At 38.1% G+C, this 69,340-nt stretch overlaps 2 protein-coding genes, 1 long non-coding RNA gene and 1 other non-coding gene across 4 annotated transcripts; 2 read left to right on the top strand and 2 right to left on the bottom strand.

Annotated features, from left to right (window-relative positions):
- The first annotated feature begins 7,318 nt into the window (after positions 1-7,318).
- Positions 7,319-12,414, top strand: LOC112175759. Its single transcript, XR_005802948.1, has 6 exons — positions 7,319-7,739; positions 8,620-8,699; positions 8,946-9,010; positions 9,875-9,985; positions 10,983-11,027; positions 11,179-12,414. It is a non-coding gene; the product is annotated as an uncharacterized LOC112175759 (long non-coding RNA).
- Positions 12,415-26,671: 14,257 nt separating this feature from the next.
- LOC112178505 (protein TRANSPARENT TESTA 1) lies at positions 26,672-28,008 on the bottom strand. The gene is made up of 2 exons (XM_024316643.2): positions 27,649-28,008; positions 26,672-27,222 (listed from the first exon to the last, which is right to left on the bottom strand). Exons 1-2 carry the CDS (start codon positions 28,003-28,005, stop codon positions 26,809-26,811), a joined length of 771 nt encoding a protein of 256 aa, XP_024172411.1. The 5' UTR covers positions 28,006-28,008; the 3' UTR covers positions 26,672-26,808.
- A 4,925-nt stretch (positions 28,009-32,933) lies between these two features.
- On the bottom strand, positions 32,934-37,166 carry LOC112179714 (RNA-binding protein 38). Its single transcript, XM_024318189.2, has 6 exons — positions 36,489-37,166; positions 36,278-36,401; positions 35,931-36,057; positions 34,826-34,862; positions 34,421-34,718; positions 32,934-33,229 (listed from the first exon to the last, which is right to left on the bottom strand). Exons 1-6 carry the CDS (start codon positions 36,747-36,749, stop codon positions 33,153-33,155), a joined length of 924 nt encoding a protein of 307 aa, XP_024173957.1. The 5' UTR covers positions 36,750-37,166; the 3' UTR covers positions 32,934-33,152.
- Positions 37,167-52,535: 15,369 nt separating this feature from the next.
- TRNAM-CAU lies at positions 52,536-52,620 on the top strand. Its single transcript is given in 2 exon segments — positions 52,536-52,573; positions 52,585-52,620. It is a non-coding gene; the product is annotated as a tRNA-Met (tRNA).
- The last annotated feature ends 16,720 nt before the right edge of the window (positions 52,621-69,340 follow it).

Below are 69,340 nucleotides of genomic sequence, written 5' to 3' on the forward strand. Positions count from 1 at the left end.
CCAGGGCTAACGACTTCTACTATTTTGTATGGACCTTCCCAAGTTGGGTGGAGTGCCATTGGCGGTGGAATGACTTCCTTCATTACCCAGTCCCCCAGATGGAGGTTCCAGGCCTTGACTCTAGCGTTGTAGAAACGTGATACCCGTTGCTTGTTTTGCAAGTTGTGCAAATAGGCCTTATGTCGTTTCTCCTCGAGGAGGTCTTTGTCGAGGCTGATGCCTTCGCCGTTAGTCTTATGGCAATAGCCCTCAACCCTAGCGGTAGGTTGAGTGACCTCAATAGGTAGGACGACCTCAGTTTCGAACATCATGCAGAATGGTGTTTCACCGGTGGCGATAGTTGGGGTGGTCCTGATGGCCCAAAGTACCTCAGGGAGTTTCTCCGCCCATAATCCCTTGGCGTCGTCGAGTTTCTTTTTTAGCAGCTTCTTGATTATCTTGTTTGCTGCTTCGACTTGGCCGTTGGTTTAGGGGTGAGCGACAGATGCAAAACTCAACTTGGTGCCCAGGTTGGTGGTGAAGGATATGAGTTCCTTGTTGTTGAATTGTGTGCCGTTGTCTGTGATGATTGTATGGGGGACGCCATAGCGGCAATAGATGTTCTTCCAGAGGAAGTGGGTTACCTTGGCGGTAGTTATGGCCGTTAGCGGTTCAGCCTCTATCCACTTATTGTTGTACTCGATGGCGACGATGATGTACTTGAATTGGCCCTTGGCGGTTGGGAGTTTTCCAAGCAAGTCCAGGCCCCATATGGAGTGGATCCATGGGCCAATTATGATCGACAGGGGCTCCGCCGGGGCATGAGGAAGGTCAGTGTATTGTTGACACTTGTGGCAGGACCTGGAGACCTTTCTGGCGTCGTCGTCGAGCGTGGGCCAAAAGTAACCTTGTCGCATTGTGCAATTGGCCAAAGACCTAGAGTCCGAGTGGTTTCCACATTCCCCAGCATGTATCATTGCCAGAACTGCGTTTCCCTCTTCTGGGGTCAGACACCAGAGGTTGGGATGGGTAAACCCTTGGCGGTAAAGCTTGCCATTCTACATGTTATAGCGGGTTGCCCTCCGCTTAAGCTGCCTTGCCTCGACCTTGTCGGTGGGTAGTGTTCCATTGCGCTTGTACTCTATGATTTCATCCATCCAGCTGGGATTGATCTCAATGTTAAAGATTTCCGCCCGGGTTTTGGTGATGCTTGGCTTGTCAAGGCACTCCACCCTTGTGTCCGCTGGACTTTGGTGTGGTTGAGCGGTTGCTAGTCTTGCCAGTGAATCAGCCTTCGCATTTTTTTTCCCTGGGAATCTGTGTGATGGTGTGAATTTTGAATTTTTTGAGTAGTGTCTTGACGTACCCCAAGTATGCCGCTAACTGCTGGTCTTTGGCCTGGAAGCTGTCGTTGATCTGGTTAACGACTAGTTGAGAGTCGCTAAATATGTTAACACTGTCAGCTCCTGAATCGATGGCGAGGAGTAAGCCGGCAATGAGTGCTTCATACTCCGCCATGTTGTTTGAGGCTTTGAAATTGAATTTTAACACGTATTCCACGTTTAGTCCCCCTGGTCCCATCAAGATGACTCCGGCGCTGCAGGCCTTGGAGCAGGCGGAGCCGTCTACGTGGAGGTTCCAGTTTGACTGCTGCTGGGGGGTTGGTTCCCCAGCGGTTACCATTTCTGTGTTGGCCTCTTATGCCCCTAGGTTGGGTTCATCCTGACGCTCGGTGAGTTCAGCGAGGAAATCTGCCACTGTCTGGCCTTTCATGGCTGTCCTTGGCTTGTAGTCAATGTCAAACTCGCTGAGCTCGATGGCCCACTTGCTGAGGCGCCCGGAGTGCTCAGGGTTCTGCATTACTTGCCTCAGCGGTTGGTTTATTAGGACATGAATTATGTGAGCCTAAAAGTATTGGCAGAGGCGCCTAGCGGCTACAATGAGTACGAGAGCGAGCTTCTCCAGATGGGGATATCTCATCTCCGCCCCATTCATGCCCCTGCTGGAGTAGAATACTGGGAGCTCCTCCTGGCCCTCTCGTCGGACGATGGCGCAGCTTACCGCTGATAGGGATACCGCTAGGTAGATGTACAGTGTCTCACCCTGTACCGGAATGGAAAGAAGTGGGACTGCTGCCAAGTATTCCTTCAAGCTCTGGAATGCCACCTCACACTCTGGGGTCCAGTCAATTACATTCTTGTGTGTGTTTTTCAGCACTTTGAAAAATGGGAGACATCTGTCGGTGAGTCTGGATATGAACCGAGAGAGAGCGGTTAGCTTTCCCTGGAGGCTCTGAACGTGTACCTTCCACTCCGGGGCCTTCATGTTGAGGATGGCTTACACCTTGTCAGGATTGGCTTCTATGCCCCGTTCGCTGACTATGTAGCCTAGAAATTTGCTGGCGGTGACGCCAAAGAAACATTTTTCTGGGTTGAGGCGCATACCATAAGCCAAGAGAATGGCGAATATGATTCTGAGATTTGCCATGTGTTCGCTGGCCTTGATGCTTTTTACCAACATATCATCCACGTAGACCTCTATTATCTTGCCGAGGTGCTCAGCAAACATGGCATTCATCAACCGCTGATAGGTTGCACCGACGTTCTTCAAACCGAAGGGCATGACATTGTAATAGTATAGGCCCTAGTCGGTGGTGAAGGCAGTGCACTCTTGGTCCCTAGGGTGCATCTTGATCTAATAGTAGCCTGAGAGGGCGTCCATCATGCTGAGTAGCTCGTGTCTAGCGGTTGCATCGACCAACTGATCTATGCAGGGTAGCAGGAAGTTGTCCTTGGGGCATGCCTTGTTGAGGCCCTTGAAGTCGACACACATCCTCCACTTTCCACTAGGTTTCTTGACCATGACCAGGTTGGAAATCCACTGAGGGTAATTGACTTGGCGGATGAACCCGATGTTCTGGAGTTTGGTGACTTCCTCTCCTATTGCCCGATACCTCTCTTCATCAAAGGCCCTTCGCCGCTGCCTGACAGGATAGAAGGATGGTTTGATGCTCAACTTGTGTGTGATGCTCTCAGGGGAGATCCCTGGCATGTCAGCGTAGGACCACGCAAAGACGGCGACATTGTCACGTAGAAACTGGGTGAGTTCAGCCGCTACCTCTAGGACTAGCTGGGCGCCGATGCGGACTATCCGCTCAGGGTGTTCGTCGGAGATGCTGACAACTCTCAAGGATGTTTCTAGGTTGACAGGTTCCTTTTTGACATATTTCTTCTCGTCATCAATGGGTCTTCAAAGATATTGGCCGCTGTTATATGGTTTCCTACTATTAGGATTTCATGGCGGCGCGCTGATCGTGCGACCGTTGTTGAGTAACATTCTCATACCAGTTGTTGGCTTCCTTTCACACATCTTGTCTCGTTGGGTGTGGGGAACTTCATGAGAAGCATGTACCCGGCTATGATGCACTTGAGCTTGTTAAGTGCCGGTCGACCGATGATGGCATTACATGAACTGAAGCAATCGACCACGATGAACTCCGTATGTATCTCCGCCGTGCATGGACTAGCGCCAATAACTAGTCGCATGTAGTCAGAACCCAACGGTTGTGTGACGTCACCAGAGAAGCTGAGCAGTGGCTCGTTTTCCTGGAGCAATTTTCTGTTCTGCTGGAGTTAGTTGTAGCAACCATTGAAGATGACATTGACAGCGGATCCGCTGTCAACAAGGACCCTTCTCACTGACCATTTGTCGAGTATGGCATCGATCAAGAATGGATAGTCGTGGAGCAGATGTACTCCACGCTCTTCCTCCTCCTAGAAGGTGATGGGTTCCCATCCAGATCTTAGGTGTTTAGCGGATCTCTCATAGCGGATGTTGCAAACTTCTTTGGGGTGGTTAGCGCGTGCATAGCGCTTTCTTGCCCTATGAGACATGTTAGTGATCGGAGCACCGCCGTCGATGGTGTTGATGAGGCCTATGGGCTCAAGGTTGGCGACCACTGGTGGCGGTTGGCGTACCTTGAATTGCTCCATCTTACCATCACGGTACAAAGTCTCAATAGCTATTTTGAGAGCATTGCAATGGGTGGTATTGTGACCGCTGTCCTCGTGGTGTAATCTTGGGTACTTTCTTGGGGGTGGTGGCGGAATCTGGTCCTTGCATTGGTCATATATCTTTTCACACGAGGCTGTGAGGACAGTGAACACTGCGTACCGCTAGGAGGACTCCGTCTGTTTGTTACGGTTATCCCCATGGAATGAGCAGTTGCCCTTGTTGTAATGCTGGTCCTTCTGCCGCTTGCTCTGGTAGTTGCCTTGTTGCCACTCTCTCTTCTTGTCAGCTGGTGGCGTAGCGGAGGGTTTGTTACCGGTCTTTGTAGGTGTTGGTGGTGGTGGGGGGGGTTTCTCCATATGTGATGAATTCTGCCTGTATATGGATGACCGCCTCACCCATGACGTGGTCATACGCTGCATTTGGATGATTGTAATTGAGGTGATAGAGAAACGACCCCTTGAGGAGTCCCTGCTTGATGGCTGCTAATGCCATTGTTTTATCAAGGTCACGACACTGAGATGCCGCCGCTCGCCACCTTGTGACAAATGCCTTTAATGTTTCTTCTGCACCCTGCCTGACGTTGAACAGCTGTGTTGTGTTGTGGTGCCCGGCGGATAATAGGATGAACCGAGGGAGGAAAGTGTGTGATAGTGCGTGGAATGAGTCAATGGATCCAGGTGGGCATTCAAAGAACTAGCTCATTGCCTCACTGTCAAGCGTTTCGCTGAACAAGTGGCAGAGGGCGGCGTCGTTGAATCCCTTATTGTTAGTGACTTTTTTGAAGGTGTCCATGTGGACGAAGGGGTCAGTCATACCGCTATAGTGTGACATCTTTGGCGTTTTTGCATATGCTGGTCTAACTGCCTGCAAGATCCTGGCAGTGAATGGTCCTGGTCTGGATGCAAAGACCGGATTTGGAATTTGCGCTGGGGCGCCTGCTTCCACCCGGATTAGCCTTTGCTCTAATTGCTGCATCCTCTCTAGGATTAGGGAGGTTGCCTCGCTAGCAGACCCTGCCTGGAGATTCCGCTGAACCTGCTCCCGCATGGGGATAGGTGGATTGCCCTCGGTCTTGGCCCTAGCTGTCGAACCGTTGGTGTGCGGCTGTGACTCCGCTTCCTGTTCCATCATTAGATGGGGCAGAGGAGGTGGGCCCATTCCCAATAGTTCTGGTGGGTTCGGTGGTACCTGCATCTGTATAATTGGTATGGGTACCAATCCGCCGGTATTGGGTAAACTACTTTTGGTGCTCCGCGATTGCTCGCTCTGCGCTAGGCTAGCGTTTGCCTCCAGTGCCCTTTTCAGCTCATCGAATTTTGACATCAGCGTGGCCACCCGCTTTTGGGCCTCGGCCTTCTCTCTGCGCTCTTGTTCGCGCTCCCTATTTTCCTTGTGGAGGTCTGCCAATGCCAGCTCATACATAGCGGCCAGATCCCGGCCTGGTGGGCGACTGCTGCTTGGTCATGCCTCCACTGCAGTCTGGGTCAGCGGGACCTGGGATGAGCCTTGGGGCTCCATGCTAGGGTTGACAGGAGTGTTGAATAGTGCTCGGTTAACGTTAACCGCTGGGTTAACATTAGAGGTGGGGTTAGTGGGATGTTGGCAGATTGATCCACTTGCTCTCCAGCGTTTCCCCCGCTACAGTTAGTCATGGTGATTGTTGTGGTGGGATGGCCTTTTTTTCAAGGGTTCCCACAGACGGTGTCAATGTTAATGTTTAAGATTGAACTGTGGCCTAAGTCTTTGTTAATGCTGGTCTGATGGGCGAACCGCTACTTGCAGTGTTCTCAGAGCTTCCGCTACCTGTCAAGTGAAATACAAAGCGGCGTCAGAGGGAGACCACGCTGGGCGGTCTTCTCTTCTCCGATGCCTAAGTTAGTCAATGTATTTATGTTGACAGAATAACAGTAGGTAAGTAGTGAATGTGTAATTAATTAGGAGAGAGGAGAGAACCTTTTATAGGTGGGGAAGAGGTCGAGCTCTTCCATGTTTTCGATGTGGGACTGATGTGCTTCAAATCCCAGCTTCTGGAACTTCTGATGCTAACTTGGAGCGGCGCGTGGCGGCACATCAGCGGTGATCTGGGGGTGAGCCGGGGCTCAGGCGGTAACCTGTTTGGCTGTGTTTCCGTAGGTCACACAGTTGGCGGTAGTTGGTACCGCTGGCTGTATCATGAGCATGGCTCATTATATCTAATTATGCTTGCAAATGCTTATGTAAGTACAAGTAGCGAGCCAAAGCTTAGAACCTTAGAGTCAAGGGATACTTGTCGGATCAATGGCTATCGTGGACATGTTATCCTGTCCCTAACACTTTCCCTGAGGCATAACTTGACTGTAGAGTCTCGTGGACATTACTGTCGTTAAGGCGTAGCCTTGCCATAGGCAAGTGACCGTGGACTACAAACTCGTGGAGTCTTGACTCCTTAGGTCTCTTTCCCATGGGGAGAGTTTGACAAAGTATGGTGTCCGGAGGCTAGACAAAATATTTACATACATAGAGTACATGTAAATTTTGCTAATTATACAAATAGTGACAAATAAATACAACAAGTAATATTATGTTAACATGCATAATAAATAGTGGCAAGAATAATGGGTGTCCATATAAACTTTAGGATAATTGTCCGGTGAATAGTATGGAGCATGGTGAACTAGTGGGACTTGACTGAAGCATGTTGGATATGTTCGAGCAGGTTGGGTTGTGTTTAAGCAAATTGGGTGTAGTTGAGCGGGTAATGTAACACCCTGACCCCAAAGCCTTGTCTCTCTCTTTCTCTTTCTCCATCTATCCTCTATAGATAGCTGGTTATAGAGTTGGGTAGCCTTCAGGAACAAAATAGATTGGTTTTCTTTTTCCCTTTGAAACCCCCCCCCCCCCCCCCCTCCCCCCCAAAAGCCTTGTCTCTCTCTTTCTCCATCTATCCTCTATAGATAGCTGGTACGAAGTTGGGTAGCCTTCAGGAACAAAATAGATTGGTTTTCTTTTTCCCTTTGAACGCCACCCCCCCCCCCCCCCCCCCCCCCCCCCCCCGAATCCCTCAAGTTTCTTTTCTGGTTAAGAGACTTAGACCCAATTTGGGATTGATTTTGGAGCTGCTTTTGGGACCAAAAATGCTTTTACAATTTAGATATTGGCAAAATTCACTACTACAGAAACCTAGATTGGGGACACATGGGTTTTGGATACAATGACATCATTTTAAAAATGCGTCCTTGTATCATGCTTAGGACGTTTCAATTTTTATCAAAACATGGAAAGAAAGCGCGGACACCCACCCAGCTAAACAGGGACGTAATTAAGACAAAGGCGTCTCTAAGTTTGGTATAACATCACAGGTTCGATTCGCTTATACCCAAACATAGAGAACAATAATATCGAGGTATAAATATAAGTCTCCCAAATCACAGCAACTTGCGCCAAAATTGAAAAAGAAAACCCTAAATTTTCACTTTCCCGGGTTCTCCAAATTTTCCCTCTCTGAGTTTCAGCTTCCCACCATGGAATCTGGCCAAATTCACTTTAGAATTCACCCCGTTAATTTACTCAAACCCAGGTATCTTCTCCTTGAGAAAGAAACCGAGTTTTATCGATGTGCTCTGATGCTTAATCACCCATCGCATCACGTACTGACTCCGATCTATAGCTTTTCTTCCTTGAGTAGTCTTCTTCTGTTGTTCTCAAGTGCTTATGAAAAATAGATTATCTCTTATTCGAGTATGCTTATATAGTCCTCTACTCTAAAGGTATTAACTTCGCTATCTTTTTTTTTTTTTCTCAAATAATTTCTTAGAATTTGTTTGTAAGATGTTTATTTTTGGGATTGATATTGATGATTCTGAAGTGGGTATTTTAAATTCATAGTTTATTGCATATTTCTTGAGCTCAATTTTGAAATGGTGCTTCGTTTCTGAATTAGAGTAATCATGTCAAAGGTTAGGTTTTGTCAAAATTGGTTTGTCTTCTCCGTTCTTCCCAGCAAGTCTTAGACTTTAATTTATGTAATTGTTTATGTCTGCCATGTATACTTGGAAGCAACTAGAATAAGGTGTGTTTACTTGATTTTCCTTACTGCATAACGTTAGTAATATGAAGTCATACGGCTTCTTAGTTGATTTACACACAAATACGAGGGTATGACTTGTTATTAGTTTATTTTGAATCTACTTCCTTCTGTGCAACCTGTATGGAAAGTAGTAATCTGGAAGTGGTTTGAACTGGCATGGGAATCTTTAAGAGAAACTAATCTGGAAACCAACCAAATCTGAGAGCTTTGGTGCTTCAGCAATATTAGATATTATTTTAGTTGAGTTTGCAGATATTGAATTGGAGATTAAGCTTTTGAGTTGAGAAAAAGTTCATGGCCGGTGATGTGAATGAATTGAGAAATCTACACCTACTATTCTGCTAAGCTAGTTTCTTTTTGGTTCCCTTGCAGATAGTAGGCAATATATATATATATATATATATATATATATATATATATATATAATACAAAGTGTATCATTGAATGCACTTCCTGACTATTATGTTTGGTTTAGTTTATGTTTTCCCCTATGATACTTGGTGTTTTTAATTTTAAGTTGGTCAATTTTAACTTATTATATGTTCAATGGAGGGTCGCAGAAATAATCAAGAAAAGTAGTACATGGTGGAGAGATGGGTTCAGCCTTGGCAATAGAGGGATCAAATGAATATAATTCAAGGTAAGAAGGCAGTGACTAATGGAAGTCTCATTCACGTATTTTCCTGCACTGTTATAGTTTTGCAGTATAATTAGAAAATTCACTCTAAGGTAGCTAGTTACTACTTACTAGTTTCTCTTGTAATTTTCAAACGAAACTCGGGTACACTTTACTGGGTTTTCTCTTAATAATATGTTTTAGGCCCTAGCTAACTTGCTGGAAATATGTACAAGTTCTTAATTTTTGAAACATTTTTTCTGCTTATAGTAAGAAAGACAAGCTTGGTGAACCAATAGCAGCCCTACGACAGCTTGTTTCTTCTTTGTGGAAAGGTACACAATGACCCCTATTTGATCAAGTATTTCTTGTTTCATTCACTTGGTTATCGTCCTAAGATGATATTTATATACTTCTTTTCAATCTATGCCAACTCCCCATCTACAAAGGGCGCTGAAATTTGTTCTGTTTCAAGCTGTTTAGATAAAAAGTCTGATGCAAAATCGATCTGTAAAAAGTTATTGTTACCAAAAATGCTTTGGTACTTAGCTATATTGTGAAATGCTTGTTAAATTTACTGTGATGTTGTAGTCTGAGCTAGTTGGATTGATATTTCTTCTTTTTTCCTCCTCCTATGTTTCTTTAAATGGTTCTGTTCGTTAAAAAGGTCCCAAAGTTTGACAACATTTCTTCTATAGGAAAAAACAAAAAACAAAAAAAAACTCCTTTTAACTATTTAATCAAAATGCTTTTATTATTGTTATTGTTATTGTTAACAACCTAAAACAAGACTTAGGCTAAATTGCATGCTTATCGTCAACAACCTAAAACAAGGCTTAGGCTAAATTTGTCGTTGCTCAGTGCTAATGTCCGTGGTGTCGAACAAGTTAGTTCTTATTTGCAATATCAGTACTTTCATTGTCCTTAATGTCCAATTTTAAATACCATACCAGTGCCTTGAGACAAGTAGCCTGTTTATTGCATTTAATTGAACTAAATCATGCTTTTATTATTAGAGATGCATGATGAGCACATAGTTTTTTCATTAGTATATACAAGGTTCTATTGTTTTACAGTATAGTACAGTTGAAGTTGGACGTAGTAGACAACCCAATAATTTATAGTTGTATTGTTCAGATCAAGTTCAGTTCTCTTTTCAGATAAATTTTAATCCTCTTTTTGTTGTTTAACAAATAAAGCTGTGGAGGTGAATGAAATGTGGTGAATCTGGCAGAAAGAGCTCGAATCAGATGAAAGACTTAAAGGCAAGGTGAAGGATGAGAGCAGAAATGACAGGAATCCTGGAAATGGTAACACTCCTCTTGGTAACTACTATCATAACAATCTTTTTGTCCAATGATTTGGGTTTTGTATTTGATCTTTTTGTATTCACGTGTATATGCTTATAAGCTTATATGATGATTGTATCACTACTACAGAAAACAATTGTCTACATTTACTGATTTTAAGCTTGGTGTCGGTCCATGTTAATAAATTGTTTGCATTTACTAATGTTTGTGTCTGGATCCAACTTTGTTTGGTTTCTCTTAAACAAGACAGTTCATTCCTATATACTTGAGAATTCAAATAAGTGGATTTTGATTCTTTCTCTTAGAGCTTTAATGTCTCAAACCTGTGCCAGTACTTCGATATATCAATGCTATTAGGCTAATGCTGTTAGAATTATCTTGTCTAAAAAGAAGGATGTCTGCCTGCATTTCCAATGAGTACAAGTTATCTAGCTTTATGATTTCATATTGTTGCCTTAAGAAAATAATGGCATTCCTGTTTAGAGGTCAATAATGTAAGCATTATCGAGTCATTGAAGCAGGCTCAAGGAGTTTCTTTTGGTGCTGATATACCTTATTTATAATGTTCAGAGTTCCTTAATCGTGGAGTACAAAGCTGTGGGTTAAATGTGAGCGTAATTATGTGTATAACTTATTTAATCTGATTCATTATGTGTATCTATTACATCTCATTATGTAGGTCTTATCATTGTCAACTTGTTCTTCAGTAAGCTCAGCGTTAAACTTAATGACTTACAATGCATGTTTTCTTTTTCATTTTTTTTTCCCAAGTAGTTGACTACAACTTAAGGAGCTTATTGCAGTGAATTATTTTTGCAGTTTCAGTTTAGGTTTTTGTTTGTGTTTAGTCCATTTGAGTCTTTTTTCTTGTTTTTGTTTGTTTACTAACATGGACCATATGTGCTAACTATGAACTTTTCTTTGTGAATAATTGTAATCTACTTCAACTTTTACCATCATCATCTCTTATTGTTTTGACTATTGAAAATCCTTTCAGTGCAGGTAATTGTTCCCTGTCATGTTTCTTCAAACTGTCTCAAAGGTGAGCCACCTTATCCACTAATATCTTTACAAATTAAAGCTTTGCATTCTATTTTTTTTCTTCTGTATTGTATTATAGCAGATTTGAGATGTGTTATTAACTTGGCCCTATGATTTCTGTTAACTGCCTGGCTTTTTGTTATATCTGTCAGGTAGTGGATGAAGATATTGGAGATGATGAAGCCAAGATTTTGTGCCTCTACTGTCATCTAAGATCACATAGGATATCAACCTGCAATTAGGATTTATTTAGTTTGTTTTAATTGTAGTTTAGTTTAACTGTTATGAGTAACAGATCAGTAAATGTCCTTTTTTCTTTTCAAGGACACTTTTTGTTCATACCGGGAATTTTTTTTTTTTTGTGTTCTGTAATAGTTACAATGACGTTTTTTTTAGATTTCAAGACCTTTTTTCAGCGTCCTCGTATATAGAAGATGACACTTTTTTAAGATTTAAGGACACTTTTTCAGTGTCCTATAAAACATTAGAGGACGTTTTTTTTAGGTTAGAGGACACTTATCTAACGTCCTTATAGGTATTTAAGGACTTTTTCGAACGTCTTTGTAAGTGACTTACAATGACTCCTTGAAAGATGACGTTTTTTTTGCGTGTCATCTAAAGTTTTCAAAGACGTTTTTTGAACGTCCTTAAATGGTTTTTTTGTAGTAGTGATTGTCCTTCTGGTTTTCTTGTTTCTTCTTTCACGTCCACATCCTTCGCTCTTTCACTGCTTCTTCTCACTGACTGGCAAGGAGCCAACCCATATCGTCAAAGGTATGACTCTCATCCTCCAAATCCAGGTGCAAAATTTAAAGCAAGATGAATAATTCTTCGTCAATTCTATATGTATTTTGCAATTTTTGGATGATTTATTTCTTCTCCTTTGTCATCAATATTGAATTACCCATGGGTCTCCTCCAAATTCAATTGCTAGAGCCATTTGGAATTGATATCTGCTGGGAATTGATGTCTGTTTTGAGTTAATCCAGGGTTAGTATTTCATGAATGCATGGTTTTTGCTTTCACCATGCCAATAAACTCATCAAATGACAGACCATGACCGTCATCTGATATGCTAAAAATATGTCGTCTAGTAAGCTGATATCTGATTGACGTTCAGACGACGAGACGACGGGTAAAGCCCGACATCAGAAGTTCACTCAAACGACAGACACCTTAAAAAAAATATGTCGTCTGAGTGTGCCTAAATATGCACAAATTGTAAGTATATGTGGTTAGATATGAAATCGAACGACAGTCAAATGTTGTTGTCGTCGAACTCTAGCAACAGACTTTACAAATAATCTATTGTCTGTTTTAATGTGAGATGACAATAAAATGTCTTCTGAATGTGTAGAATTTTGAAGTTTCTTTGTTACATCTGTTGTGTGAAATGATTTTACACAACAATAATCTGTCGTGTGAATAACACTATGACTATAAACTCAAATCTTTGTTTGTGGATTCTGGTTGTTTCAAACAACAGAATTTTGCTTGAATTCTGTTGTTGGATGTTCAGTTGTTTTCCTTTTTATGTTGTGTGATTTGGTTTACAACCACAGAATTTGGCTTCAATGTGTTGTTCTTTTCTTAATAAAGAAACATACATTCTAAAACCTGGAAACCACAATAATGTACCATACATTCATCAGAACCTGGAAATATAAACCAAAATATACCATTCATATAGAAAGTGCAAATCTCTTTGTACCATATATTCATCAAACACCTGGAAACCACTAACAACATATCCATTGATAAACACTGCAAAAACTGTACTACCACTTCAAGCAGCCACCAAACTACATCAATTGTTCCAAATATTCAACAAGTAAAATCGATCCAGCCTGAAGTAGCCTCTTTAACGAATCCATAAAGTGAATGGTTTCTTCATCCAGATTCACAACAGCCAACGTCCAATGACTACAGTTCACAATAGACATAAGTCTAGCTCTCATTCAACTAGTTGAGACAGAGCATAATGATATGTCATATGTCTTCTTCTCTGAACTTTATCATCAATACTCTGCCTTTTGAACACATGCAACAGTTTGAAATATGTTTATAGCTACTATAAGATTGTATAGCTTTCAACTATCGAAGTTATAGAAAGTTGATCATGCATAAATAAAGAGTCAAAGACCATAATTCTTTTATCCACTATTGAACATTTTGGCATTCGGCCTTTTCACACATGCCAATCATTTCTTGTTCCTTCCCTATTATTTCATATCTCTGTTCAGTAAGTGGTGCATTTCAGTAAAACATAACAAAGACTACATAATTGAAGTCTTAAGATGCACAAAGTATGTATGTGAAACCCAAGTATGATACCCCAATCTTTGTATTCATGAGTAGTAAAGCGATATAACCAGTAAGAAATAAACATTAATATAATAAAAGCTTTCAAATTTGATCTGATGAAGAGGGAAAGTAGGATAAGGATCACTAAAAATTAACAACCTAGGTCCCCACCAATCAATTAACAAAGAACTTAAAGCAGCAGTTCGGAATTGGTATATTTGCAATGTTAAAGGTACCAGACTATGTGCAGGTGTAGTTCAACACAATGATCGTCTAGGGTATTATAGCATTACCTTTGACAATGGGAGGTTGAACAGTTTGCAATTCTAGGCATTGTAGTTTGATCAAAGTGTCAGTCAATGTTCGGTTATAACTTAACACAATAGAGTGCTTTCAAAGTGTCATTATCTGGACCATATATTTACCTTCAAGTAGCCTTCAACGATTGAGATGGCAGCATTTGAACGGTTCATTTGCAGAAACACCAATTACCGAGCTCTCTTATGCTTATTGTCAAAATACAGATTGCAAAAAAAGCTTCCAAACCCCAATTACTAGTCAAATCCTAGTCAGCATCCATTCCACAAAATCTTCAGCCTACGACAGGAAAACCCATGCTATGGAAATTAGACTTCAAAGCTAGTAAGACTAGATTCTTTGAAAACTAGAAGCTGTGTAAATTGAAGCCTTTAAAGTTTAAAGTATACATAGGATTACTTAAGATGCTGATAAAAGTTACATAGTTTAGGTGAAAGACACTTCAATCATTCAAATGGATACCAAAATTCCTGTATGGTGTATGACAGTGTTATAGTGCCTCCTGATAGAATGTTTTCATCAAATCCTATTCATTTCTCCCCCAGGAGTGAAATCTTATGACAGTTCAATAAATTACCAACCAACGTCAGTAAACATTGGATTGTAGTAAGATGGCAAATGACTAAACAGTGTATTCTTATTGAGCATAATAGAGTATTGCTAACCCAATAATATGAATACCTAATGTAAATATATCCTTTTAGTGAGTAGAAACTAGAAAGAGATAAAAATAGTAGGACATAGACATAAATATAAAAAACAGAAGCTCTAAGATTAGATCTAATTGCGAGAACTTTATTTCTGGTTGAAGATATGACACAAGGAACACCGATTTTAAACAAAACAATATCAGATACATCAAACAACAATTACAAGGAAGGAAACTGTTATAAGGTCACAATCATAAAAATCTAAAATAAGCAGAAAAATATCAGACACATCAGATACCAATTACAAGGAAAGAAAACTCACCACTCCAACAGACTCATGCAGCTCCAACTTCTGAACCACCATTACCTTCAACTGATTCAGCATCTTCAAACCCCTTCTCCTAGTAAAATACACTTACCAAGCTTCAGACACCATACTATTAACTTGCAAAGTAGTTGAAATCCAACAATATAAATACCTGAATAGGAATTTATAGAGAAAAAACAATACAAAATTAAAGTAGTAAATTGTTGATTAAAAGCTACACCCATAAAACATACAGTCAATCAAACATGCAATATAGCTAATTGAGAAATATATAAATAACAATTCTTTTACACAAATAAACTCATGCTCCCTTTATTTACTGAATAGACTTCATGTAACCAAGAGCAACAAGATTTTCATTCACTAGTCAACTTGTTAAAGCTCAAGTCCCTATAAAAAGATCGAAAAAGTCACATATGAGCCTACAAAAGAGTTCTGTCTTGATAAATTACAAACATGGGGTCATCACTGAGCTACTCTCTTTGTGTATAAAGCAACAAATTTCAATTGATGATTGATATTTGATTGTGGAATAGAATCATAACCAAAAACCCTAGTTGCTCTTTAGATCAGAAATCATGGATTAATACACTACAACTAGTAACTCCAAGACCAGTTGAGTACCTACAAACATTGATGAAAGCACAACAATACAAATTTAATTAAACGGTCAAGAAATAAAAAATGCATGAGAATGAATATTTTTGACACACATCATACATCTACCAAACATCTAGTCTATCATCTCCCAGTTCTTTGTTTACCAATTCTTATTTGTTGTATAACTGACATCATAAATTGAACTGAGGAAGAAAGACGCATTCAAAATGAATATCATTGTAACAAGAGTAGGACTCCCCGAAAATTGTCAAGGAAATAACTAGCATTTTGGTTAAAAAAGGACAATAAAGAGGTTTCTAGAGCTAGAGAGAAGAACAACAAAAAAAATATTACCATCCAAGAATGACTTCCTTAGGATTCACCTTTTGCTGAGATATCAGCATATTCTGATGGTAATCAATGTCTAAAGCAACCTACAATAGGCAAAACTAAACAAAAAATGCCTAAACACATTCTGGAGAATCTCAATATGAAGACTTAACAACAATTATACAGATGAATGCCAACGGTGTAGCAGACTGATTACATCTACTGTATCCTAAATCATAACAATGGTGTTACATACTATTCAAAATTTCTCTATCTTACAACCAACTATTACTTTCTCGAGAAGGAAATAACAATATTGCTAGGATAACCAATCCTAACTTTTTCACCTTCACTCTTCAATTTAACTCATTCCTCTCTCCATATACATTTTCAGCATAAACTTCACCACATTCACAATTCTCCACAACTACATAACTAGATATTGATATCAATAAAGAACTGAGATTTGGAGAAAAATTGCATCTTCTCAGCAACCAAAACCAAAAACCGAAGCAAACAAAATCAAATTGAAATCAATCTAAGATAAATCCAAATTCAAAAACCTAACCTAACATCCAATTCCATCTAATCACTAAACAAATTCAAACAAACACATAAGGTAAATGGGAGGACATGCTCGGAGTTCTCGCTGTGAGGAACAATGTACGAGTTTCTGATGTCGACTGTGCCATTGGGAAGAACGGAGCCGAACACTTAAATCTGTTTTGATAACCCCGCATGCCCAATTCGAACATAACCCAGCAAAAACAAATCAAATTTCAAAGGAAATTTCATATAAAAGCCCTAAATCCCCAATCCAACAAAACCCCTAAATAGATTAACACTGGATCTGTCACTCCCCGAATTTTGAATAAAGATATTCGAATTCGAAACGCGATAACTTAACCAACTTCCCAAAATCTAGTATAAAAACATTCTCAAATTAATCTAAGCAACAACAAAACGTCAATAAAGATTCGATCACTTAAGTCGAATATCACATCAACAAGTGTTTACAAGGCTCGAAAGAAAGAAATACAAAAGTAGACGCTCTCTAGGAGCATACTAAAAACAGCAGTACACTAACAAAAATAGATTCTGAACCTACACTGCTGCAACCACGCCCTCATACTCAGCCCTGGTGGTCCTCACCTGCAAGAATAACCGCTACACCATAGAATAGTGCACCGGGTTGAAACGACAAACCCGGTAAGCTTTTTAAGCTCGTATGAGTAAACTCAAATAAAATGACTTACGTCACACATGCTTATAATTTCTCAGCTCATGAGATAATTAAAGCAACAACATTTAACTCCACAAATACAACCAAACATCCAATCACACTAGATAAAAATTAGTAATCCCTGCATAGAAATTTAGTTCAGGAGATCACATTAAAACAACAATTCAAAAGGCAGTAATCCCTGCATATTACTTAGTTCAGGAGATTACATTTAAAATCACCTCCACAATTCATTCAAAATCATGTCCCACATGAATGACAAAAGAAATGACACCGACACTTTCTTTTAAACAAATATACCCATGGGCATACAATAACTCAAAGTTATTCCCCAAGCAGTATATTGTACTCAAAGGCATTCAATAACACAAAGTTATTCCCTAAGCAGTACATTGTACTCAAAGGCATACAATAACACAAAGTTATTCCCTAAGCAGTACATTGGCAGACAGACTAGAGCTCTAACTGAATCGTAGCCTGTCACCTCGGTCGAGGTTCAAACCTACGATAATACTTGCCTCAATCACCAATGTGATATCCGATACTCAACCGAACATTTCAAAGTCCACATGACTCAAATACTTTCCTCAAGCAAAACACAATTTTTTCACAATAATCAACACATCATGATAATTGTATGCTCGCAAGAGAAATGCTCGAAATAACAATTCAATCAACTCACAATCATTACTTCACCAATGTCACACCATCCAATATATATATATATATATATATATATATATATATATATATATATATTCCACGTAAATATATATATACGTAATCATTCACGCAGGAATGACCACTAATACCAACTATAGTTCATACGTATTAAAACCAAGAAATTCATTTTAAATTCATTTTTTTAGCTGTGAGCCGTAGCCCTATGAACCGTAGTCGATCGAGTTCATATTATTTCAAACAAATCTTTATTTTCGAAAACGATTTACAATTATCAATCAATTCCGACATTAAATAACTCGGTTCGTAAATGAACCACGTGAGATTTACTCACCTCAAAATCCCGCTGCGTCTTCTCTTACAGCAAGGATAAGGTATTGATTTCTCTCCGTCAATCACCTAAGTAATGTACGTCACAACTTAGTATACGAATAAAAACGATTATAATTTGAACAACTATTTTCCCTAAAATCTCAAAAGTAATGCCAATCGAGACAAAACTTCATTTGAGACCATGCGAGGTCTCCAGAATACTTATACGATCAATCTATCAAAATTACAAGTCGATCGGACGGTCGAATCCTCACTGATCGATAACCGATCTAACCGAAAATCCTAAAACGCTAAAATTCATAACGTAATCATGCAATCTCCAAAAATTAAGTGTTGCCTGTCAAAACGATCGTATCGATATGTAGAGCACAAAAATGGGCAGAAACGGCCCTTCGGGTGCTGGAGGACGCCGGAAACCACCATCATAGTGGCGGCGCTGCCGCCGGACAAAAGTCAAAATTTGATAAAACTCCCAACATAAAAGTTCTTCATCTCAACTTCAGTTACAACTTTCGTAACTACATCAAAGTCAGAATATAAGCCAATAAGTCGAATTTTACCTTTGAAGCCACTAAAATCCTATGAACCCTAGTTTTGAAATCGGTCCAATTCGATCTCCACATATTGATTCGATGCAACCCACCTTAGAGGAAATGATCTGCATCCCTTGAAGTGCAGAATCCCTTTTTGAATCACGGCCAAAGGTGGCCGGAGCTGGGAGAACGAAGAGCGACGACTAGAGGCGATTCGCAGCTCTGCCGTGCGGCTTCTCGGCCTTGCAGCATCCTCCACGGCTTGTATCTCACTTTGATGTCTTCTGTAAAGTTGTAAGCGAGCTCAAGGCGAGCAAAATACCTTTTGGAATCAAGTCGATTGGTGGCCGAACGTGGAAGACATTGGCGCAGTGAAAGGGAGGCGATTTCCTACTCGATCTCGTGGTTTTCTGGCCTTGTAGCGCCGCCTACAGTGCTTCCCACGACGAACCACCACCACAGACCTGTAGAGGGGATCAAGACAAGCAGAAACCCCATTGGAATCGAAGCAAAAGGTGGTCGGACGATGGAGAAATCGTCGGATGAAGTGGAAGAGGCGATTGGGCTCAGGGAGAGAGAGAAGAGAGAAAAGTCGGGGGCCAAAACGCAAAAACTGAAAAATTTGGGATTTAAGAATTAATCTCCTATTTTTTTGCTATTTATAGAAATTTCCCAACTTTTCAATCGATCATAACGTTCTCATACGAACTCCGATTTCCGTGATCCACATATCCATGAACTCGTATCGTCGTGCTCTACAACTTTCATGAAGGAAGTTCTCACAGGATCCTAACCTATAAAAAGTCAACCTTGGCACCCCCCTAAAACCATATTTTGCGAATAATTAATCGTCCGAAATACTTCCGCTCCATCTACAAACCACGAAATCGTATCAACGAACCTTTTAATAATTCCCAAAGCATTTAAAAATTAATTACGAATTTTTGGGGTATTACAGGATCTAAGGGCTTACCAGCATAGATAAAGAGCTGGCCATGAAATGAGTGATGAGGTTTGGACGATTTCGCTATATGAAACAAAGTCTCAGATGCGGAATGAGGTTTTCTGTCTTTCTCGAAGAGAGATGGGGTATGGATTGGGGGGTTAGCTTGTTCTAGGTTTTCAGTTTGGAATGGCAAGAAATTTGGATTCAGCTGGATTATTGATTCTGGGTGAGGACTTTTGATTTGCATGGCAAGAAATTTGGATTCAGTTTGAGAGAGTTGTTGTGTGAAGTTTTGGGTTTGATAAATTTGTCGGGGTTTTGAGTTTGATAAATTTGTCGAGGAGAGAGAATCATTAAAAACTTGTCTTAAATCCCTTCACGTTGTGCCAAAAAAAAACAGCTACGACAAAATTCAAAGACAATTTATCTTTTTTGAAGAGACGATAGATAAATGTTGTCTGACCACAAACTTAAAAAAATAGCTTACGACACGAACCAAAATCAATTTATCTCTTTTGAGTAGACGACAGATAATAGTTGTCTGAAAACAAACCTAATTCTCAAAACTTACTTACCATGGTATATTGCTATAGTCAGACAACAATTTTGGATTGTCTGTCGTTAAAATATATCAGACGACAGAAAACAGCATGTCTGTCGTCTGATGGGGTTATTGGCAAAGTGTTTGTTAGTAATTTGTATAATGATTCTGAAAGGGCCCTGCAATTTTGTTAAAATTGATATGGCAATGCTGCAATTGATATCTTCTGTTATTAATTGAGGACTTTCGGGTTGACCATCTGTTGCAATTGATATCTCAGATTCTCTAAATACCAACTCAGGCCAGTATCTATAGCTAAAAGTTTAAGCTTTGAGATGCCCAGATGGTTTTGATAGATTTAAAAACTTTGAATTGGGATTTTGTAGTTGGAATTTTCTAGGCACGTAAGCATAAAAGTGTGTAGATTCTGGATGATAAACTATGTTGGTGATGTTATTGTTATCTCAGTAACTTCCAACAAGGCCCATGTTATTAAAGATCTGATGGGTTCTGTTCTAATATCATCAGTTTAAAACTCTTCTTTGAGTCTGTATACATAAATGACATGGGGAGTGCACAGAAGTCGTTTGATGAAATGTCTGAAAGACATGTTATCTCTGGGAGTGAGATGATGGGACTCAAATTGGCAATAAGATCGATGTTCCAAAACATACCAACACTGTATGTAAGCTTAACATAGAAATATGGTACGTGTTCATAAAGCTTGAGCTAATTCAAAGGATGAAGAAAAGAGATGTGTGTGTGTGTGTGTGTGTGTGACTTCCCATGTGACATTGCCAGTGAGATTTCAAAGAGTTTTGCTTCCAAGGCTTTGATTTATGAGGTCAATGACAGGCCAGCTTTGGAGGCCGATCCTCATCTCTATGACCATAGAGTGTTAGGTCCAAAGCAAGAGCTTTTCTTTTGTCACCACCTCAAGTATTTGTTTTGTGCCAATTGTGCATACTTTGTTTCTTGAAATTAGGAGACTATGGTACTTTATTTTCCTTTCCTTTATTACATACTATAGTTTTTGGGAATTGATGCTATAGTCATATATTTGGTTGTTAGCTTACTTCTGATTCTTCAGGAAAAAGGAATGATTGCTGCCTTGTCTCAATTGAATGCATTGGTCAAGGAAAATAACATGTTTTTTTGGCGGCGGAAGGATATGTTTGAGGTTAGAAATATGTCTAACTTTTCAATTCATCTCTTCACATCAATTGATGCTTCAATTTTGACCGACTGATATCAAATTTGTGTTTGTGTTACTGCTGATTAGATTTTGGATTGAACTTACATACAATATATCATATGTTCTATTTCAAAAGGTTGCTGCTATTTCCGCATCATAAGAGGTATAGCATGGAAAGGGAAAATAAGACATGTGCAGTCACAGGCTTCATCTACAGATTACAAAATTGAAATGCTCATTGAACTTTGACTATTCTTGTACTATTATTACCAATTGGTAAGTGATCTCCAAAGAGACTTGATCACTACTGTTGTAAGACAAAATCATTGTATTTTAACACAATGTTAATGTTAAACCCCTTTCAAATTTATCGACTTATTTCTCAAGCAAGTTTTCAAATGGATGTGCATCTCTTATTCAAAAATTTCTTGTTTATTTCCCAGAATTGCTTCAGTCCAAGCAAAATTGCCCAAATTATGTATTTTATTAGTATTTTTAGCATTTATGACCGTTTTAGTGATTATATCCAGTCACAACACTTTTATCTACTTAGCATTTAGTTGTAAATTTCAAGTGACTTTAATATATTATGGTTCCCGTTGAACTATGGTCGGGAAATTAATCCAAATATTCTGGACTTATTTTGTGTAATAGTAAAACATAATGTGCATATTGAAGGGTTTAAAGTAAATCTTTTATTCGGTCCAAGCAAGGGTAGAAGGATAATACATGTGAATTTTTTTTATTTGGTATGGTTACATAATCAAAAAACAAAATTATGCATTTTAGTAGCATATTTTAGTATGTACGATCATTTTGGTAATTATACCCAGCCAAAGCACTTTTGCCTTGTAACTTACCAAACACCTAGAAATTGCTTTTCGTTATCATAACACTTTTAAAAACAGTTTACCAAACACCTCAGTTGCTTTTTCTCATAACAAGTTTGGAAGTACTTCCTATCATAGCAAGTTTGGAAGTGCTTCCTATCACAGCAAGTTCGGAAGTGCTTCTTCTCACAGCACAGCAATCTCAAACTAAGCCTTAGAGAGAGATGTAGAGAGTTCTAGAGAGTCGGTGTGTTCCAGATGGATCTACCCCCCTCTCCACCCCTTCTTCAGTATTTATAGTTAAAAGGGATGGTCTAGATTAAAGGGTGTTTATTAATGGCCCAGATTACACCAATTTTTTATATTTTTTTATTTATTTAATTATTATTTTTTCCCCTATCCTCCACCGAAAATTTCATATAAATTCATGGTAAACTCTGTTTTAAACTCGACACCTTAAATTAGATATTTCATTTCTATTTCTTAAGCAATTCCCAACATAAACCTAATTTGATAAATATAACATTATTTTATAAATTTAGGGGTATTACAAACTCACCCCCTTAAAAAAAAATTTGTCCTCGAAATTTAAAGTAGATCGATGCAATCCTCAAATAAATAAATTCATGATATACGTGTAGTATGTCTGACGTTGTTACTTACAATAATTAAGTATATTTTTGCATTGTTTCATATGCTTGAATCCCTCGGGTAGACTATCCACTTGTGAGTAAATACTCTTTCATATCCTTTTGTCAAACCCTGTCTGTTCATGCAGGTGATAATCACCTTGGTATCGAACTAGAGGTGATGAAATCTGTATGTACAATGCAATTGTACATTTATATAGCAGCACAGTGTGTACGAAGTATGATGATTTAGCTAGCACAACTGCAATTGTACTGCTTGCTGAATTGCATAATGGATGACATTTTCAACTAAAAAAAAAACAACTCCATTTATAGATTACAAATGTTTGATGTATAACCTACATCAAAATTTTAAAAACAAAAATAAAATAAAAACAAAAACAAAAATAAAACGAGATGCAATAAGGCATCAAAAAATAAACCTACTAAGGATAGTTGGATACAAGATTGTATCTAAGAAAGCACTGGATGTAAACGAGCTATGTAACAAGTTACCAATAGTAGGCCAACCATGCATATTTAACTTAAAAACAAATGTCGAACAAAGGTCAATCTTCCATTCATGTAAACGATGATATCACCGACCATGTATTTTTCGCGCAAAAAAAAAATGCATCAAATAGATAGCACCTCCCACCCAAGTAACCAAAGACATTAACCCTAGGAGGTTGTTAAGTCACAATTTTCATCTGCAATTGTGCCCCAAAATTAAGATAATAACTTGTGTTTCATTATATTTTACCAATGAATTAAAAAGCGCGCCTCAAGGCTCAAAAGGAGGAAATCCGGCATAACATTGAGTGGGTTTCGATCGGTAGGCGATAAGGCTGCTGAGGAGTCAGACAAAGCGTGATAGGCGACGCCCTAGGCGCCCAAGGAGCAGGCGCAGCAACAAAGGAGGAACGACGTCGTTTGAAAAGGTTTGTGTTTTAAAGCCTCTCTGGGTAGTGATGTTCTGTTATTTCTTGTTGGAAGAGCCGAATTCAGATCTTCTCTCTTCCAAAAGGCAGTAAATTCGATCCCTAACCCAGAGTTTAAGTTAGGAGTTCGATTTCGATTCGCCGGAGTCAATTTGAAGGTTTTGGATTTCGATTCGCAGCAGGCCATTTCGATTTCAATTTGCAGCAGACTATATTTATCTGGGTAATGTCAAGAATATATTTGAATGTTTGGTAATGTCAAGCTTTTCTGGGTTTGAGTTGTTCCCGTCTAGCTTTTCTGGGTTTGATGTATCTGGGTTTGAAAAATGTGTATGAATCCAATTGATTATGGGTTGCTCTTAATGAGTATCTAAGTGTCTCACTTTTGGGCATCATTTGTTGATGGGTTGATTTTAAAGTAAGGAACTTGTAAGTTGTATGTAATCTGGACTTGAAGTTGGGGATTTTGTATGAACTAGTCATGATATGTTGCCCGAACTAGTCATTGAGTGTTAATGATATGCTGGAGTGGCACTGTGTTTGAAATTACAGTTAGGTGATGAATTGCATTTTCTTTATATATGATGCCCCAATCTAGTTAGGTGTTTGGGGCAGGAGGGTGAGGTCCTCAGAGAGGCCAACTTCAACAGGGCGGACGTCCACGACTTGGTCTATGGAGGTTAACAATGGGGTTGTGACATCGTAAAAAGTAAAAGCTTTTGGCCTAAAGATTGGTGATTGGTGCTTGGTTCTGAATTCATTCACCATAAATATGGAGGGAAAGAATGGATTTAATTTATGCTCTCGTTTTCGAGCAGATAAATTTGGTGACAAGGGAGATTCTTTGAGATTAAGAATCGCATGAGAGCTCGAAATAGTTAGGAAGAAGAGGCAGAGCAGCAACTGCAACATAAAAGAGCAGCAGCAAGGTACCTTTACCTTGTTTATCCTTGAGCCTTATCAAGTTTCATGAGCTGAATTGGAGTTAGATTACCTGCTTTCTTTAGCTAAAGTAGCTAGTTTGTTATAGCTTCCCTGAAATTTTAATTGGAAATGGAAGTCAGATTCAGTTTACTGTCCATCTTACTCTTCCTGTCATTATTTCCCAAAAGATAGCAATAATTCATCTGGATTATATTGTAGTCTGCAAACCCTATTGCTCAATGTTCTTGGGTTGATTGGGAAATTACAATGATTCTGAAAATATTGTCTACCCAGTTCACAGTTGCATTGGTTATTCTCTTCTTTTAGTTCTTTGGTGTGTCTTTATCTGTGTGGCAAAATGAAACTCCATTAAGCTTCATCTTTGGTCTTTCAACTTTAGATCTTTGATTTCATTGTAGTTTGGTGATTTTATTGAATCATATAGTTCTAGTACTTTATTTATTATGAGTGAATGACAATTAATAATGTTCTTTTAGTTACTCTTAATGTGGTACATATAAGAGTAATAATTACATCATTATAGGTCTTTTATACGTAAGGCTTACGCCTTACGCCTCAAGGCGAACGCCTTCTTGAGGCTCACCGAAAAACGCCTCGGCCTACGCCTCAGCGTTTTAAAACATTTTATTTTACCATGTTTAACCTTGTTGATACCTAAAATAGATACCCACAATTAAAATGACCTCGTTGAAATTAAGGTCAGCAATCCTCCATGACAGCTCTGCAAAATAAGCTGGTGGTGCTTCAAACTCTAATTTAGGTCTGGTGTGTAGAATTATCTTTAATCATAATATATAATAGAATGCAAGAATACAAAAAATTTATTGTGGTTAGCCTAGTGAAGGGTACGTCCACCTCAGTAGTGAATAAAGAGAATACAAAGAGATTACAAGGTGTTTGATGTTGAGTCACAAATTACTTATGCAATTGTGCCACATAATTATGAAAATTGATTTGTCTTCCATGCTATTTTACCCTTTTTAATCCATTTCCTTTTATTTGTAGGAAACCTTGCATTGAGAATAAAATGACTATTTGAGGCTTGAAATGTGGAGATTTGAAGCTAGGGGAAGAAGACACGGAGATTGGAAGAAAATTGCAAATCGACTTTTCCGGCTATTTTTCTGGCGAAATTTTCCGGCGAGCCGGCCCTCATGGAGGGTCTTTTCTCCAGTAAAGGAGGACCATGGTGGTGAGAATCTCCCATCACTTGAAATTCAAATATCTCCCTACACCTTGTCATTTTATCACCTTGCCAATTTGGGACCATTTGGGGGACAATGGTGTAAGAGCATCTCTTGCACACTTGGGGACCAAAGATGACACACCTAGCTGATCAAAAAGAGGCCGAAGACCAATTATTCAGAACTCTTGACTCCATTCAATCATCTTCATCCTATCCAAGATCCATTTTCTCTCTAGAGAAGACACCACCATTTCCACCACTAAAACGACCATCTCCACCATTAAAACCACCATCTCCACCACTACATCCTCCATTTCCTCCACCACTCAACACCACAACTCACCTTAGAGATTCCAAATTTCACTATTCTTACCAATATCAAGAGTTTGGAGCAAGGAGAAGGAGGTGACTACCACCACATCATGTTTTTGGAGACCCATCTCCACCACCTCTTCCGGCATCATCAATAGTCACCCTTTACTCCCTATCTCTTTATGTATTTGATGTTTAATAGAATGTTGAAGCTTGTGTATCTAGCTATGTGTGAGTAGTGAACTAGTTGGGGCTAGGGTTGAAAGCCCTAGCCAAACTTGCTTGGATTGATGCTTTTGTTTATAAATTGATGCAAATTCATGTTGTCATTCTCACATGCTAAGTCAATAATTGAATGCATTACTTAGACCTAATCAATTTGAGTTATGTGTTTGCCATGACATGAAGTTTTTCCTAGAGATTGATTACCTTTAGGCAAAAAGGGAGCATGAAAGCACACCATGTGTGCATGTGAGGGTAGTGAGCTAAAATCACCTAAAGATAGGATTGGTTTGCTTGCTTGGTTACCTAAACTCTAAGCTTTATGCATTTAGGGACAAATGATTGAGACCTATCCGGTACGTAATTGAATTTGTCTCTAGGTAGTTACCTCTAGACTTATCCGGTTAGAGTTAATAAAATGAAAGGGGTTTAAGCCTTAGTAGTCCTATCCGGATGCTAAGAGGGTAGTTGGACAATTAGCTTTGCATCATTCATATTCAATTGCTTTAATGCTTGCAAGGGAGGCAAAAGGTGAAACCCGATGCCCTAACTCCCATCCATTTGATAATCTTCAGCTTTAGTATGTATGAAAAACTCGTGGAAATTTTAAATTTTAAAGAGTAGTACAAAAACTTTATGTCCTCAAATTTCAATCATTAAGCATGCATGCCTCAAGAAGTTGTATCACCATCACTTCTGTAAATCCCTCTAAAGCTTAAACAAAGGAAGCTGCAGTACTATCCTCATCAAAAGAAGTAGGAGGGAAAGGACTATGACCAGACCCAAAAGCCTTCATATGATCTTTCAATGACCTCTTGTGCTTGAAATCTGAACCACAAGTGCAAAGCCAGCGCTTGCCACAATTCTTCTCATGAGTTCTCCAGTCACCTTTCACTGCCAGCAACTTGCCACACTTTCGACACATGAAGGGTTTCACGCCATGCTTTCTCTTGTAGTGAGTTTGAAGTGTTCGAAAGTCTTTCAAGGGTTTTGCTCTTGGGTAGTCTATGTTGTTTTTGCAGCCTTCTGCACAACAATAGCATGGGAGGCCCAACATTGCTCGAGGTTGTGTTCCCTTCAGTGACTCCGGTCCTCTTCGATACTGGGATCCATGCCCCCACATGTGCATCTACCCACAGGAATACAATGTGACACCATGAAAACACGTACATATATAGTTGAAATTCCAATTAATGCAGAACTTGCAATCTTGTAATTCCTTTTGTTATGGCTCAAAGGGATTCAGTTTCAAAACTCAAAACTCGTTGGATTAGTGATTCAAAGAGGGGTTTTGGGTTCTACCATACTTTGCAGACTTTGAGAACTTTAGCCAGAGAAACTCCTTATTTTAGGGAAGACTAAATTAAACTGTTATGTATTAATTGTTTGTTTTCGGCAAATTATGTTGAGGGGTTGCCAATCCGGAGCACAAATTCAAAAACAATCCAGACAGACTGTTCGACAATAGAAATACCAAACAATCTGACAAAAGAAAATTTCCATATGATCTAAGAATATTTTGACCTAGTATAATGCAAACAATCTTTGATTGTACCTGCAGATTATTGTAGCGGTTAAATGTTTTGAAGCAGACATGGCAAGAAAAATGAGTGAAGCCAATCAGTATCTGTTCCCGAGTTGGAATCCAGAACTTTTGTTCTGCAGTCACATTTTCGTGATCCGATACTTCCTTCTCAGTCGAATTCACAGAGCCGTCTGAGTATTCAGGAAGGCCAATGTGTAAGGCTATAGTAACTTCATCCTCTTTATTATGATCTTCACTGCAGAATTTAGGGTTTTCAGATGATGAAAAACCTAAATCATGGGAATTGGGTACTTGGTTCGGGTCCTTCTCATTTGGAAAAAGATTGAGGGTCCTAGCAAATCTAGATGAAATTTCAGACGGCTCCATAGTTCAGTAACTAAAGGTACTAATAACATAGAATGAAGGATGTAATATCTTCACTAAAGATCGAGGCTTTTATAATGTGTTCACATGAATGCATGGACAATCATCAGGGAGAGAATATAGTGGTTGAATGAAAAGAACATTTGATGAGGGGTAATAACTACGTGCTGTATGTACTGTGTATATCTTTTGAGAAAGAAAGGAAATAACCTTAAATTCTGTGGCCCAAGGCATCCCTAATTAGCAAGAATTTCACCACAGAAGGTTGAAAATCTGAGGCAATATGCTATGCATTATGCAGTCTGGTAAGTAATTAGTTCCCACCAGACACATTTTGAGAGAGACTGGTGAATTAGATAGATAGTGTTGTATGGCAAAGTAATTAATTTCTAGTTATTTGGGACATTTCAATCAAGATTCATTCCGTGCAAGTTTTGATTTCCCTAATATGTAAATAGTTAGTTGTTTATCGACCCAACCTTTATCATGCCCTAAAGTTGACATGATATGCCTTCAACTAATCGATCACCACAGTAAATGCTACTACTAGGGCATACGAATGTGTGCTTAGTTTCTTTGCATTTCATACTAACTTGGCCATGTGATTAGTTTCTTTTTTAGGAAGCAATTACACAGTAGGACGTCCAATTCAGGATGGAGCATTTGATCTGATTTTAAGTTGGGTCAAAACTGACCAGCAAACTGCTAAACTGAGGAAGAAGCCGCTCTTCCAAGTGCTTCATTCTCTGGAATCAAACTGTCTCATAGCACAAAATGTTAGGGCTCCTATAATATTATATCTTTGGACTAAATACTGTTTAGTCCTTAAACTTTTGCCCTAAAAACAATTCAGTCTCTGTCCTTCCAATTTCACACGTTTAGTCCTTGTACTCTCATATTTTGGACCGATAGGTCCATTCCATTAGTCTCCGTCCAAAAACTCAGTTAAGTTGCTGACGTGGCATTAATTATGCGTCAAAATGTCTATAATACCCTTGCTTCTTTTTTAAAATTATTTTTTCTTTTTTTTTAATTTATTCTTTCTTTTCTTTTTCTTTTTTTATTTTCATCTCTTCTCCCCTCCCCATCGCCGCAGCACTTCAACCCCATCCTCGCCACTGCCACCACCATCACTACCCACGTTGCAGCCAAAGGCTGCTGCAACACCCCCCTCACCGCCACTACCACCAACACTTCCTCCTATATGTCCCTTATGAAAGAAGGTACTTTCGTCCAAATTAATGCCACAATTCCCAGCAAATGCCATCTCAACGGCATAGACCAGAAGTCCACCATCACTATTATCATGGCCACCAGAGACCAATTCATCATCAAGAAGGCCCTGAACTCCCTCAAACACTCGCTTCAGATAAGGAACATCCTCAAGGTCAAGGCAATTGTTCACAATCAAGAAAGAGTAAAGCCACCTAATCTCTGCTTTCCTGCAACCAAATCAATGTGAAGCAGAACACCATCATCTCCAAGCTTCAAATCTCTAAGCAGAACACCCACCATCTCCAAGTCTGAGCAATTACTCCAACATTAGAAAGAGGAATTTGCAGGGGCCCGACAGATCGATATGGGTCTCGATCTGGGATTTTCATCAAGAAGATCGATATAGATCCATCCCCAACTTGCAAGCACGCTACCACCGTGCGAATCTGGTGATCCCAAAACACGGCCCATACGCCGTATTCAAATCAAATTACCTCAGCACCTCCTCTTGCTCATCATAATCATCTAATCACCAACAATCAAATCAGCTAGTCAGTTTGTTACAGTATCGAAGAGTATATTCTTCCCTTACCAAATCAGAAACCAATTGGACCTGAATCCCTAACCCTAACAAATTTTCAGAATCGAAAACTAAACCCCAACATTACTCGAACCCAAAATTGCAAGCGAGACAAGATCACAAATGTGTGTATACCTTTGAGATCACGAGATCAAACTTTGGTGCTTTGGGGTTGGGTGGGTTTTGGTAGATCCTGAGACGAGGATGCAATCGCTGGGCGGATGATCGGAGGAGGCACGACGGTCTAAGAGATCGGTGGCGAAGCAGCTGACGTCACGATTGAAATCGGAGGCGGCGTCGGAGAAGAAGTTGTCATCAGAGCTGCAGGAATCGATGGGATCGGCGAAGGGGTTGAAGTTGTGATGGGCGTTAGGTTGGAGATCGATGCAGGCGGTGGTCTGGCGCTTACGGTTTGTGGCAAACGGTGGCCCGATGCATGTGTAGCAGTGTAGGTGAAGGAGAGAAGAGATAAACAGAAAAAATAAAAAAAGATAAAGAATAAATAAATAAATAAAAAAGAATAAAATAATAAATTTAAAATAAAATAAAAGGAAGTGAGGGTAGAATAAACATTTTAGCGAGGAAGAAATTGCCACGTCAGCTACTTAACGAAGGTTTTGGATGAAGACTAACGGAAAGGACCTATTAGTCCAAAATTTGAGAGTACAATGACTAAACATGTGAAATTAGAAGGATAGGGATTGAAATGTTTTTTGGTCGAAAGCTCAAGGACTAAATAATATTTAGTCTTATATCTTTCAAGGCACAAACTCAAACAATCAGTAGTAATCCCTTTTCGCTAGCCAAGGGGATTTTTTTTTTTTTTTTCACAATGGAATATTTGAAGACCAAGGGAAGTGTTGAGGATTCAAATAGGATATGAAATCCAAACTAAAAAAAAAGACTAGCATTTGTGTAGGTTTTTTTTTTTTTTTTTGAGAAGGGTATTTGTGTAGGGTTTAGACTAAACCCCAATCGCTAACATTAGATATCATCATGAGCTGTCCAAAAAAAGAGATGAGTTTTTTTCATGTGAATTAAATATTTCTCCAAGTGAATTTAGGCACTTGAAACTCATTTGAACCAACTCCAAACCATTTAAATGAACTGGGGTCCTCTTCAGACTTTTTCTTTCTTTCTTTTTTTTTGAGAAAAAAATTATCATATTATAATAAATTTTTATAATTTTCTAGCGCTAGACTTTTACATTTTTGATTTCTTTCTTACTCCATTATAATACTTGAACTATAAAAACAATAGCATGCATATATATATAAACCCTAAACTATTAAAAGTGTGTGTGTGTGTGTGTGTGTGTGTGTATATATATATGGCTTCTCAGGTGCGGATATCTGTACATTTTGCTTAGGTACGGATTTCCTGTTTTTACCCACTTTTTTATTACACATTTACATCTTAACCGTTCAGTTTTTAGGTCTTAATGTATAGATCATCTCTGCAAAATTTCAGCCAATTTGATGATCGTTAAGGCATTCAAAACTGCAATTTACAATAATGAACATAAACGGTTCTGGTTAGACAAATTCGGTTCGTTCGTGTAAATTGCAGTTTTGGATGCCTTAACGATCATCAATTTAGCTGAAAATTTAGAGATGATCTATACATTATAACCTAAAAACTGAACAGTTAAGATGTAAATGTGTGATAAAAAAACTAGGTAAAAACTGGAAATCCATACCTTTTACTTAGGTACAGATATCCGCACCTAAGCAAGATTATATATATATATATATATATATATATATATATTCAATGCAGGTATTCTCTATTTTGTTTCTTTTTTAGTCTTTATACATACATGAGTCACCTAAAAGATACAGGACAAAAGCAAATCCATCCTACGAGCTTCAGAATCATGTATTATCTTGCAAAAAGTTTCATCCAAGTCTTACTATCTCAATATTTCTCAAAAACAAATTAGAGTTTTAACTAGGCCTATAAAATCACCCTAGGGCTGATAGGCACGCCCAACCCCAGCCCTATTTTTTGGGCTATGGGCTAGCTGTGCCCAAGCTAATGGGTGGGCTTAGCCTGCCCATTTTACATAGAGTAGGGCTTGGGCCTCGGTTTTGAAGCCCTAGACCAGTCCAGGCTCTACCCATTTTAGTGAAGTATAGGGTCGGCTTAGCCCTGCCCAGGAAAAATACAAAAGAAATATCATTTTTTATATAATTAATTGTTTAGAGTACATTAAGACTGTGCTAAATGTATCATCATCATCATCATTATAGTTAAAAAAATTGAATTCGTTTTTCAACTCAATCAAATTATTTTTAATAGAAGTTAATATTATTTCACACAAAAATTATATATATATATATATATATATCACAAATCTCTAGCCAAATACAAGGCGGGCCGCCGGTGGGCTTTATTGTCCTGAATTTTTTCGGCTTCACATATTTGTGAAAGAGTCGGCCCTGCCATGTTAATATAACACTTACGGCTATAAAAGCCTAGGGCTGAGCAGTATTTGGGCCATCATATCTTAAGGTCAGGCTGGCCCCTGTCATGTCCATTTTATAGGCCTATTTTTGACATCAATTTAAAAAAAAAATAATAAAAGAGAACTGAAATCAGCACCTTTTTTTTTTTTTTTTTTTAACCAAATAACACTCCCTTCATGCACATATCCATTGAAAAAAAATAATAATAACTTATGGTGTACATGGTATGATCGCTCTATTTGCACCACCATATTTCTTTTCTTTTCAAAATTTTAGTTTATGCCTTCATCAAAGTTTATTGTTACCCAAATCATAAGAAGAAGATTACAGTTTGAGTTCAATGCACGATATTACCCTATTTTGCAAGTCCAAAACTAAGAGCATCTAACTCTGATCAAGTTCTTTCAAAAAAAAAACTCTGATCAAGTAAATGAAGGAACATAAGTTACCAACATAGTGATTTTCTACTGCATACGTACTTTATATTTTATCGAAATAATATTATGTTGAAGTGAAGTATTGAATTTTATTTGTTTAATCAAATAATTTATAATTACAGTGAAAGTAAATATATGATAGAATTGAAGAAATTTGCATCGCTACAATTAGTATTATCGTATGAATACACCAAATTTCCATGAAAAAACGAAAGAACATTAACCTAAATGAGAGTGTTAAAGAGAATGAAAAAATTGGGAGAAATTGAGAGAAATTAATTTAGAGAGAAAGATTGGTGAGATCGTCCCATACAAAAAAAAAATGTTGAAAGAAACCTCTATGATCAATGATCCCAAGTTCCCAACACATCATTTTAAATTGCATAAAGATTATACATTCGAAACATTTGAGCAATTCATGCATTTATGAACGAGTGGTTTCTCTAGCCTTTAGGTATCTGGATTACTTTCTGAAGTAGCAACTCCAGCTTCTGATTCTGTGGAGGCATGTTGTGGATTCTGTGAATCTGACACCAAAAATAAACAATATTACAAAGATTTACACAAGCATATACGTAAGCAGTAGCAGTTTAGATAAAGTTTAGCAATAGAACCTAAACCTAAACCACCTAAAAATATTTTGGTATCACAAGCACTACACAGATATCAAAATCAACTAAGCTTAGGGCTGTCCATAATTCCACCATTATATGTAATGCATACCCAATCCAATGAGACAGAGTCCGACACACCAATTTGTACTTATGTCCTTTGAAATGGTAGGGTTATCATGAACTTATGACCATAAGAAAAATGACTAAAAATATCCAGCCTTGACCACTCAATCACAGGTCCACAGCTATATAAGGTTGAAAAAAGAGTAATTTTTTTCTTCTGGTCAGTAATTTTTTTTTTTTTTCCAAATTTAATATGCATTTTAGAATTTTCAAGTATCTCAGAACTCATGGCTCATGATCACAAAGCGAAATAGTTATATTAATAGGAGTGGTGAAAGGGGTGGGCAAAAGAACCCAAGAAAAATGTGAGCCGGACTGAACTAGACCAAACCGGCTGATTTGATCCCGGTTATCATTGATGGATCAAAATTATTGTGTGCTCCTAAACCAGACCCTGGGGTTGAAGTCTTGAAAACTTGTTTATATATAAAGCTATTGGAATGTTAATTATATTTTTTACTTATATTTATCTTTAGTTTGGAAACCAACCTACCCCCCACCTCGATCTTAATATCCTAGGGCTCATCATTGGCAGTATCTACCAATGCATGCAATATGTCCTGGACCTCTCTCTTTAATTATATATACGACCACTTGACTGCATGATCTTCAGAAATGAAAACTAAATTTGTGATACTGATGAGCCACATGCGCTCACTCACTACTGTTCGTTTACACTCTGCTGCTGCTTCTCTGTCACTCATGACTTCCCATTGACCCTTATTTGGGTCATCACACAGCTCACTCACATGGGTTGGCTTTGCCCTTGTTGCCCCACTAGGTCCGTATTAGACAAATCCCTAGGAAACATAAATATCTTTGAATTTATATGGTTCAATTCCAAGTGTTTCCTTTCATCATTCACCAACTCTTTCTATCTGGCATAAAAATAACAAATGATAGTTTTCCCTTAAACAGTTTCGTATGTTATGTTATTCTTAAAGAGAAATGAAAACGAGAGAGATTAAGGTAGCTAGTTACCGGAAGGAGAGGTGAGAGGAGGACGCCTTAATGTGGGGGGTTGTTGTAGGATTGGAGGAGGATAAGAGGAGAAGGAGGCATCCATCTGCTGCGTAGGATAGTAGACATAGGAAGGTGCAGCGGGCATACGTTGCGCCTGGGGAACCGCAGAAAATGAGCCCCTTGGAGATTGAAAAGAGTAGCCTTGATGATAGTAGTATGGAGCTCCCATTGTTGAAGGTGATGATGCTCCATAGTGTTGTTGGTGGTAGTACTGGGGCTGTTGATGAACTACTTGTTGGTTGTACATAGCAGCTTGCTGCAAACCATATATTCAACAATAATGTGAGCCAATTGTTTGCCGTGCTTGTATTATTGCATATGCATGCATATGAGAGAGAGAGAGAGAGAGAGAGAGAGACTAACTTGATGGTATCCATAATCAGGACTGTAGGTTGGGTAACTGCGATTCAGTAAAAAAAAAAGAAACTCATGAGTAAAGATCAGAAAAGAAAACAATTACTCGGCACAAAACTGATATTAAATACATACAAAATTATTTAAGGTAAAGAACTCGAAGAGTATTTTCACTAGTTGGAAAATCAGGTAACATGATAAATCTATGTTAATGCTACCATTTCTTATGGGGATAGGAAGCACTTTAATGATAGTAATGGAGGGTAGTAGTGTGGGTTCATCATCTAAGATTGGGGATCTATATTTCAGCTCAACCGTTAGCACATGTACATATAATGACTGATTAGTAGGTAAAAGTGAGTGATTAATAAAACTGATCCAGCCAACTATGGCTCCCATGACATATTACACTCGAAAAAGATTGGATCTTCGACCTATTATAATCCTAAATTATTTTCTCTTCTTTTTCACCACTGTACCTCTATGTCATCATCAACATTGTCGTTTCGTTCATCTTTTTGTTTCGTTTCAATAGAATTCACTCTTTATTGGTTGATTAATAAGTAACAGAACAGATGCATAATAGCAAAAACATAGATAAGTACTATAGGATGGTACTAGAGTCTGATATGTGCACATTAAGTAACTGATAAAGGACCACCATGACTATGACATTGCATAACCCTTCTTACCCTCTTTTTTCTATCTAAAAGTCAACACAGTTTTCCAAACAAACAAAAAAAAAACTGAGAAAAATTTCAACACAAAAAAATACACAATTTTATAACTATAATCAAATGCGTTGTGTTTTTGTTGCTAAACCCTAGTACAAGACATGCATAAAAACTCAGTAGGTCCAATGGTTATGCACATTAGGAGAACATGGGTTGCCACTTCCATTGCTAAGGTCAAATTTTATATGATACTGTACTCTCTATTTTCAGGGACAAAAAAAACAAATATTTGCTATTTACAGGTTGATACCAACTGTACCCAGGAAATATTCAATGAAACATAAAAAACGACACCACGTCTATCTACTCCACTTTTTTAATTCACTGCATGGACCATTTATCTTCTAACCCCCCAAAAAACAAAATGTAACAGTGCTTACCTGTAAGGTGGATATATAATCGGAGCCGGTGCTTGTGGCAGCGGTGGCGGTAATGGCGGCACTCCACCGTAGGGTGGTGCAGCCTGTGGTGCATTTCCCTGATATGGGCTTGTACCTTGACTTCTTCCTATAGGAAACATCAAAATCCGCATTTACTTTATCATCAATTTTGTATACCAAAAAAGAAATTTCCCCAAATTTGTTCATTTCAAATCTAAAATTTAATTGGCCTTAATGCTATTTCGATTGCGCTGAATGCATTTTCGACATTCACATTGCGGACGTCCACTCCTGCTCCAATCTGTATATATGTATATATCCAGATGGTGAAAATATGCAAAATGTACCTCTAGGGGGTGAAGGTCTAGGCCTTCCCAACGAAGCAATATTACAGTTTGCTCTTCTTCCGTCGATCACGGGGTTCGGATTAGCACAAGCCCTCCTCGCCGATTCAGCATCACGAAAAGTCACCTGTATTAATCAGAACCCAAATTCAGAAAAAGGGTCAAAACAAACCCATATTCAGAAAAAATTTGTTGTAGGTGATCAAACACTTACAAATCCATATCCTTTAGATTTTCCTGTATTCTTATCAGCAATAATCACAGCTTCAAGAATCTCTCCGAACTGCTCGAAATACCTTCGCATTTCCTCGGTCGGTGTCTCCCATGCTAATCCTCCAACAAACACTTTAGTAAAAGTTGTGTCTCCGAATTGTGATCGGTAATGTGGGTGAGCCATGGCAAGAAAAACATCAAAATCACAAGTGGGTATGTCTTGTTTCGAACGAACTAGTCTTGGGTGTAATGCAATACTCATAAGATAGCTGACAGGGACTCGATCACCAAGCAGATTGATCTTTGCTTCCACCTCATGATGTTGGTCTTCCCTGGTTGGTCTGGCTCTATATGAGCCTCCATTTCATTGAAGGAGGAGGAGGTGGTGGGATTAGTTTAAAACTGTTGTTGTTGGTCTCGTTGGGACTTCTGTCAAATAGTTGATGGGCAGTTTGAAACAGAGAGGAGGAGTTGGTTAAATTGATTGATTGAGAGAGAGAATCAGAGACACACTCACATAATAAGAGAGAAAGAAAGCATCCGACAGGTGCAAACGCTTATTTGCTGGCTATGAAGAAGAGGGCAGAGTTGGCTTCTGCTTTGTAATACCGAATGACAGCTGCGTGACTCAACGCACTTGAAAGTATGTCCTCCCTGTCTCTGCATTAATAAACCCTCCCACCTTCCAATGAAACAATAATCCCCATTTTAATTCTCTCAATTTGCTTCCTCTTTGTGTTCTTCTCCACTTTTATTAGCTTTAATTTCCTTTCATATTTTCAACTTCTTAGTTTTAATTGTTCACCCTCTTACGAAACTAATAAAATACACGCTTCTTACGGGTATTCTCGTTTTACATGTGAAGAAACAGATAATACAAATAATTTACATAACTACGAGTACACTGTGTAAAGAAGCATCAAAAGTGATAAATATAGAGGAGGGCCAATGAGAGCTCTTATCTATATGGTTAAGTATGAGTTAAAATCAAAACTTTAAATCTCATGGACACTGCTTTCATGAACATCCTCGTTCTGCATGTGAGGAGACAGATAAATACAGATCTAGTTACAAACATTCCGTTTTATTTTCAGCAGACCACTATCTACACCGTGTAGAGAAACGTAAGAAGTAATTAATCTACAAATGGTCAATCGTTTTGAAATTAACACCACTAGAGGCCTCTTATCTACTTAACCAAATGGTAAGTAAAAGTCAAAATCAAAACTTTCATGAGCAAAAAGAAAACTTTAAATATCAGACACGCATTTCATGTGTATCATCGGTTCATCACTCTACAAGTGAACATAGAAACAAATATACACACACAAAAATAAAAATAAAAACAAATACACACAATTCAAGTAAATACAACTGCACAGTATGAAGAAACATGAAAAGTGAGACAGGATGGTTAATGGTTTTGAAATAGGCCTCATCAAAAAGCCCGCGGATCAAGTGGGCCGATGGAGGCCCGCCTACCCTGAGGGCTTTTAGCCCGGCCCGGCCCGTCAAAAAACCCGCAAAAGCCCTCCTCGGTGGGCCGAGGGCCGGCCCGCTAAAAGCCCGCAAAAACCAGGCCCGGCCCGTAGGCCCGGCCCGTAAAAGCCCGTAAAATATTTTATATATATATATATATATATCTGTGTGTGTGTGTAGATATGTGTGTGTGTGTTTATAAATATATATATACACACACTCACACATAGATATATATTTGTGTGTGTGTTTATATATATATATATGTGTGTGTGTGTGTGTGTGTGTGTTATATATATATAGAAAAGATATATATGCATTACCGCATAATAAATATATATATAGATATATATTATATGTGTGTGTGTTTATATATATGTATATATATTTATATATGTGTGTGTGTGTGTGTTTATATATATATATATATATATATATATATATATAATTATATATATATATATATGTGTGTGTGTGTTTATATATATATGTGTGTGTGTGTGTGGAAGTTCTTATACTTCTATTATTCTATATAAAATATGTGCATATATATATATTCTACATATCGGTTGACCAATTCGATCGGATTCGAAAATATGGTGAAATTGGCTAAATTTTGTACCACACCCATAATTTATTGTAATAAACTCATCCAACGGTCGGTTTTTCCATTTTCTTTGAATTGATATGGGTTGCTCTTTGGAGTATATGATATATAAATATAGGTTTATAAGAGTAACTAAGTTTGACCTAGTTGATCGAATTCGAAACGATAATCAAATTGGCTGAATTTTCTACAACCACCATAAAACATTACAATCTCTCAATCGAGCGGTTGGTTTCTCTGAATTCATTTTCCACTTCATGATTGCTTTAGAATGAACCTAAACAATTTAAATACAATGAATATGTCATACAACTTTAGGAGGAAAATTGGTATAGACCAATGTGTTTGCAATTAAAATTTTTTTTATTTATTTTATGTCCACGCACATCCATTGATGGAATATATACAAACGTGATGTGAAAAAATAAGCACGTTTCGAGGTTGTCACGGCATCGGTCAACCAATAAAACATATAAGTGTCTACGGTTGACTAATCCGATCGGATTCGAAAATATGGCGAAATTGGCTAAATTTTTTACCACACTCATAATTTATTGTAATAAACTCATCCAATGGTCGGTTTTTCCATTTTCTTTGAATTGATATGGGTTGCTCTTTGGAGTATATGATATATAAATATAGGTTTATAAGAGTAACTAAGTTTGACCTAGTTGATCAAATTCGAAACGATAACCAAATTGGCTGGATTTTCTACAACCACCATAAAACATTACAATCTCTCAATCAAGCGGTTGGTTTCTCTGAATTCATTTTCCACTTCATGATTGCTTTAGAATGAACTAAACAATTTAAATACAATGAATATGCCATACAACTTTAGGAGGAAAATTGGTATAGACCAATGTGTTTGTAATTAAAATTAATTTTTTTTATCTTATGTCCACGCACATCCATTGATGGAATATATACAAACGTGATGTGAAAAAATAAGCACGTTTCGAGGTTGTCACGGCATCGGTCAACCAATAAAGCATATAAGTGTCTACGGTTGACTAATCTGATCGGATTCGAAAATATGGTGAAATTGGCTAAATTTTTTACCACACTCATAATTTATTGTAATAAACTCATCCAACGGTCGGTTTTTTCATTTTCTTTGAATTGATAGGGGTTGCTCTTTGGAGTGTATGATATATAAATATAGGTTTATAAGAGTAACTAAGTTTGACCTAGTTGATCGAATTCGAAACGATAACCAAATTGGCTGGATTTTCTACAACCACCATAAAACATTACAATCTCTCAATCGAGCGGTTGGTTTCTCTGAATTCATTTTCCACTTCATGATTGCTTTAGAATGAACCTAAACAATTTAAATACAATGAATATGTCATACAACTTTAGGAGAAAAATTGGTATAGACCAATGTGTTTGTAATTAAAATTAATTTTTTTTTATCTTATGTCCACGCACATCCATTGATGGAATATATACAAACGTGATGTGAAAAAATAAGCACGTTTCTAGGTTGTCACGGCATCGGTCAACCAATAAAACATATAAGTGTCTACGGTTGACTAATCCGATCGGATTCGAAAATATGGTGAAATTGGCTAAATTTTTTACCACACTAATAATTTATTGTAATAAACTCATACAACGGTCGGTTTTTCCATTTTCTTTGAATTGATATGGGTTGCTCTTTGGAGTATATGATATATAAATATAGGTTTATAAGAGTAACTAAGTTTGACCTAGTTGATCGAATTCGAAACGATAACCAAATTGGCTGGATTTTCTACAACCACCATAAAACATTACAATCTCTCAATCGAGCGGTTGGTTTCTCTGAATTCATTTTCCACTTCATGATTGCTTTAGAATGAACCTAAACAATTTAAATACAATGAATATGTCATACAACTTTAGGAGGAAAATTGGTATAGACCAATGTGTTTGTAATTAAAATTATTTTTTTTTATCTTATGTCCACGCACATCCATTGATGGAATATATACAAATGTGATGTGAAAAAATAAGCACGTTTCGAGGTTGTCACGGCATCGGTCAACCAATAAAGCATATAAGTGTCTACGGTTGACTAATCCGATCGGATTCGAAAATATGGTGAAATTGGCTAAATTTTTTACCACACTCATAATTTATTGTAATAAACTCATCCAACGGTCGGTTTTTTCATTTTCTTTGAATTGATAGGGGTTGCTCTTTGGAGTGTATGATATATAAATATAGATTTATAAAAAATTAGTGTCTTTAAAAATTTATTTATCAATAAATTAGTATCTATATATAAATATAGATTTTTTTGGGTACAATCTAGTTATATAGATATGTTATCTTTCGTTGTATTTGATTATTATCCATTGAATTTCCAAAGCTTGATTAAAAAAAAAAAAACTTGTGTCTATAAATATTTATTTATAAATAAAGCCCGCAAGGCCCGGCCCAAAAAAGCCCGCAAGGCCAAGCCCGGCCCGGCCCGAAAAAGCCCGCAAGGCCCGCTTTATATGGACGGGCTTGGATCTTTTAATTTTTAATAAAGCCCGGCCCGGCCCGGCCCGCAATTATTTAAAAATATAGCAAGGCCCGGCCCGGCCCGGCCCAAGCCCGCTATGAATGGGCCGGGCCCGGCCCGTTGACGACCCCTATTTTGAAATAAATACCACCCGAGAGCTCTTGTCTACCCAAATGATTAAGTACGAGCTATCATAGACACGTCTCTCATGTCTATCCTCATTCTACATGTGAAGAGAGAAAAATACAAACAATTTAGGTAACTATATCTGCACCGTGTAAAGAATTAAGAAAAAATAATAAATATAGAGTAAGGTCAATGGTTATGAAATTACATCACTATAGCATCTTTGGCAATACTAGCAATTTTTGAGTCAAATTTAAAGTCATTTTAGCTAGTCACTTTAGAAATACGTCTGCATCAGTACTCGCTATTTTAGTTAGTTTTTAATTTATATTATTTTTTAAATGAAGATTAAATAGTTTAAATGTATTTATAAATTACATAAAATAACTCAAAATAAAAGTTTTAAATTATAAAGAGCCTCATCTTGCTTTTTATATTTAAGAGCGAGATAGCCAAAAATTATAATGGATAGTCACTTAAGAGTCTGGTGCAGCTACTAAAATAAATAAAAAACCAAACATGCTCTCCAAAATAACTAAAGAGCCAAAATAAAAAAGTCTGCTAAAGATGCTCCTATAAAGCTCTTATCTATTTAGCCCAAATACTCGAGTAAAAGACTAAATGTTATAACTATAATCTTAAACATCATAAGGACGCCTCCTATGTGTATTATCTCCATACACATGAAGTGATATGTATAAAATACGCACACAATTTAAACTTTTGCAAGCACACTTATTAGTCGATTAGTACAAGCAGGTAGGGTTCTTCCGCACAAAATTGTCCCAAATTAACTACTCAAAAGTTCGAAAAACACTAAATTATGCTACTGGATAGAACTAAAAATGAATTAATTACCTCACTTAGACTTTAGCAATACAATATTAACCCAATAAGGTACACAGACATAAATTTGGAGGATGGGGATCCATACGACATAATTAAAAGAAAACATTAGGCAGCAACTTAATGAAAACATAAAAACTTACTAAAAATTCAATTTCAGCTTTGATTTTGAAAACTATGATGTTAAGGGATCTAAAGGAATGCTTTCACCACCAAACACATACACAAATATATAAAGATTTTGACTATAGTTCCCGAGTTCAAAACAAAATTATCCAAGTTAAACTTCATTTGATCTAATTTAACCTATTACTTTTAGTAATCAGGTGAGTTGGCATTCTCTACTTGATCTATTCTCTAATTTTCAACTTAGAGTGGACGTTATTTTAGATTTAACAAATAGAAATCATGAAGATCGAAAAGAGTTTTCAATACTTCTAGATCTTTTTATATAGGTACGGGTCACGGGTCACGGGTCACGTGTCACTAAACTATGTCTTGTTTTATATATAATTGTATGATTCATGATGGGTTATTTCTAATCCAACTGTTTTCCTTGTCCCAAATTAAGAGTTGTATAGGTGTTTTAGAAATTTTTTTTTTATAGGCTTTCAATAAATGAATAGGGCAGTTCTTTAATACACTTTACTTGCTAGTGATTTTCTCTTCGGTTAGGCTGAAAAAGCATGGCAGTATGTTACTTCGGAACTCTGATATATGTATTGTCCTAACAGTGACTCGGTGCAATCGTGTGAATGTATAAATATTCAGTCCCCCGTAGAAAACACGAATAGCTCTTTGAACCAAAATAAAAAATATAAAATACCATAACCATTATATGTATTGTCATAACAGTGACTCGGTGCAATCGTGCGAATGTATTAATATTCATTCCCCCGTAGAAAACACGAATAGCTCTTTGAACCAAAATATAAAATATAAAATACCATAACCGTTTGCATACAATTGATCCACGATGTGGGTATCAGATGCCCCCAACAACTGTACTACTCATTGTGGGTCTGCTAGCTAGGCCATTATAGATGGACCATTCGATCATCATCGAGTTGCCACTTTGAATAGACCAATTATTAACTGGATGGGATGCCCATTGCTTAATCTACTGTATTGGATAATCAGAACTACAAGAAAGGAAGGTGATCAAACAGTGATTTACTGTCTGCCAAAAAAATAAAAATAAAAACCAGTGATTTGCTGACAAGAGCACTACCTAGTAATGAGTTTTTAGCAGGAAGCTAATCTTTTTCTCTGTCTAATTTTGTCAAAGCAAATTAAGGACCACAAATCTTGGTGTTTGGAAACTTGACAAAGTGGGTTATATAGCAATATGTTATTGTGCATTTCTGCTTCATGTTACTTGGCTGCTTATGGTCAAAGAACAGCTAATTTCGACCAGCTTATGAAGAGTGGATCTTTTTCTCAAATATTCTATGCAACTGCCTCTAATTTTCAAAATGCTAATGAGATATTCCCACATGACCCCATGTTCCTAACGGTCTAATCAATCATCAGCTGTTGTTTACAAAGCTATAACATCCAAACAAACGAGAAGGAAGTGAAAGAAAACAACAATGTTAATAAGAGGATTACATAAAAACCAATTGATAAAATAAAAAAATATCATGTGCAAAATATAGATATAATGCAATTGCTAGCTATGGGCGGCAGTCATGGAAATCACAATCCGGATTAGTATTTGTAATAGTTTATGTTGTCCGTCGGCATCGAATCATTCCCAAATCATGGTCATTGGCTAATAATCAATTAATAAACCTAGCTAAAAATTCAATGGGGTCCAGATTGTAGTAGTACTGTGGTTGTAGTATATATGCTAAAGGAAGACCATTATCTTGTCCGTAAGCTTCATCACCATGCGAGCCACAAAGTCACTTTGAAGGACTGTTGCATTGTCCATTGTTCTTGAGCAAAGTGTAATGTGTAATGTGTAATGTTTTTGTTGAAACCATCTTGTAATCCAGCTCAATAAATTTTAAAATTTTTTTTTTTTTCTACCGAGATGCTCTGAATGAAAACATAAAAAATGAATCATGTCATCTTGATAATAGAAAGACTTAGATTCATGAAATAAGTAATTTTTTCATACGACTGTAAACGCATAACGGACCAAAGTGATAACAATAAGAAAATAAAATGTAAAACATATGTACTTCAGATTAGTTTGATCTTTAAGAAAATGTCAACATTTTATATGTATATTTTTGATTTGTTATCCAACAACTGAAATCATGAATATACACAAGGTTCCCTTCGCAGTTATGTTGGTAGAGTATAGTCAAATCTGTTAGAAATCATGGTAGAAACGAAGAGGCAAAGAAAATGGCTATGGAGTACTCTGTAACAAACCGTAGAAATCTGGGTACATGGATGAATGAAGAAGACGATGTACAGTTACAAAGAAAATGACCAACACTCAGTTAAAGATAAAAACTCCATATTTATGCTAATGTGGTTCTCTGTTGATTGTTGACTTTGACCATCAGCATATGACTTGTACTCTTAACATCCCCCCTCAGACTAGTGTTGGGATCCCCAAGCACTAGGGTGCTACAGAGAATGTGTTTTCAACCAGGAGGAATGAGAGGAAGTGATCGCCACGAATTCGAAGACTCACAAGCTTGCCTACAATTCATTAAATTTCTGTCCAGAGTGGAAGGTAGTAGCCAAGTTCTTGGTGTCCGCAAAACTGCAAGTTTCGTGAGGAGAGCTTGCTGCAATTGAGGTCGAGTAGGAACTGATAATGAAAATGGCAGAGACTTGACAACTTGTGATTGAGAAGCATTGTTAGTTGGCTGAGTAGCAATGGAGGGTGGCTTTGGTTGAGTGCAAATGGAAGCAGACAAAGCTTGAGGTGCTGCAGGGGATGGTGGATGACAATCATACTGATGCCTTGTAGCAAATATCTGAGGTTGAGGATTTCTAAGATGACATTTGGAGGCAGGGTGACCAATTTTGTCACAAATTTGGCATACTACCGAAGAACTTGATGCACCATGCTGTTGTTGACAATTCCTGTAATAACACTTGTATGCACTGTGCCCTGGTTTTTCACAGATCTGACACACAATGACATTGATGAAGTTCCCATTGGTTCTTGGCTTCCCATTGTTTTTATTGGACCTATTGTTGTAGTTGTTTGTACCCTTGTTACTTGGAAAATTTGGATATGAAGTACTGTCATCTGAGTAGCCACCATCTGCAAAGGAATTGATAAAGCCATTCTGCTGATAATCATTGTTTGAAGAATCATTCTGAACAGTTTGATGAGAGAAATTCTGCTGAGATAAAATTGCATTCTGGTGTGGAGTGCTGTTGTAGTTGCAGTTATTCATAGTAGATGCATGTTGTTGTTGATGACTAAATGGCAGTGACATATTGGAACCATTTTGAGCAATAAAACCAGATGTTTGATGAGAGACATCAAACAGAAATGGCATTGGATTGTAACTACCTTCATTTACCATATTGTTGTTCATCATGAATCCATCGTTTCCCATAAATGGCATAGACTGATAGTTACCACTGGATGGAATGAAGTTGTGTTGGAATGAAGCTGGTGAGGTAGCTGATGCGGGTGGTATAGCAAAACAAGTGCTTGCAATCATAGTGTGCTGTGGAGTGAAAACACCATATTGCGTGGTTGCAGGGGAAGCATTATATTGATGCACATTAGTCATGCCAGAAGTCACATAAGGGCACATACGATTCTGAGTGACTCCATGATTACCAATGGAAGACAGAAGATTTGATTGCATCCCAGAAGGTTGACCAAAGCAAGTGGATGACAACATCCCAGAGTACATACCATATTGAGCTAACATTGCATCAAAAAGAATTAAAGGTGCAGACTTATTCCCCAATTCAATTTCATATTCAGCAGACAACAACAATGATCTCACTTCTTCCAAATCAACATTACTTTTGCTTCTGATAATTAGCCTAGTGTGACTATACTCGCTAGGGAGCCCAGCAAGAATCAGAAATTTAACATCTTAATCATTCATCTCAATTCCTGCCACAGCTAATCGATCTCTCATATATTTAAAACGCAACAAGTACTTGTCTATTGAGTCATATCCTTTTTGAATGTTCTGTAATGCAGCCTTTAATTTCATAATATGCGGTTCAGAAACAATAGCATATCTTTGCTTGAGAGTAAGCCATACCTCCATAGATGTTTGACAACCGATTACCAGAGTTAAAGCTTCTGCAGAAAGCGTGGTTGTAAGCATGGAGATAAGAAAACTATCTTGTTCCATCCATCTTTCTCGAGCAACAGAATTGTTGGTGAGAGAGCCATCATCACCAACAAGAAATTGGGGTGGACAAAGATGAGAACCATCAACAAACTTCAAGAGACCATGACCTCTGAGGTGATGTTTCATCTGATAAACCCAGGTTGGGTAATTTGTTTCTACGGTTTGTTACAGAGTACTCCATAGCCATTTTCTTTGCCTATTGAATATGGTCCTACTAGACAAATTATCAGAGGAAAACATGATATAACCATGGATGAAGTCATGTCTTTATTGCTCTCTACTGAATTTGAGATTGAGTTATAGAAGAAGGCATTGTCTTTATCCTCTTTAACTACTATGGTTGCCCAAAATAGTATGACACTACCTCACGGCTATACTTGTTCACCTACTGTGTCTAATGTTGGATATCACAGTGATTACTCTAATGCCTTCTTGAGCAATGGTTGTGTTCTACAAAATGGCAATGGAAGGTTTTCTCAACCCAATAATGGCTTTATTTAGCAAAATTATGGCTCTCAACAAAACAATGGTCTTCAACCAACTGGTATTTTACTACATCAGCCTAATGGATTTTCACAGCCGAATTTCATTACTTCTTAGGCAAACAGTGGAACTGTGCAGCAATTTAATTGTCAACCAGATTGCTCTATGCCAAATGGAGTTGTATATAATGCTGCTAGGATTGGATATCATAATGCATGTGCTACTAGTGCTGTGATGAGTAATAGAAAATATATGCCTACTTCTAGCACGAAAGAAATGGAAAACAAGAAAGAGTTGCTTTCAATTGACAAAGACAGATTGGCATCAGAAACTATAGAAGACACTGTTGTTGGAGACACATCGGATGCATTCATGCTTGGGCTTTCATCTAAGCTTGTGCTTGATACAACTGAGCAATTGCATAAGAAACTGTCAGATATTCAGTCTGAATATGATAGGAACTCTCAGAGCTGCAAGCAGAATATTTCAACAGATTTAAGAACTGACATAGTTAGAGAGAACTCTTTATCTGATGTGCTTGAAGCTACTGCTTCTAATGAAGTCGAGGTGCCTAAATCTTTAGATAGCACTGGACCTGGTGAGGCTAAAAATACAATTCACTCCTCAGCAGATATAGTTTTTTCTCCAGAGAATTTGGTTGCTGTGACTATTTCTGAAGTTATGAAGAAGACTGTTAGTGAAAATAAATCAACAAGTGATAAGTTGCATATAATGCAGAAAGGTTCTATGGGGAATTCAGCTGATCAAGTTTCATCTAAAGGTAAACGGGTGCATGGTGGTTATAAAGATGTTGAACATGGTAAGAATGGAAGCTTGGTTCAAACCTTGGAACCATTCACAGATTCTCACAACAATGAGAAAAGGGTTACAGAAACTGTAGCTTCCAATATAATATGGAAAAGATATTCCAAGGATATAGGTCAATCAGGAGTCAAGCCTGAGTCACATAGGCAACTTGAGGAAATTGAAGTCATGAAAACCCAAAGCAGTTGGAGGTTTCCTTCCACTCCTCTAGATACTACTATGTTGAACTGTAGGCAGGCCTCTCAGCCTATGAAGCTATGGCGATCACTTTTTCTCATTCCTCCTGGCTGAAAACACATTCTATGCTGCAACCTAGTGCTTGGGATCCTAGCACTAGTTTGAGGGGGGATGTTAAGAGTATAGTACAGAATCAAGGTAATAAGGATTGCAGATTGTCTACACGTGTTGAGTATCTGATGGAGAGAAAGAAAGTTAGTTGGTTAGTAACTGGTTACTATAAGTAGTGGTTAAGTGCAATTAGAAGTGTTAAGCAATTAGGTCATTTTGTAACAATCAGAGAAAAATATCAAAACAGCTCTCAGATATTATTTCTTTCCTTTCCCCAGTTTTTCTTTCGTCTTCAACCTTTCACCATCTTCATCGAAAATCTAACATGGTATCAAAGCCCATGGTGGCCTGACCTTCGATCCTTCATCAAGTTCTCCGCTGCAACTCCGATCAAAAACCCTAAGTTCCTCCTCTTCTTTCTTTGTTCTTCGTTTTCCTTGTTCAATTACTAGTAGAAAACCGATATTGTTCAAGAAATCAAGCAAAACCAACAAGAAACTACCCTGTAGAATCATCAAATTACCAGTCAAAAAGAAATCTCTCTACTTGCAGATCTACTTTGCTTTGTTCTTGATTTGTGAAAATCTATTCGTGAATCAAGATTTGGGGTTATTCTATAGCTATTTGTGTTGCTCATGCTGTAGCCGTTTGCACTACTCAAATTCATCAAGATCCATTTTTTCAGTACAAGATTTGAAGAAAAATGGCATTCTCTACTCAAACCTACAACACCATCTCTGTTCGTTTGGACGAAACAAATTACCCAACCTGGTGTTAAGAGTACAAGTCATATGCTAATGGTCAAAGTCAACAGTCAACAGAGATAATAACCACATTAGCATAAATATGGAGTTTTTATCTTTAACTGAGTGTTGGTCATTTTCTTTGTAACTGTACATCGTCTTCTTCATTCATCCATGTACCCAGATTTCTACGGTTTGTTACAGAGTACTCCATAGCCATTTTCTTTGCCTCTTCGTTTCTACCATGATACCATGATAAAGTAATTTGAGGTTCACATCCAAAACCAATTGGCAATGGATGAAGTAGCCCAAACCCTTATAAACCCATAGGCAAGGTCCCATTTTTCCCATGTGGGATGTATATATTCTCAACACGCCCCTGCACGTGTGGCGAATTTTCAAGCCATACACGTGGACAACTTTGGGTGACGTGGAGCCCGTGTAGCCATTAGGCATGCACACATGTGATAACCCGCTCTAATACCATGATAGAAATCATGGTAGAAACGAAGAGGCAAAGAAAATGGCTATGGAGTACTCTGTAACAAACCGTAGAAATCTGGGTATATGGATGAATGAAGAAGGCGATGTACAGTTACAAAGAAAATGACCAACACTCAGTTAAAGATAAAAACTCCATATTTATGCTAATGTGGTTATTATCTCTGTTGACTGTTGACTTTGACCATCAGCATATGACTTGTAGTCTTAACAAAATCATGAATACTTTCTGTCATTAGATCTTTTTTCACAACTATTAGACCAAACAATTATTATCAGTGGTTATTTCATTTGACATTCTAAACATAGACTTGATTAATGATTTTGCAATTTGGTAGAACGAGAATACACAATTGATTTCTTTATTTTCCCCAACGGACAAATTAATATATGTCTCTAATCTTTGAAGCTAATAATGCACACAATTAATAGAATCGATGCTGGTAAATAAATTTTAATCAGCTTTGAGCGGAGGACTCTGAGCAATACAGAGCAACCTCGAGGGTGTGAAACCTAGGGTTTCGTGTGGAGGCGGCGACCGTGCGGTGTCCAGACCAGGGCGACGGCGAGAAGACGGAGCGACAGGTCCTCTTTTGGAGAAGTCGGGTTCTGGGGATTGTTCGAAGGCCCATTTAGAGGCTGTGTGGCTCCGATTAGCAGCGGCTTTCGGCTGAAGCGTTTGAGGGTGTTGTGTGGTCGATCCAGTGGTGACGAGCTCCGATCGTAGCTGCTCAAGGCTGTGGCGGTGAGGGTAGTGGTTTAAGGCTGTGGCATTGAAGACATCGTTAATATAATAGAACCTGATTCCGTTTCCCTAAAAATAATGCAAACAATTAATTTCAGATTATTTTTGCTAAGTCACCCCCCATTTTCCACCTATATATTAAGTTAATGATAAAGTACCAAATATTTGTCTAGTACCATTTGATCTAGAGATATACAAGTCTCTCATTCATAAGTGGGGGGGTTGTGAGTTCGGCGTACGGAATACCAGTTGTAATTCTCGGTTATGATGTAAAAGAAAATGATAATGAAACTAGATCAGAGAATTATTCAAAGCTAAATCAGGTAAGAGGTGCTTGAAAATTAGATCAGAAATTCAATTCCTTGCCAATGTAACAAAAAAAAAATTTCACTCAACTCGACTTTCATTACCATTTTCTAACGGTAATATTAACACTTTTTCTATTTTTCATATCAACCTTTGTTATAATTTGATCAACTACATTTTTCTTTTTATTATATCCATTGAAATAAAACAATAATTCACTCAGCTCAAGTTTCATTACCATTTTGTAACGGTAGTATCAACACTTTTTCATATCAACCTTTGTTAAAATTTGATCAACTACATTTTTCTTTTTATTAATTATATCCGTTGAAATAAAATATTTTAACTTAATTCTCTCATTTTTTTAGAGCTAACCCAAAACAGATATTCAACCCTTTAATTTGGAACCTTAACATACAATCATACATATACATAGAGCTCTGGCTTCTACAGACACTGCAGATGACTTTTCGATGATGGTGATTCAGCCCGGCCATGTACTAGTAAAGACGACTATATAGACCACACCACACGCACGCACAATGATCGAGCCAGGGAAGCAGAATCATCTTGCTTCTTGCCAGCGTTTTAGCTAGGGACGAGGAGATGACAGCTATGGTTCTACTCCATGAACTGGCACTTCCACTCCCCTCCACGTGGGGTACGCATCCCCATCACAACTTTCGAAAACCATGAGCTGGATTTCCATCCATCTACTCTCTCTCTCTCTCTCAATGGCTATATATTTAAAGCTTAGTTCCACACTTCGTCTCCTTATATCGATCTCACTATTCTCAGCTTTCTCTTGCTTTTTCTACGGGTTTCTCTGAGTACGTCTTCCACTAATGGCAGTGCTAGCTCATGCATGTTACATATATATGCTTTCGTCTTTCCTTTCCTACCACATAAAGGAAACTCCTTTAGCTTTTCCAGTATCTGTACTGACTACTGAGGTTCCCTAGCTAGCTATCTTCATGATCATATAAAATTCAAAAGCTGATGGTCTTAATACATATTCATCCAGGTTCAGACTTCCAAGATATGCAGGTCGTGTATTATAGCTTATATCTTGACACATCTTGCATTAAATCTCTTATTCATTACCAATGTGATATTTCTTCTGCGATGCAGCGATCAAGAGAGTACCATATGACTAACATGTAAAATAATCAAATCAAATATGGTAATTAGAGACATGTTGGACTAGTATTACTGACATTTGAAGATGAACAATAACAGGGATCCCAACTGAACTTTTAATTATCAGGGGAATTGAAGTTCTCCGATGACTCCATTAATATTTGCAAGATTTTGTTTCGTCATTTCAAATTCAGACAGTCAGACCTACAGTCCCTGCAGGCGAAACCTATCATTAAATAGCTATAGTTTTCAATCATTCACACGCGCCCTATCTACCTATCAAGTTTTCAATACCTTTGTACATAATTTATGTAATTCATAGCACTACGTACGTACTATGCCGGCACTGTACGTTTAACGTAACCTAGCCATGTCACCATTGCTATGAACAAAAGCGAAAACAGTTTCAAGAACTTTGGAAGGAGATTGGATCTCTAACGATCCCTAGAGATTGTATTCGAATCCCAACGGGTGAGACGAGCGCAATACGATAGCTTGTGACAAGGATCAAACCCAATACGATAGTGTGCCAGAAAAACTATATGGGAACAGAGTTTGTGATGTCGAAGAGGGGCAGCTCATATTTGGACATCGGTAAAGTAATACGCCTTTGCTGTTAGTACAATTGATTGGATATAAAAAATTAAAATAAATAAATAATAAATAAAAATTACACAAAAAGAAAAAAGAATCGTGGGAGAACCAATTCAAAGTTTTTTTCCACAAGAAATAGGGAGAACATAATCCCAGTAGATCCACTTAACCGCTTCAAGCATTAAAGCCTAATCGATACGACTAATGATTTTTTACCCTAGAAGCTAGAACTCTACATTATTCTCTATAAATCTATCTTCACCTCACAAGGAGATAACAGAGAAAACTTTAATCTAATCATGTATATTGTTTATGTCGAAGACTATTTCGGACCAATTTAATCACATGAATATTTCGTCAAAATGTCCTTAGCTCGTGGCAAACCAATGGCCTAATCATTCGACTGTTTTTTTGTCTAATTTCATGTCACTTATTTGTTCAAATTACTAGAGTGGAGAAATCGTACAGGTGCGCAACACGGAATAAGAATGAACGTAACATTGTCAATATCAAGGGGAAAACTACTTGGAGTTCGATATTAATTAATATACTTGACCCACCTAACATCAAGGGGCGGTGGCGCAGTTGGCTAGCGCGTAGGTCTCATAGCTTCTGAGTGATCCTGAGGTCGAGAGTTCGAGCCTCTCTCGCCCCAAATTTCTTTTTAACAACATTATATTTGCATTTCATTTGTCATCTTTTAAAACACCAAAACCACTTATTTTATTTTCTTTATGTCGAATATTTCATAAAACACAGTTCTCTCAAGATTTCTTCGCAAACAAATAAGTGCATTTTTTTTATTAATAGCATTTTCAAGTATTAGGGTTTTGAAGAATATCATGTCGATATATTAATAATACTCAGGTCAGAAAGGACCATTACATATCCTCCATATACCATCTATGGGTAGATAAAGAGTTTGTGGTAAACCACAGCGATACATAGATTAGGTCCGATCATTTAACGGTATTCATGCTCACTTATTTAAGAAAACCTAGAAACTATTTTTAATCAAGAACGCAGTTGGGCTCCTGAACCATGGGATGAGATGGGATGGGATGGGATGGGATGGGTCTTAAAATTGGTGAAGTTATTGGATCAGGCCAGTGATTGATGCGTTGGATAACACAAAACATAGAGCTTCTCACTTCTTATTTTCTGGAATGGCTTCCTAAACTTTTGTTCATGTCCCCATTCTAGATTTCTAATTTGAATTGTTAAAAAAAAATTCTCTAATTTGAAGTTTCGAACATTAGGGCCCAAGTGTTGAGGAACACTTTTTTTTTCTTTTATAGAATTGGACTGTTTGTTCAAAAAATCTCTAATCTGAAATTTAGGGCCCAAGTATTGAAGAAAACTTTTTTTTTTCTTTTTTCTTAATGTTTTCTTCAATACTTGAGCCCTAATGTTCAAATTAGAGACCTAAAAAACCAGACTTACAAACCAATTGAGAGTGAAAAACAGTATTCACTTCTCATTAAACTTAAACTAAAAGTAAAAGTAGTCTAGTTAAAATATTTCTCATGAGACAAAACTTGAAGTGAAGACCACCTACTAACAACTAAAACAATACATCACAACCTCAAACAACATGATCAAACACCAAACACGAGCAAAACAATTTTCTCCAAATTGTGATCCCGAAGTAGCATTCCAATTTGATATAATGAAACCAACTGCAACACCAACGCACCAAGTACCGGCTTCCAAAAATACATTTCTAGTCATATCTGTATCTTATAACTTGAAATTGCATCAACATATCAACTTGAGTATGGTTGATATATGATCTTATTATTATTTAAAAGAAAGAAAAAACTGATTTTTATTAGCAATATAATCATTGATTAGAGAATTATATTGATGAAGTTGGGGATATCGAAGTTGGGGGATAACTAACAAGGTCGGCTCTGTGACTTTAGAGGCCCAAGGCAAATGGAATTTTGAGGCCTAAAGAAAATACTTAAATCAATTTAAAATTAAGATTTCATATTATCACACTATTACTGAAATATGATTCGTCTTGCATTCTTAGATGCAAAGATGCTAATCAAACTTACATAATCAAATTTTCCAACAATATATTTTTCAATAGATATTAGTCTACCACTCAATCTCTCTTGTGATGTAGTACACCAAAAGCAAGATTTGATCAATTTCAACTTACAAATTGTGTGACAAAGCCAATTCAAGAGTCAATCCAAGTATTGAAGTTAAATTAATATTTTCGTCGTCTTTTTTTTATATTTCTAAATAAATTTGTCATTGTCTTCAGATCTTGTTGAATGAATAATGTTTTTACCGCAAAGCAAACCTTCTAGTTTTTCTACTGTCTTTTTCTTCTTCTTCTTATTATTATTATTAATTTTTTTTCCTTTTGGGTTGGTCACGTAGCACATGTTTAACTTTTCCTTTTCTAACTTATATTTAATTTCTTTTTTGAGTTGGGCCCCTGCGTTACATACTACAGTTACTACTTCTTTCCGTTTCTTCTATTCGAGTTCTTCTTCTTTTTTAATAGCTGGGCAACATAATAATTTTTTTGAGGCCCACAAAATTAGAGGCCCTCCTAGGCCTGGGCATAGTTCTCCTAGGTTCAAGGCCGGCCCAGATAACTAAGTCCCAATATCAGAGGGCGAATCTTTCATATCATAAAATTGTGACGGTGGTCCTTAATCGATCTATCCTTCTCACTAATGCATACTTTTGCATGTGGTTGTTTGGATGTTGCAAAACTTTAAATGATCCAATTGCATTCATGGTTTATGCATGTCCCACACTACTCTACAAGTCCTAAATTATTCCCCCAGTCTAATCACTTGTGCATAATACAGCTAGAAAACAATAATTAATCAGATGATCATCACCACCGACTAATCACACAAGTCAAATTTGTTCCAATTGAATCTCCATAACAAGGATTTAGTTTTTACCAAAGCAATTGTTCAACCCTGGCTCTTTTTACCTTACTAGTTTTGTTGGTCATACCAAAAATTTATTTAAATCATAACCACATGATGTGGAGGATGAATATATGGTTACCTAGACAAGAGAAATGCATGGTTATTTCTTTATATGTTTTTTGCTCTTGTTGAAGATGTTCCAAGTGTTTAATCGGTTCATTGTTACGATTGATGGACTTGATCGTGGGTTCGTAAATATGCCTTCTCATTAGTCGGTAGAGATGAGTTGTTTCTTTGCCTTCTTTAGTGACCTCCAATTTTGGCGTTTCTTTTTATTGGTGCACACAATTAAGTTAATTAAAGTAATTAGGTTAGAGCAGTTGATGATTCCATGCTTTTGATTTTTTCGATTTGGTCTTTATGTCCTCTGTTGTGCTCCAGAGTTTTAGTTTTATTTATTTTTATTTTTTTTATTGAAAGAAAGATTCATTCGTTATTAAGAAAAGACTACATCAAGAAGTATATAGTGGTCTCATTAAAACCCTCACAAGTCGGTTGGAAAAAATACCACACTCCATTTACACACAATCAAATACTTGACTCTCTAACTATTGAATTAAGTCAATCCAACGACATCCTCCAACAATAAGTAGGGAAAAGTAGGAAAAGCGCGGCCCTTGTCACACAATGGGCAGCCTTATTACACTCTCTAGAGATATAACCCCACTACAAGACTGAAAATGACTCAAAAGTACATTTGCTTCATCAACAAGAACTTCATCTGAGTTGAGGTCATCTTGATTAGAACTCCAAAATTTATGAATACTATTATCAGTTCTTTAAAAACATGATTTTATATTTCAATCACAAAATAGATTTTTGTTCAAGAATCACCTTTTTCTTTCAAATATGATTTTCTCTCTTTTTAAAATTTTATTTTTATCCTATACATAAATTTATTTGACATGCATGCATTATACATTCATCTCATGCATGTCTGTGATGTTAAATTCAAATATGCAATTATGGATTACAGTCATTACACTAAGTATTAATCAAATATCAAAACTATTTTGAAAGTTTGATCAGCAAATGTGGCGGATCCTGATATAACAAGCGATGCTGTCTATCACTTTAGATATTGCAGTTAGCAAGCTATCTAGCTGTGTGCATATATACTTTGGACATTGGACACTGGACCTACAAGAATTAAGAGTTGGCACACAAATAGGTAAGTGGGGTATAAGGAAAATGAGTTTGTATTTGAATCATATTTAACATGCATGAGTATATGAACTTTTTAATTCTTTAAAACGGTTCTGATCCTTCATCAGATCAGGAATTTCAGAATACATGGTACTATATATTATGCTTACAGTTTATCTGGGTTTCTAAAGTTGTCTGCATGCATGTAAATGTAATAGATACCTTGGCCCCAACATCCCCCAGGAATAATATCACTCCTTGATTTTGTTTGGTTCACAGGGAAAGTATTTCTAGAAAAATACAATCAGTTATTAGCCTATTAGGGTTAGAGCTTTTTGACCTTACTTCTACTCTTCTAAAATTACCAAATGCACATTTTAAAATCAAAAGCATTTATGATTGTATTTCATAGATATAGTTTAAGTTTTTTTCGCTCATAAAACTATGTTTCATTTAAAGTTATGGGAAAATGATCATTTACCCGATTTTAGGCTAAAAATTGCCCACTTGCTCCACCAACTGTTTTTTAACCCCATTTACCAAAAACACTCTAAGAGATTATTTCCCCTTTACCCAATTAATTCTTTTTTCTTTTTTTTTGAGACTTTTTTGCCCTCTCCTTCTTTCTCACTTAGAGAGAGAAGTCACCTTCCACCTTGCTGTGCTCCGGTGACCAGTGGCCGGCGCGGTCTCCGGCGACCAGCGACCGGTGACCGGATTCCGGGAACCGATAACCGAAATCCGGCGACCGATGACTGGAATCCGGAATCCGGCTATTATTGCCCCCCAGTAATCATATTACTGCCCCTCAGTAATCATATTATTGCCTCCCAAAAATCATATTATTGCCGTCCAGTGAATTGTATGAACTCCAAAAACCAAAATGAATACACTACAGGAACAATTGATCAATTTATAATCATATTACTGCCCCCCAGTAATCATATTATTGCCCCCCAATACAAAGTCCAATGTCTCTACTGCCTCCCAATAGACCACCAAAAATGCACCATTTTGTAGGATTCACAGATAATTTGACTTTAATACACAGAAAACAACAGGTAACTTATCAAAACACCACACTATAGTGATCCCTGTCCATCGTATCAAAGTCTACTGGGGCCAATAATGTGTCTACTGCCCCCCAGTAGACCATCAAACAAACCCCACAGTTACATTGCAATGTCAGATTACTCACATTGTTGAACATATAGTAGATCATTGGGCTCCAATCTAATAGACATTCAAAAAAAAAAAATTTTCTATTCATTGCCAAAAAAAAAACTGAACAACAATTCTTTAAAAAAAAAAAAAAACGCAGCAACCAGATAAATCAGAAAAAAAAAAAAAAAAAAAAAACCGTCAAATTTTTCCTCCGGCCACCCATGCTTCCCCTTTAGACACCCATGCTCCTTCAGTTCGATTCCAGTACGATTCCGACCGGCTGCCTTCGTCTTCTCCAGTCGATCTAAAGAGGCTCCGGGGATTTAAGGGGCGAAACTACGACCAACTCCAGAAGCAAAGCAACTCCAGATCAGTGAGCCTCCAGAAGCAAAGAGGCTCCGGGAGCAAAGAAGCAAAGAAACTGCGGAGTTTTGGGTAAGTGGAATTCGGTAAGCTCCGGGAGCAAAGAAGCAAAGAAACTGTGGTCACCGGTCCCTAAATCGCATCAGAAAGTGCGAGCTTTTGATCATCAGAGTTACCAGGAGTCCAGATCAGTGATCGGTACCAGATCGGTGTTCGGCGATTGACGGTGGGCTTGAGGTCGACGAAGATGGGGCTTGGGATGTGATAGCCGGCGCCGGGCTCGAGGTCGACGATGAAGGTGTTGAAGGCGTGGTCGGCACTGCCGGCTGGAGAGAGAGAGAGAGACACTCTGGGAGGAGAGAGAGTTTGAGGGAGAGAGAGATCGATGAGTTTTAGGTGAATTGATAGGGCAAAATTGTCAATAGATATTAAATTGGGTAAGTGGGGTTAAAAAACTCTTAGTGGAGTAAGTGAGCAATTTTGTTGTTGAAATTGGGTAAGTGGTCACGACCCCTAAAGTTATTTCTCGGTGATCGGGAGTGATTATTAACACTTTAACTACTTATATATTGTGTAGAAGCATTTTCTAGTACTATTTAAATACTATATTGAAAATCATTTTATGCACCGACTGTGCAAATGACCAAACATAAAACACTATTTGACAGTGCTTCTTGAGGAAGCAAAGGCCATAACTTCCTCAAGAAGCACTGCCAAGTAGTGCTTTTACATTGCACTTGGATTCTAACAAAAGCGCGTCAAACATGCCTTTACAGAAAAATACTGGAATCGAATTAATTGAACTCTGGTGTACTGTATAGCACTCCTATATTAATTTCTTCTGCATTCGATCAGACTTGCAATAAAATATTAAAATCACTCAACAACTCTGCATGTCTGAGCCTTATTCATTCATGGCTAATTATGCTTCACTATTTTGATGGTGGTATAAATGCCACTTTTTTCTCCTTAATTTCTTTACCATAATTAACAAGGTGAGAACTGAGAACAAGGAAATTGATGGGAGTTCTGAAAGGTTGCTGACACAGTGACATTAGTGAACTAGAAGTTTGATAAGTAGTTAATGCAGAAAAGATTTCGAGAATTTCTGATCGTTCGTTTCCATGCATGCTTGGAATCTCAAGTAACAAGCAGGTCGAAAAAATAGGGATTTAAATTTGCTCACCACTAATATTATAGTGGTGATATCACTATTTAATATAAAAATATAAAACTGTCATGTGTTATAAAATATAATTATAGTCAATTATGATGTTTTATTAAAAAAATAAATTTTAAGTATTAAATTAATTCTACATGACGTGACAAATTTTAATATGATAGTGATATCACTACAAAATAAAAATTGTGAGCAAATTTGAATCCAGTAACTAGCTAGACAGTTGAGAGCACAGACTAGTCAAGTGAAAAGATCGAGTAGCCAAGTGTCTGAGGGTCTGAAGCTTGCTGGTACCTCCTGCATATATAATGAATGAACTTGTGGCATTTTGCAGCTTTGGGGACAATTTTTAATACAATACAAACCAGCACGAAATTAAGAAATTAAATATATGACAATTAATTCACAATTTTGTGCTGAACCACGTCAAAATTTTTTTGAGAAACTCTAGAATGTACAAGTGTAGTGTAAGCAGTTCATTAAAGCTTTCTGAGCTAAAACGCGCACGGGATAATATAGGCTAGGTGTTGAATTATTTAATAAGGGTCATGTTGTGGTATATTATTTTTAAAGTGGGTAAATTATTCCAATACGTTTATGAGTATAGGAAAATTTTACAATATATTATCAAGGTGCGCTCTTTGTGTTTTTATTTTGCCAACTAGCCGAATGATTTTATATCTTTTGAACTTACGTGGATGAGTTCAGTTTGAAAAAAATAAAAGGTCTAGAAATTAAGTTCAATCATATTTTTAGTTCACCAATTAATTCAAGTTTTTATTCTCAATATCTTCATAACCTTGATTGTATTCTTAAAAATAAAAAACCTTCGTTGTCTAACACGACATTATAATTTATTTCAATTATAATTGTTTGCATGAGGTCGACCGATTGCTTCAAAATACCAAACTCAATCTAATTAACATCATCACTTATGCAGTTACTAGTTAATTAGTTAGTCATCAATGAAAATAATTCATGATACTTAATTTTGGCATGGCATGCTTTAATTTGTGCTGGCTACGATTGCCGTTTCAATTGAACCTATGCATTGTCCTTTTGCCGTCCGATCATGGTTTGATTTGATTGTTAAGTTGGATGGCAAACAATATAGAATGCAGTAGGACCGGTACATGAGTACTAGGCGATGCACTCTTATTAACCATATATTATGATGCTGAGATTCTTTAATTTCCCTTTCTAATTGATACATGATAGACATAAATTGATTGACTGATAGATACTTCACTCCAGATATGATCAATGTACTGCATGAGTAGTAATTGTCTTTGATAACTCAAAATCTCTTTTTTCTACTTAGCGTATATATACCAACTCCAATTAAACCTAGTAGTAGTCCCCCATAATTCTAGTGTTCAATCATGTTTTAGTCCACTTAATTAACCCAATCTTTTGAGATTCATATTTAGCTGGTTTTTCCTTCTAAAACTTCAACACTAGCTTATAAGCCACACGTAAGCTAGAAACTTAATCGTACCTCAATTTAGTTGTTATATCTCGTGTTTTATAATATTTTTGAAAAAGTAATATATATTTAAATTTAAGAATTCATTTAATACGGATGAAAATATCACTTGAGCACTCATCGTTTCTAATCACATTTTATGTTATTATTTGTGCTTTTTTCAAAGAGTTCTTTTTTATATTTCTGCTTTGCATGTAGATAAATAAAACATTAGGCAAGAGCATTTTCTCAGGGTGTCATTTATTCCTCATCCTCTCAAGTCGATCTCAACCTAAATGAAGGATGCCCAAGGTCCCCCACCTTTTCCCCAAAAGACGAGGTACGTGTGCCCGTTCCCCCATGTATAGTACAAGTGTACAACACAACCACATAAGGAGGATACAGAGCATTACGCCTCAAAACAATAGTAACCGCTCCAAAAAAACGATATTATCCCTCCAAAACCAGTTTTTCTTTTCTTTTCTTTTTGACTCCCATATTTTTTCATATTGTTCGTGGTATCCCAAATGTTTTCTTGGTATAAAGATTAATCCGTCGGGAGCCCGGACGGGCAATACAGCATTACAGCTCCTCCTCTAACAACATTTATAATTCAATAAATAAAAACCAACCCAGCGTTCGAACGTAGGAGGTGCAGTTTCACATCTTAAACGTTTCCATGAAGGTATCTACTGCATCTACTGGACCACTTGCCCTGGTTTTCAAAACCACATCTTAAGTTCATAAAATTGTTCACAAAAGTGTTTGAATATCAAAATAGGGTTATTAATTACTGCAGGCATTTTTGCCGTTTCAGATTCATCATGGAATTAACCGGGAGGAAAACTAAGGTAGCAACAAAGCTCATGAAGCCCAGAGGTGATTCGATTCTACTCTTTCTTATGTGGATCGGAAGGCTCGGCACATGTCTGCATGTTGTGCCTGATCGAATTTGGGCAAAGCATGGGAACTACGTCTTCAACCAAAATCACCAGAATAGAAATCCAAACGTACATTAATTCAACAACAAGCTAAGCCAGTAGCGACCTCATCTTCTCGATCATGCATCATTTAAAGATCTCACATGCAGTGCGGGGTCGTGCGTGGGGTTTCAACCGACACATTGGCCATGGTTTAATCTGCAATTGTTTTTTAAATGTAACTTTTACTGGGTTTTTAGTCGATCTACTTCTATATGGAATAAATGGTGATCAGGGTTTATGAGATACAGACGAATATTGCTGCCACAAACATCGCAGTCAACTGGTCATGGCCAACCTTGAACTGATAACACCCCATTCTCCATTGACAGCTCAAACTGGGAAGTGTTAGATCTCATGTGGAAAACAAGGTTGGATGGCTGCTGTCTTTTTTATATCATCAGCCTCAAAAAATTAAAAGCACCGTGAAATGAGAAAGTGAATGGTAGACAGTGTAAATTAGGGTTTTACCTTCCTTTTTACTACAAAGTGATTTCATTTTCGTAGCCATCTCTGTCAAAATACTAATGATTGTGCTCAATGTAAATTAGGGATTCAGGGTTTTACCTTCCTTTTTACTACAAAGTGATTTCATTTTCATAGCCATCTCTGTCAAAATACTAATGACTGTGCTCAATGTAAATTAGGGATTCAGGGTTTTACCTTCCTTTTTACTACAAGGTCGAATGTCTGCTGTCTTTTTATATCAGCCTCAATATATATTTTTTTTTGTGGGAACGGAATCAGGTTCTATTAATATAACGACCTCATTGGGTCAAGCTAGAGGAATTTGTAAATCCCTCATATTACATCTCTAAGACCAAATCAACCTGCAAATAGTAGAGCTACCAAAAACAAACAAACCAAACTAAAAAAGAAAGAATAAAAAACAAAGTGTGAAAACTCCTACACCTATCCAAACCTAAATCATAACCACTAACTTGACAAGCGTTGACGCCTAAGACCTTTCTTATGTACATCGCCACTCATCAATCAGCAAAATAGCTACAACCGAGGGCAGAACAAGGAGTGAGTACTTATTGAAAGCAAGGAAAATTCAGCTCCTTCCAACAGCCCATACCAGGCCCAATCTATAAGTGAAGAAAGGGCAAAGGACATCCATTAGCCCACTACCCCAAGCCCAGCCCAAACTCTAGTTTGAAACTAGGGTTTTCCGCCTAGAAACCCGGGGAGCATACCCTAGACCAGTCTGGCTCTCCTCCTTCAACGCCTGAGTTGATACCGTCGCCTCCACCAACCCTGACCTCCTCGAAGGCTCCAATTCGGTCAACGTCGTGCCCAACATCCTTCCTACACCTCTAGAGCGACCTACTGCGAACCATCAGAAAAGCAAAGAACCATCACCGATTCAGCGGTCGACCACGATCCTCCACCATCGTCTTGATTTAGAGAGAAGCTCCTAAACCTTGATCTGGAAAAACCACTAGATCGCCGCCCCCAAGATGCAGGACACCGGCCTCCTCAAAAGTCGACAAAAAGTGACGACCGGCGACACTGTCGGTGTGACCCTCTGACGCCGACCCAACCGCCGAACCACTTCTAGAAAACACCCTTAACCGCCTCAGCCGCAAGCCGCCGATAATGGAGCCCTCACTGCCTCGAACTGTACCATCGAGCAATCCACCAGAAAAACGACGTCGCCGAACAGGAAGTGGCATCGAATAGGAAGCATGATGTCCCCTTGCCGTCACCGTTCCTTGCAGCCTGATCTGGGAACCGTAAGGTCGCCGCCGCCAGCAAGCGAAACCTACTCGAGGTCGCTCCGAATTGCACGGAGACCTCCTTTCCTGGATACTTTGGACCACCTCAAGTATACAAAAGCACTCATATCAGCCTCAGTATATTAAAAGCACCGTGAAATGAGAAAGTGATCAGTTGGCTAGAGTAAATTAGGGTTATACCTTCATTTTCCTTCAAGTGATTTCATTTTTGTAGTCATCTGTGTCAAAATATTACTAACTAGTGATTACACTCTTAATAATTGTTAGGGTGTGGCTATTGCCACCCTTCAATTTTCTTTGTTCACCCTACTTGCTCATTACACCCTACATTTTAATTTCAATTATTAAATTTACTTATTTAACCCATTTCTCTTTTCAACAATATCCTTATATGACATATCCAATTAAAAAATAAATGTTGTTAACGAAAATATCTCATTTAATTTATACTCATAAAAAGATTAAAATTTTAATAAAATTTCCTAATAAAATCATAATTGTTCAAGTAAACCCTAATTTGTGTTTGGCCCAAACTCTAGGTTACTTGACTTAATGGTAATAGAGTTAAATTAGTGGTAATAGGGTTAAATTAGAAGGATCTAGATTCATATTCAATGTACGATTATTTTCCTTGTATGATTGAGATTCTATACATTGTAATCATCTATATAAAGAGGCCCCTATTATCAATGAAAATACACAGCGATTTCCTCTCAATTTCAGTTTCTCTACAACACGTTATCAGCACGAAGCTCTAACCCTGAAACCCTAAAATCCAAAACCCTTGAAAAAATGTGCGCATGAGCCTCACTATATTGTCGGCTAGCCTCGTGTGCATAGCTTCTGCTAGTTAGCCTTGCTGCTTGATTCCCTCTCACACAAATCCACCCAGCCGTGCACGTCTTCATCCAGCAACTGCCCAGCGCCTCTACTACATCGCATCTATCAGCCTGTTAAGCCCTGCCAGCGAAAAGAAAAAAAAAACCAGAAGAAGAAGGAAGAGGAGGATGCTATCGGTCAAAGGCAGAAGAGAAAAGAAAGAAAAAAAAAAAAGGAGAGTGGAGTGGCCCACTGCCAGAAAGGGAAGAAAGTAGGAAAAAAAGGGTGCGGGCCAGAAAAGAAGAAAAGCAGAAAAGAAGAAAAAGAAAAGGAGAAAAAGAAGTAGCGGCCCAGCCCATAAACAGGCCCACTGATGCAGCCCAGAAGCAGGCCTCTGCCACATCAGCCAGCCCAGTCAGCGGCCACGTCAGCACGGACAAGCGCCACGTCAGCACCGGTCAACACCAGGTGACCGTTTCCGGTTAACTTTCAGGCAACTATTCCGGCCACCGGCGGAAACTTTTCTGGTGACTTTTCCGGTGACTTTTTTTTACTACTTTTTCCGGTCAAATTTTTCGGCGACCTATTTCGAGGTATTTTTTACTAAACGTTCCCCTTTTTTAAGAGTTTTTAAATTTAATTTCTCTTCTTTTTCAAGGACTTGCAACATCCCTTCTTCTACCCCCCTTTCTTTATCATAGGGGAGACCAACTTAAGCCAAACTATGGTGGTTCGTGCTCACTCCAAGCTTGGAGATTGTAGAGTTCTCCAAACTTAGAGTTTGTTGAGATAAAACGATCGACCGCAAATATCATTGTTTTGATGTAATCCGACCCCTCTTGGAAGCGACTACGCTAGGAAATTCCTAATTTCTTGGAAGCGACTACACTCAGAAATTTTATTTGTTTTCGTGGTAGCCTTTTTCGCTCTGAAACTAACCCTAATTTCTTGTTCTCTTTCAGGATGAGTAACCTGAACAAATTGGACTTTGCTCCATTGGGAACAATTGGCTCTGAATATCAAAGGTGGGTTCATGATATCCGCCAGCATCTCAAGGCCGATGGAATCTTGGATACAATTCTCGAGCCTAGCCAGGACATGTTAACTGTTAAGCAAGCTCAAGCTTTGGAAGCAAATAGAGCAGCCTTAGAGGCAAATAAGGTGAAAGCCATAATCCTAATGACTCGTCATATGGATGATTCGCTCCAGTACGAGTGTATGAATGAAGAAGACCCCAGAAGGCTGTGGGTCTCACTCAAAGATAGATTTGGCAACGTCCATGACTCCCTGCTTCCTGACCTAGAAGTGAGATGGCATAGCCTCCGCTTATGTGATTTCAAGTCAGTTCTTGACTACAACTCGGAAGCACTTCGCATTAAATCCTTAATGGAATTTTGTGGTAAAGAGATCACAAATGCGATGTTGATTGAGAAGACTCTCTCTACTTTTCCGGTCTCTGCATTGATGGTTGCTAAGAATTATCGAATCGATGTTACTGCAAAATGAATCACAAGGTTTCATGAGCTCATTGGAGCTATGAATGTCGCTGAAAAGCATGACAACATCCTTGTGAAGAACTATAATTCGAGATCCGTGGGAACAGAGCATATTCCGAAATCCAATTATAGTCACGCTCCAAAGAGAGGGCGCCAAGAGCGAAACCCTAATCTTAGGAATACATTTGGACGTTTTGGTCCATATAATCGCTCTACTTGGGAAGGTAATCACCAAAATAGGCGAACACAGAACCGAAGAGGTAAACGTGGAAAGAGAGAGGGAGGCAACGCCTTTGGCCATGTTAGTGGCGCTACCAATACTAAGAGCCATCTAAATGATGCTTTCAAAGTGCCTCAATCAATGGAGTTTGAGCAAAGAGATGTATGTTCTCGATGTGGAGTGTCTGATCATTGGGCACACATTTGTAGAGCTCGTGAAGAAATTGTCACCGCCTACAAAGCATATTGTGATGCAAGAGAAGCTCACTATATGGAACAAGAAGATCAAGAAGATGATCTAGAGTGAAGGGTTGAAGACTACAAATCTGGCTGGGATCAATAGATCGCCAATTCTGTTTAAGTCTTTATTTTTCCAAGAGATGTAATAGGCAATTGCCATATAGTTTTGTGGTAAATGCCAATGGTTTAGTTTTTCTTCAAAGTAGGCTCACTCAAAGTAAGTGTGATGTCTAGGAAGGTTCTGAGATTAGTGGTACTTAAGCGAGCCTTGCCCCACCGACATCTCTCTACTCACCTGGTCACATTTATTTTGGAATTACCGAAAGAAGTTAGACGACTACTATTATTTTGCATTAGCTATCATTTTGGATTAGATTTTGTTTAGTAAAAGAGACAATGATGTAACTCGGTTGGCTTATGAATAAAATTTCGAGTTCTTTATGACTCAATTTTGATTCTGAGCATATGACTTTTGTGACTACGATGGCTGGGCCATCAGTATTAATTCAAGGACATGGAATAGCCCAAGTTCCACTTGCCAAATGGCACCTTAATTACTGTCACAAAAACTCTCTACGCTCCTAAGGCCCGCACCTATGAATAGCCAATGAATTCCATGCGAAAACTCATGTAGAGAACGGAAATGAGTTCCTTTACAATATTTCTAATGATTGCGAACAAATGCGCATCTTAGAGAAGTTTGTATGTCTCTCTAGTGGATTCTATGTCATTATTCGAGCTATTAATCCAATAAAGTTATAAGAGAAGATCTCTTGGATTTAGACACATATTGGCTTTGTCACGACATGATAGATCATCCTAGTCATGATATGATGATCCGTCTCCTAAAGACTTCACATGGACATCATTCCTTTCGAGCGAAACGAAGCATGAATCAAAAGTTAATTTCTGGACTAAGTGTGATCGACGCAACTGCCTAGGGCACCTCCTCCGTCCACCACCAGCCTAGGGCTGGTGCAGTCCCTATCCACCACCAGCCTAGGGCTGGTGTAGTCCCTATCCATGATGCCATGAATGGCGTCCATCATGGTGATGGCGCCCTAGGTGATGTTGCAATCACCAACTTGCTTCAAATAGCGTTTCAGAAGCTCAGGCCCAACCAAAATTCTCATTGGTTGCTTCTAAAGCCTTTCGCTCGTTTTACAAATCCCGTTTCTTAGGGAAATTAGGACTGAGACCGTCCTCTGCAAAGGATATGAAAATACTCATTATGTTCTTACATAGAATCCATGGGGATTCTATGGACTGATTCAACCAACTTGCAGACGTTTAAATATCTCATGATATTGGTTGATACGCAAACACGCTGGTCACGTGTTTTGCCATTGTCCACTTGTAATGCTGCTTATGCTACACTCCTAGAAAATATCATATGACAACGGGCTCACTCCCCGGATCATCATATTCCATCAGTTGGACTTGACGATGCTAGAGAGTTTACATCGAAGATTTTCGATGAATATTGCAATGGGATTGATGTTGGACAGTATATTCTCATGGACACACCCAAATTGTCTCACGAAAACGACTACGATGGTAATCAGGACATTGGTAATGCGCACCAATCTCCTTATATCCGTTTGGGGTAATGCAATATCGCATGCAGCTATGCTAATTCGTCTACGACCCACACTCAATCTACCTCTGCGTTAGAGCTAGTGACTGGGTACCAGTATATTACTTACGCATCTTTGAGTGTGCCACTTATGTGCCAATTGCTCCGCCACATCGCTCTATAATGGGTCCTTACAAACGAATGGCCAACAACATTGGATTTGAGATTCCAACAATCGTCTGCCACTCAATTCCCTTGCTAGGCGATCTCCTTACCGCTAGATTTGCGGATGTCACTTTAATAAGACAGTTTTCCAGTCGTTAGGGGGAGATAAGAACATGAATGTTTAACATGAACGATAGGAATTGTCGTAGTCTGTCCTCACTATGTCTCATCTCGATCCCTGTTAAAGTGACGAGATCACACAAATATGCTGCAAACATGCCTGCAAGGATGGACGTCCCTACGAGAGGACGTAGCGGCACCCCACACAGAGGTAGGCATGGCGCCAACGCCATAGAGAGTGGCACTTTGGCGTTACAGGCCATGGCCCCAGCTAGGATGCGTGGGAGGCTCGTAGGTTCGATGGACACTTTGGCACATTCCAATCCTTTGATCATCAAGACTCAAAATCTGTCTCATGAGAATCTTCCGGGTTAGGGTTGTCGTTGGGGGACGCCTCAACGTCAGAACCTATTCCTGAGAATATAGAGCTCTATGAAAATTACACTAATGTACATGAGACGTGGGATAGAAACTCCATCATAATTGATGATGTAGTTGCGCAATTCATTGCGCATGAGTTTGTTGAGTCAGATGATATCGAACCACTCTCCGTTGATGAATGATTGCCAACATAGAGAAATTTGGCCTAAATGGAAAGATGTGATCCAGGTTAAGATGGATTCTCTAACTAAGAGGAAGGTTTTCGAGCTAGCGATGCCAACACCTCCTAACATAAAACCTATTGACTAATGGGTCTTCATTAGAAGGCGTGATGAGAAAAAGAGATGGCAATCTCGCCTTATGGTGCAAGGCTTCTCACAAAACGCCCTGGAATCGACTACGTGAGACATATTCTCTCGTAATGGATGTCATTGCACTCCACTGCCCTGTCAGTTTGGTAGTTTCCTAATAACCGAACATGCAGCTTACAAATGTGGTCACTACGTATCTCTATAGGGATCTAGATACAGAATATATATGAAAGTTCATGGTGAACTTCATTTACCCAAGTCAAGTGGCTCTAGATCACGGGGCGCGTTTACAAAGAGGTTGAAACGCTTGCTAAAATGACTATTTGATTGGGAAGGGATATGCCCACGCCTTTCCATATTAAGTTTCGGATTCCATCGCCGTTCATGTTGGACATGATCTTCATTAGAAGCCCTTAAAGAGTTAAGGGAAACCGTTGAACACTTAAAATCCGATTTTGAGATGAAGGATTATGGGAGAACACGATTATGTCTCGGTTTGGAACTTGAGCATCGTGTCGATAGATGCTTAGGCATTTGACAAGGTCAAACCTTCAAGCACCCCCATGATCGTCCTTAGTCTTGATCTTGAAAAGGACCCTCTTCGTCTGAAAGATGATGATGAAGATGTGCTAAAGGCAGAAGTGTCTTACTTGAGTACAATAGGCGCATTATTGTACTTAGCTTAATGCACAAGACCGGACATCTCATTTGTAGTGAAATTGTTAGCTAAGGTATAGCTCTGTGCCAACACGACGCCATTGATTGGTGTAAAAGATATCTTTCGGTACTTGAGATGTACGATTGATATGGGCTTATTCTATCTCTACAGAGAGAAGATGGATTCGGATCCATCACACACCAGAAACGCCGCCAACGCTGGCCTGCGTTCTCTATCTACCCCCACCCCAAAATGATATAAGTGTTTTGGAAGGTTTTGCTGATGCTGGGTACCTCTCTGACCCACACAAATGTCGCTCCGAAACTGGTTAAGTGTTCACCATGGGAAAAGACCATGATATCTTGGAGGTCTACAGAACAGACC

The sequence above is a fragment of the Rosa chinensis genome, chromosome 7 (genome assembly GCF_002994745.2).
Source record: "Rosa chinensis cultivar Old Blush chromosome 7, RchiOBHm-V2, whole genome shotgun sequence".
Taxonomy (NCBI): Eukaryota; Viridiplantae; Streptophyta; class Magnoliopsida; order Rosales; family Rosaceae; genus Rosa; species Rosa chinensis.

Coding starts and splice junctions, on each gene's coding strand:
- LOC112178505 (XM_024316643.2), bottom strand. CDS start 28,005: ATGGAGCCGTCTGAAATTTCATCTAGATTTGCTAGGACCCTCAATCTT. Junction 27,223..27,648: donor ACCGCTACAATAATCTGCAG/GTACAATCAAAG, acceptor TCCTGTGGGTAG/ATGCACATGTGGGGGCATGG.
- LOC112179714 (XM_024318189.2), bottom strand. CDS start 36,749: ATGAGTATTGCATTACACCCAAGACTAGTTCGTTCGAAACAAGACATA. Junction 36,058..36,277: donor TAGACCTTCACCCCCTAGAG/GTACATTTTGCA, acceptor TGTTTCCTATAG/GAAGAAGTCAAGGTACAAGC. Junction 34,719..34,825: donor CTGATTATGGATACCATCAA/GTTAGTCTCTCT, acceptor TATGGTTTGCAG/CAAGCTGCTATGTACAACCA.